This window comes from Macaca nemestrina, chromosome 15 (genome assembly GCF_043159975.1).
Source record: "Macaca nemestrina isolate mMacNem1 chromosome 15, mMacNem.hap1, whole genome shotgun sequence".
Taxonomy (NCBI): Eukaryota; Metazoa; Chordata; class Mammalia; order Primates; family Cercopithecidae; genus Macaca; species Macaca nemestrina.
In genome coordinates, this window is record NC_092139.1 from 55873189 (window position 1) to 55945277 (window position 72089).

The window sequence follows — 72089 nt, forward strand, 5'->3', positions numbered from 1 at the left end:
ACGGGCTGGATCATTTTGACCTTGGACAAGGTGGAGAGAATGTCACTTCCAAGAGTTCACTCACTTGTCTCCCATCTCCATAAATGTTACCACATCTAAATCATGCTTATACTTTTGTTTATTAGTTTTTACTTTAACTATATTTATTAGGTTCCTAAGGGGTAAGACCAGGACAAAGACAGGTTCATTATGCTAGTTAGATATTTTCCTAAAGTATGATAAAATAAATGAAAAGGAAAACAATACCTGTTTATCTGAGATAGAAGAAGTGTTTAAAAGTTGTTATGCCGCATTCTAGTTGTGCTAGGGGTTACAGGGATCTATACGTGCGTTTATGCTCATGGAACTGTACACCAAAAAGAAGTCAATTTTACTGTATGTTAATTACAAAAAGAAAGCTATTAAATCTTCCTCAAATCCTAGAAAAATATAAGTAAACATTGTTTCCGCCACAAACTCTTGTGAAGAGTTCATCTGGCTTTATTTCATGCAAGACTTAGAAAGGCTAATAGTACGAAACTGCAGATCAAACCATAGCAAGTCGTGGAATGAAGGGCAACATCTTCAAGTCGGCCAGGGAAGTACAGGGGATGAGTGCAGCTGCTGGGGGGTGGTGGGGGGTGGGGGGGTAATATGAGTCTGCAGGGTCCCGGGAGGCCACCGCCCAGGCCCCACTGGAGCAGTCCATGGGGAAGCTGCATTTCCTGTCCCTCATGGCCACTGAGGTCTCCCTCCTGTTCTCTCCCTGTGATCTGCTGGCATTTCTTTTTGAAGGCTTTGGTTATGAAGTCTTGGTTTCAAAAACAGAAACAAAACAAAGCAAAAACAACTTGATAGCATTCAGCACAAAGTAAGGCTACTCCCCACTATGATGTTAAATTGGGAGTTGTTTTGTTTTGTTTTAGCTATAAAACCAGAGTTATATATCTGATGGACTCAGGAATAAAAAGGAGTCTGGATTAAGAAGAATAAAGAAAGATTACTGATGCGGAAAGACCCAGGCAGTCTCATTCTGTGCACATTATCTGACTGTCCCATTGGCAGGGCCAGATGTCTTCTCCTGGTTACTATTTTTGCATGTGTCTAGGAAACATTTGGGTGGCACTCAACTCACAAGACATCTACTTGAACCTTGTAGAAGATGCTGCTTCCCCTGGGTACTCACTTCTACATGCTGAAGAGGGATGGCTGCTATGGCCTGGGTCTCTGCCTGGAGGCTTATTTCTAGGCCATAAGGCAAGGACAAACAGAAAGTTTATAGAGAAATATCACTTTTTTGTTTGTTTGTTTGTTTGTTTGTTTGAAATGGAGTTTCCCTCTTGTCGCCCAGGCTAGAGTGCAATGGAGTGATTGCGGCTCACTGCAACCTCCACCTCCCAGGTTCAAACGATTCTCCTGTCTCAGCCTCCCAAGTAGCTGTGATTACAGGCACCCACCATCATGCCCAGCTAATTTTTATATTTTTAAAAAAGACGGGGTTTTACCATTTGGTCAGGTTGGTCTCCAACTCCTGACCTTAGGTGATCTACCTGCCTCGGCCTCCCGAAGTGTTGGGATTACAGGTGTGAGCCACCGCGCCCAGCCCTAGAAATACCACTCTTTAGTGTAGTCTACATTGTCTCCCAAAGCTCCCCAGAGGAACTCAGCTTCCACTACCCACAGTGCTTGTTGCCAGAACTTTGGTAGCTTTCTGCCCTATCTCACAGGATTCTCTCTCTCTGATCAGAAATGTCTGGCGTTATCTTTCAACTAAACTTCTTGCTCTTGAATCTGGGCCTCAGGTTGTGTGTCTGGAGCAACCCAGGCCTAACATAGCCATGCATATTATGCACTTACCCACAGAAATGCACACACATGCATATGCATGCACACATTCACTCATACATGCATCCTTGCACACATGCAGACACAGACACACAAGCACATATATGCTCTCCTGAACACAATATTCATGCTCTCTAATTCCCACGGGTCATGCTCCTGGCATTTGCTACAGAAAGGGTGGCACAAGCGCTGTGATCCCTCCCTCAAAATACTTGCATCTGGAATTTGGCCCCTTTTCTCCCTGCTTAAATGGTATAGTGCAGGTGATAACTACATAGAGAAACCTTTGTAGTTAGAAAGAGTTTAAATGTTGGTGTCTGTAAGCACAATATGTAAATGAGTTTGGTTTTTCCTTCCAAAATAACTGACTTTTCACTTTAAATATAACGTTAGCCTGCTTTGAATCCAGAATATTTACATCTTGCAGACTGCATCTTGCAGCCTCTGAATCAACTGACAGGGAGCATCCTTCCCCTGCGTGCAGGGCTGCTGAAAGGTGGGAGCAGAGATAAAACAGGAGATGGGAAGAAACAAAGAGAGTCAAGAGATTTCATAGAATGCTGCAAGAGACATTGCTTTTGATCTATTTGGACCTCTCCAAGGCAGGATGCAGAGAAAGAAGACTGGCAGGTTGGAGACCACACCCCCAGATTCGCTCTCCTTTGAACTGCGATAGCAGAACTGCCATTCCTAATCAGAAACATGACCAGGAACATTGGCTCGTACCTCCCAGCTGTACTTGCCTGCTGCCATGATCAACCACATCAGAATTTTTAAAAGCTGTTGTGCTTTGCTTTGGCTTTTCCCTGTTTTAAACTGCTAAACATTTATTGAAGATTTACTACGTGCCAGGCAGTGGGATAAAGTCCTCTTAAGGGGGCCGATTCAAAGAATTCTCCCAAGGAGCTCTCCAGGAGAGCTGCTAAAATTGTTCAATTTATGGATGAGAAAGAAAGCAGATGCTTAAAAGGGTTAAGTAATTTGCTCAAAGCCAATAGGAAGTGTCTGGTGGAGACAAGATTTGAACCCAGGTCTTTCTGAGTGTAGCGCTTCAAATTTGAATTACAATTCCAGCTGCCCCTTGAAAAGCAGCTCGCTCCTTTTCCTTGCGCACCTTAGCAGCCCTGTGGAATGTACAGTCTTTAAAGAGCATGCCTGTTGAAAATGGCTGCAGTGCGGATAGATGTGCTATATATGGGGTAGAGACAAGACATATTTTCTGGAGCAGCCGCTGTTACTCAATATTGAAATGTCATTTTCATATTAAAGCAAGTGCACTGTGGCTGCTGCTCCTTGGACTCATATCTTATGGTTCTAAGTTTACCCTCTTTCCAGTGCATTATCTCACTAGCAGGTGGTTTAGCCTCCTCTTCCCCCTTGCCCAGACCTTCTTCCCTTCATAGTTCTTTCCTTGTCCTCAACTCCAGTTTCACAAATAACCTGTTCATGGTCACATAGCCCACAAGTGTCTTTCTGTTACTTAGAAACATGCCCCAGGACAAGGCCACAAAGCGAGTCTTCAGCCTCTGCTACCCGGGATAGGCTGCATCCTCCTGCGCAATGCCCACCATGTGCTGGGTGGTCCGCGGGCCATAGAAAACTCCAGCACTTAACATGGTGGGTGTGATCCCCGACACAAAAATCACTATTAAACAACAAATGGCATTTGTGAATATTCAATTGCAACGTTGTAAGAAGGAACATGAAAGGCAGGATTTGGAAACAGGTTTGGTCTGGGCGAGCTAGAAGACTCCTGGAGGAGGTAACTAAACAAGACTCTCACAGTTTGGTTGGTGGAGGAGGCACCAACTGAAAACAGGGATGTGGGTTCTAGTTCCATGGTTCCTAACCCTGGCTGTGCATTTCAATCACTGGGTGGATTTTTAAAAACTGCCCAGGTCACACCTGAGACCGATTATATTGAATCACTGGGGTGGACTTAGATGTTCCTACTTTAAAGCTCCCCGTGGACAGACAATGGACAGACACACCAGCGGGAGGCCATTCCAGTCCTCAGGGAGGACAGGTGCAGAAGCCACAGGAAAGCTGGAGGGAGGCCAAAAACATGGGGCAAATAGGAAGTGATAACAAATCAGATCCCAGGATAGCTTGGATAAGGAGTTGAGGGAGGACGGGTCAGGCACAACTCCTCAGCCTGAGTAACAGGCACGATTTGGATTCTGTTTGCTAATTGATTTAGTTACATCCATTATGAAAATGAAGAGCTCTCAGCAAGAAGTTCACCTGGAACTGCAGTAAACAGCGCTGCTTGCACTGGGCCCTCCTGGCTGCTGTAAGCAGGACTTGCCTATAATTACCTCCAATGTGGAAAGAAAAAGAACTTTCACATCCTGACTCTAAAATTCTCTCTTCACCCCGTGTGTCAGTACATAAACTTTAATTCAGACATTGGCAATACTGTCAGCAGCTCATATGTCATCAGCGGAGGGCTCGGAGGCTCCGCGTGCCAGGGAGCAGGCAGTTTCTGTTGCCTTCCTGGAGGTTGGGATCCCCCTGGTTTGCTGAAACCTCAAAGACAAGTCTTTCTCAAAGGTGAGAGCAGAACCTGAAAGACAGGACTTTGCCTCTGGTCTCTGTTCAGTGGCTGAGCAGTCTAGCCCAGGTGTCCCACTCCTAGTGGGATACAGACGTCTCTCTGCACACCTGGGAAAGTGTGTAACCACGACCACGTGAGGCCCAGGGCTGGATCTCTCAGGGACCCTGCTGACGGCCCACGAGCCCAGGGGGTCGACCTGAGAGAAACCACAGAATATTACCCTTGCACCACGTGGATACAGGAGCTAACAACAAATAGAAGTGCAGATAGGAAAACTCCCTTCCCCTCCTCCTCGGGCACTAGTCTCTCCTAGCCTGCCTCTCCCCATAAGCTATCTGCTGGTGTCTCCTGATTTGCTTGGGGTAGCATTTACAGGGATTGGCAAATGTCGCCATGAAGAGCACAAGCCCGTTCTCCATAGGAAGAGCCGGCCTCTTGGGCCTGTTTTCTCCTATCTCTCTCTTTCACTTTTTGAAATGTGATTCTCCCTGGTGGGGAAAGGCAAACAAAACATCCAATGCTAGTAAAAATTAAAGTTCGGCACAAGTTGTTAATGAATTGAACTTGCTTCACACATTTATTTATAAACTCAAAACAGACCTGGTGTGTCCTCACTTAACTTATCAATGGGCGATGGGATGGGAAGCCTGAACTCCAGATGGACATGCATAGGCCATACAGGAGCTGAAGAAAGCATCCAACAAAACCATCTGAAAAGGTTTTTCAACATAAGATGGTATAGCTAGTGGAAAATGATGCTGAATAAAAAACCAGGATTATTTTTAAGGTTTTGAAAAGTCTCATATATGAAACAGCCTTGGTTTGGTGTTATATAGTTTATGAGCCTGAAAATGAAATTACAGGACATAAAATATAAAAAACCTAATCAATATCATATAACCAGGAAGCTTGGAAATTTAAAGGACTTCTCTTGTGCTAACATTTGAGGCCACAAATACCAGAATATGGCATATGGAGAGGAAGTCGGTGTTCATATTACGCCCGTTACCTTGGCCAATGGGAGCACTTCTTCCATCAACTCAATTGTGAGGTCTGGCATCCACGACAAGTATTGATTTCTGCTCCTTTCCCTGCTCCTCCTCCTTCTCCTTCCTGTTTTTAATAGCAGGTAAGCTTACTGTTAAATGATCAATTCTTTCATCATTTGAAACTTGTGAATGCTTCCTGATCTTAAACATGAGCAGTAAATTATTAAGAGACATATGTTCTCTGAAGACACCGAGAGGAGAAAATTCTCCCTTTCCTTCATTACAAGAGATAACTTGAACCTCTACCTATCTGTCCCTCTCCACCCTCCTAGGTCTCAGGATAGCTTTTGTAGGTTGAGACTTTGGTGAAACGGCTTGGCAGCCAATTTCAACTATCACAGTATGACCTTAGACACGTCGCTCCCTAAACCTCAGTTTTCTCAACTAAAGGTGGAGATAGTTCTCTACTCAAATATTAAACCCTTAGAGACACCTAGCCTAGCCACTCCATCAATAATAGCCTATCTTCCCCCTTTAAAAAAAAAAATTCTTAATCTCTTTTATGCTATCATTGACATCTTTTCTTTCTTTCTTTCTTTCTTTCTTTCTTTCTTTCTTTCTTTCTTTCTTTCTTTCTTTCTTTCTCTCTCTCTCTTTCTCTCGTTCTCTTCCTTCCTTTCCTCCCTCCTTTTTTCTTTCTTTCTCTCTCTCTCTCTCTCTTTCTCTCTTTCCCTCTTTTTGAGATGGAGTTTCACTCTTGTTGCCCAGGCTGGAGTGCAATGGCATGATCTCTTGGCTCACCACAACCTCTGCCACCCAGGTTCAATCAATTCTCCTGCCTCAGCGTCTCAAGTAGCTGGGATTACAGCCATGCGCCACCATGCCCGGCTAATTTTTTACTTTTAGTAGAGATGGGGTTTCACCATATTGGTCAGGCTGGTCTCGAACTTCTGACCTCAGGGGATCCGCCCACCTCAGCCTCCCAAAGTGCTGGAATTACAGGCATGAGCCAACACGCCCAGCCATTATACTGTTTCTGTTTGTTGATTTGTTAACAATAGAAGTTAAACCCTGTGAGTGTTGTGTTCTCACTCTTGGAACAAGGCCTGGCCCCAAGTAGGCCTCAGTAAGAGCCAGCTTAATGGATGAATAGTAATTCAATCAATAACCATGTTTTGATGAAAGGTGGCCAGGATCACTGCAAGGGATGGTGACATATATGGGCAGAGAAGAGGAATCAAAACTTACAATGGAGAAGTGAAAAGGTTGGTCAAAGAGTTAGGAGCTAAGTCAGCTGAAAGCAGTGACATGGAGCCGAGTGTCCATGGAGCCATGGACACTACTAAGGAAGAAGAAGTTGAGAGACCCCTGGCTTAAAAGGCATTATTCTGGCCCCCAGGTGTGCATCCAACATCGGTTAGTGGTTTTGATTTTTTGTTTTGTTTTTTTTGTGTGTGTGCCTGTTAGGTAAAAAACCAAGTGCTGTGGGGGAATGTAGCAAGAATGAATTTGAGGATTGTAGTCTCTGGGAAAAGTGGGGCAGGCACGGCTGACACCTGTACCCTGCCAGCCCCCTCCCAGTCCACCTGCTCTGCCATCCACATTCCCAGTACATCAACAGCTGACTACTGCAAATGCCTTCCTGTGTTCTCTGCCTGAGGGTTTTCTCTGACTTGCTCCTTCATAGACACAAGTGACTTGGCAGGTCAATGGCGCTAACACCCCTGAGAACAACAGGCGGTGGATGAGAGTCACCAGGTCAAGGCCCAGGCTCCCTGTCCTCTGCTGGGCAACCCTGAGATGAGTCTATGAGGCTCCTCAGAGTTTCCTGGGTGGAACGCAGCCAGCCCTGGTGCCCACGCTGTAATTTGCTCAGTCACACATGCATCATGGGCCTTTCTCCCTGTTCTCCTTACTCTCCTTCAACCCTCCTTCCCTCCTCTGCACTTCAATCTACTGCATCCCCCATCTCACCTCCCAGAAGAGGTCACCTGCCCATGTTCTTGTCTCAGGCCTGCTTTCAGGAAGACCCATACTAAGAATATACCCCGAAACTGATAGCCTAGGATCCATGGCATTAAGTCGGGAACACAGAATTAATGTTGCCCAAGATAAGGATTTCATGTTTCTGGGGAGGATGAGATTACTCTGGCCCATAATGATTCAATGGAGGAAAGATTTTATGGCAGGACCCTGAAAGATGAGTAGGATTTTCATAGTAGTATATGGTGAAGGAGGATGAGATGAAAAAGGAAAATGTCAAAAAGCAGAGAAGATGAGGAAAAGAGGGCTTAGAGAACAGAAACTTGGTATTGTGAAGAAGTCAGTTGATACATAAAATTGAAGAAAATCCTAGAAATATTTGTTGGGGGTCTGATTGTAAAGGGTCTCCCAGCTTAGCTAAAGTTTAGGAACTTGAACCCTGGGAAATTGGGGGCCATAGAGTTTTTGAACTGTGGTTTCACATGTTAACAGGAGAGATTTAGCATTTGTTGGGGAGGGTGGGAGCCCAGGAGACAAGAGAGTGGAAAACAGATGTTAAGGTTCTGCATAGGGTGGTCTCTCTGCAAATTCACGGAGGGATAAACCTGAGGGTCTGTGGTGGGGACCACAATACACCACCCATATCCCCCATTAAGGAAAGTCTTGTGGTCCTACCTGCTGAGAGGGCTGGAGGCAGACACCCTTCAGATCTCAGGAGTTTCAGGGTAGGGGAAGGGCTCAGAGAAACACCTCACCCCAAACCATATCCTTTTCCAGCAGCCCATGTGTAATGACTGGTCACTCTGGGAGTATCAAGGACTGGCCATCTCGGCCCAACTTGAGTCAACTAAGAAGGACCATGGTAGCCCATCACTGATGGCTTTATTGGCCAAGACTGATCCTGTGCAAGCCTCCCAGATCCCATTCTCCCTCTGCCCACTGCTGCTTCCTTTCCCTCCTTCCATAGGCAGTTGATGTGTTTTGTTTCATCATGTTGAGTTTAGCTCTAAAAGTTCTAAAGAATCTGGGTGATTCGGTGTTCCCAAGTGTAAAGACAATTGGTTTTACCCTATTTCTTCTTACAACAGTTCTGCCCTCATGGCCACAGATCAGGGGACTGCAGCTGTATCTGAGCCAATCAGAATCCTTCACTGAGATTTCCTAATTTGAGAGGAAGAGTCATTTTCTTCTCTCATCCTGAAGTCGCTGATATAAGCTCCAGACTTCTTGGGGGCCATGTAGGTAGAATTCCAAGGTGTACCCTGTATGACCCTCTCTGCTCCCCAGTGTGAGTGAGACCTGTAAATGTGATGGGATGTTACTCCTGTGTTCAGGTTACATTACACAACACTCCACCTTGGCACACTGCAAAAAGAGAGGGACTCTTCTGTTAGCCTTAAAGAGATGGCCACATCAGAGAGAAAGCCACTGAGGTGGCCTCCAGTGGCCGAGAGTGGCCTCGGGCTGCAGCCAGCAAGAAAATATTGGGTAAGTAACAGCTTCTCCATGTTGCTTGTCTCTGCATGCTTCAACCTTTCTTCTTGATTTTCTCAGCTGTGCACACACTTTAGTAAAGAGTCACATCATTAAATTCTCTTTGTTTAAAACTTTTGGAGTAAAAGTCAATTTCCTACCAAGACCTGAAATGATCCAAAAATGATCACACATCCGTGTGGGGTGAGCATGAATCTTTGTCCAGAAACTTGGGAATGAAAATCAAGTCCTGGAACTTAATTTTCTTTTTTTCAGCTAAATTAAATGTGACTTTGGGATGCCTGAGATTGGTCGGCAAGAAACCCAGTGAAAGCCATTGCTGGGCTCTCTTTGCACTCCTCAGGTCTGTACAAAGATTGCAGAAATATCATCCTCAGCAAAATATTTGTAGGTCCCCTCTGTCTTCAGATTACGGTGGTCACCTTTGTGATTCCTACCACCAGTGCACCTCTTGAAGTCTGGAGGTCCTGCCATGCTGAGAGCTTGGCCAGCTTGAACCCTAGGGCCCAAGTCCAACCTTCTGAGGTGCTCCCAGAATCATGCTCTGGCTTCCAAAGGTCCTGTCATCCTCTGGTCCCAGGGGCCAACAAGAGAGTGAACTATAAGTCCTCACCACTCTTAAAACCCTAGATGTCTTCCTGCTCTCAGTCTCAATTTAGACGTCCAATTTTGACGCTGCCTCTATGACTTTCTCTTGAGTTAGAAAGATTAAGGGTTTGGAATGGTTCCTTGGCGAAGAGAAGAGGAGAAAATCCAGAAAGATCAAAGGCTTGCAATACCTGAGGAAGCTTAGACAACCTACAGTGTATTCTGTTACTTTTGGTAACTTCTGTGGAACCAGACAGTGTTCTCGCTTTTTTAGAAACAGGTATTGAAAGAGAACAATAGCTGCTGACAAACAGCCCAGCAAACCCTCCATATGCTAGGGCACTGTGGGAATCCCCCAGCCTGCTTGGCAGAAAGAAGCCTGGGAGAGTTCACAGGCAAGCCACAAATATGTTTTTCCCTGTCTTCAAGAAAGGGTCAATTCAAGATTTGATTTAAGGATCATTTAGTGGCACCAATTGAAGATATGCTTATTTAACTTAATTCCATTTTTTGGAATACAGTTTATTTAATGCTCTTTCCAGTGGAAAAACTAAGAAACAAATAATATTTGAAAAGTAGACTTCTATTTTGAAAAGTTACATGATGGTTAAACGTTACTCCTCTTCATTCTAAGGACAGTAAAGAACAACCCAATTATAATATTTTTACTTAAATACCATTATGAAAAGATTTGACAGGAAATCAGTATTAGCCTGCCATTACTGATAATTTTAATAATACATAAAGAAAGCTGTGTTTATAGTAATCATTACACACAAATGCATTCAAAGGCTCTGCTATTCCATGTGGTCTGTGCTGACTAGGTCAGCATCATTATGTGACTTGGTCTCCAAAGCTAAAGAAAACGTGCTGTTTAAAAACAGTGCAGTTTCTCAAGAGAATGGTTAACAAATTCATAAAATAAATGAAAAGGCAGAGAAGTTCCACACTAAATTTCCCACTCTGGTTCTTAGCCTTTTGCAGGGGACAAGTCCTAGTTTCTGCCTTCATAGAAAGCAATGTGGGACCGCAGCTGGGTGACGACTGCACCTCCTTCTGGCCTCTGGCAGTGGGGTGGGGATGGGGGCTGCAGAGCCAGGGGCATTTTCAATGTAATTTAGTCCACCTTGCCAGGGTATGGAAGAAAACTAACTTTAGCAGATCTCACCATGTGACTTTGGACGACAAGTCACTAAACTCTCTGAGACTTCATTTTCCCCATCTTCAGCTCTAGTTGTGATTTGTATGATTCCACCTTTCAAAGAACATAGAGCAAAGTTCAAAAACTTTGAAGTTAGATAAGCTGGTTCAAATCCTAAAGCCAGTCCTTGAGTGCTGTGTGACCCTGGGTGAGTTATAGAACCTTTCTGGGCCTCGGTCTCTTTACCTTTTAAATGAGGCCAAGTGTGTACATGATGCTAAATAAGTGAGACAGTCCATGTGAAGGCTTAGCACAGTCTCTGGCATTCAGTAAGAACACAGTGAGTTGGTTTTCTTCCTGTCATTTTAGGGGTTGTAGCAGTAGTGTTTTTGATTGCAGTGGGTTGTTGACTGCCAAGTGAATGATTATACATGGACATGGAAGACGAGATATGAAAAAAGCCACGTGGGTCAGAGTCTCATGGTCAGCTACCATGGCAATCCTGAAAAGCTCCTCTACCTGAATGGCCTGGTCCTGCAGTAATTCCCCTGGAGATACTGTTTCCTTTCTCAACCTTGGAACTCTGCATATTTAGCCAGTTGAGTCAACCCCCAACGGAGTGAGATCAGGCATCTTCAGTGACCTTAAAAAGCCAGCTTGACTGTCTGGCCAAGACTCAGGGCTGGAACCAAATCAGAATTACTAAGATACAGAAAAGAATGCGTGGACGGAAAGCTGCAGTTGCAGCCTCAGAAGACACTGGTAGAAATGCTGTTCAGGAGAACGGGTGTGGATCTGGCAGGCTAGGCACCCCAGGCAGCCCCCTGGCCTGGGTGAAACACCCCTACTTGCTCTCCCCTTTACAAAGGAAGCTTTGGGAAAGAGCATACTTTACCTATCCACTAAAAAGGCAGATGGAGGGAGGGTCTGGTGGTCTGACATGCATCTACTGAGGTAGAAATGGGCAATGTCTCCCACATTCAAGCATCTTAGGGCCTTAGTAAGAGGGGGGATCTCTGAGGGCCTGGCCATGGGCTGCCCTTAAGACAGGTGGCTGGCCAGGTGGCCAAGTGACTTTCCACTGGTGTCATGACACCCTGGAAGTGTTCCCTCTGCCTTTGTTCCCTTTCAGTCAAGTAGTGGCATCCTTAATAGAGCGAACAACACCTTGGTATGAATTAATTTGTCATATTTTTGACCAGGCCCTAAGGAAGGGCTCAGAGACACACTTAGGAGGAAAGGGTGGGAATATTCGCTCCTGGTGACAGTGAGGTTTGGGATCTGATGACAGATAGTTTCCCCCAACTTTTCTGCTCATCTAAAACAATAAAACCCCTGCCTAGATCTTAATCACTGAAGGAAAGCTGATCTCTGACTTGTTGCCCTGTTTTTTTTGTTTGTTTGTTTGTTTTTTGTTTTTGTTTTTTAGATTGCTGTGTATTTACTGCGTGTTTCTTACTGGCTTTGGAGGGATTACCTGGTGCAGGTAAGCTCTGACTCCTTAGAAAAACTGAGCATCGAAAAGAATAAGAGCAAACAGTAGGGTATTGAGTAACATGACAGAGGGAAGACTGCAGTGGTCTTTTCTATTAAAGTAAAGCAGGACTAATATTCTACATTAACATCCAAATTATGCAGAAACAATAATCAGTGCTCCATGAATGATCAGCCTAAGGATTAGTTATGGTGCACGGGGGTTTTGATAGGGCATTAGGTTTGGTTTCCGGACCAATGGATGGACATTTTAAGAGAGCACTCTTTACTCTGTGTCAACTGCAAATAATAACAACACTCCACTTTCATAAGATGGATTTTAACTCTTGTGGTAATACTGGTGCTCTCGAAATCAAATTGTCAAGGCCAAAGAGCTTCTCCAGTGCCCATTCGTTCCGGCACTGCCATGGTCTTCACGAGCTCCTTATGACATCCTGAGCCAAGGTCAAATCCCCTCCTGGGCGTGCACAGACCTGCCCCACCTCCTGCCCATGCCCTGTGCCATCTCTTAAGCCTCCCACCCATGCCCCTTCCTGAAGTCACCCTGGCTGCTCTGAGGTTCCCGTGGCTCCTTCTTTGTCAACTTTGCAGACGAGGTCACATCAATGCCTTAAGATCCTTCAAGCACGTGCTGTGACTTCCTGCCTCTCTTGTCTTCTCTGGTAACCAAACGTACTTTGCTATGAAGAGAAAACACCTTGGTAACCAACATGGCTCTTAATCACATCCTGCACTTTCTCTTTGTCTTTTCTTTCGTGTGTGTGTGTGTGTGCGTGTGTGTGTGTGTGTGTGTGTGTGTGTGTGTATTTCTCAGCAGCTGGCATTTAATCCACCGAAGGGGCACCTGTGCTTCTGTATCCACACGGGGTGCTGGAGACACCCTTAGGGTCAATCGACATGTCCCCTGTGTCCAGCACTGCCCCAGACTGCAAGGTGCATTTCCCTGGGAAAATCAGAAATGATGTGTTTTCCCCCAGTTCTTCCCTATATCAAGCATTTAGGGGCCCCAAGAGAGACCAACATAGAAGTACTTCCTTTTCTCTCCCTGTTCAATAAATAACATTCTGAGGCTGAGGACAGGGAGGTGTGGACAGCAGAGTCCAATAGCGGAAGCCACCCAGACTAGATAAACAGGAGGGGGCAAATGAAAATAAGCAGGTGAGGAGGAGGTTGGGAATGGCCGGGAGGACTGGGGGTGTGTGGCAGGGAGTTTGGACTGTGGACAGCTGCTGAGCAGAGCACCAAGGCCAGGCACGTGTGTCGCTGAGGCGAACTTCAGCACAGCAGAGGTTCTGTCCTTGCAGGGGACAGGGCCCAACCTCCAGGACAAGGAGTGGACCTAGTAGTTACCGTGTTCGCACTCAGTATCAGAGATGCTGCTGAGAGCTTGGCACCAGCACTTTTCATTCTGACGAGCGCCCGGCCCTTTGGACTATCCATAATTACACTTGTGTATATGGAGGTAAAACAGACTCAGAAAGGTTAAGTGCACCTGTGTTCCCATGTCACTCAGACAAAATTGAGGTTGGAATTCATGTTTGATTTTGGTTTTTGCTCTTTCTGTTGTACTGGTGCTTCTCGAATGGCTCCAATGTGAGAGAATCTGGATGGTCTGTGCATTCTTTGTGGTGTGTGAATCATGTGGAAATACTGGATGGGTCAAGCTTACGATAGCTGAATATACAATTCCATGTTAAATCAGATACCATCTTATGTAGATTCCATTTAGGAAGTGTTCAATGATTTTTAAAATTACAGGACAGAAACAGAAAAACATTGAGAAAAATCTACTGATTTGATTTTTCTGTGGCCCAGGAAAAAGGTCACTTCTAAAAGTGAATAATAGCAGAAGCCCCATGTCCAGCTTGGGGACCACTATGTTTTCAGGAAGTAGAGTCAGAGACCATCCCTCGCCCAGACTCCAGCTCTCCACTGGAGAGCAGTGAGGAGGTGAGGGTCCCCTGCCCTGCCTCCACCTCCCTCAGGTCTATCTGGCTTGCTACAAATGCCCACCAGACAAGTAAGACAGTGATTTTTGTTTTAGATTTCATCGTTTCATTTTTACATAAGTCATCCTAGCTTCTTGTTAAAAATTACAAAACACAGATAAGCCAAAAAGTATATATAAATGAATTAGTCGTAAAGATTCTCCACTAATACTCAACCAGCAATAAAAATTTGGACCTGTAATCGTTCAGATACTTGCTTTCTGTGCATTTGCAGACTGTAGATTTTTTTTTTTTCTGGCATGCCTACTGTTCTACATCAGTTAATTCACAGCTGCACTAGTGTTTCCCAAAGATGGGTTCCCATGACATATACAGTAAAACTGCCCAAGACACATTTTTAAAATGAAGGTTCCTAGACTCTTCATTCTATACAATCAGCATCTTGCACCCCAGATACGCTGAGAGTCTGCTTTGAACAAACTTCCTGGTGATTCTCACACGATTCTCACAGTCCTCATTTTTATCTTGCCCGGGAATACTTCAATGTATTCCGGAGCCTGATTTAGTTATTCAGAGCCCTATTGATAGACATTTAGGCAATTCCTGATGTTTTTCTCAATTGTGTCACTTGTATCAATGTATAGATTGGTTTCTTTGCACAAACCCCTATTAGTGGAGTTGTAGGATTATGGACTCACTGGTATACTGCCATTCTTGTGTCTGTTGGTTGTTGCCCTCTGAAGCAGGAGTAGTGATGGGCAGACCCCAACTGCACCCCCAGCAGGTAACACAGTGTTTTAAGCTCACATAAAGATCTGAGGTATCAGGAGGACGTGCTGAAAGCTGAGGACTGCTGAGATAAGGGAGCCAGCCTTTGTAAGTGTGAAGCCCAGAGATGAAAGCCAACTCGAGCCATGTCCCACATGCACTGGACCTGGGCCTGCCCACTACAGCAGTCACCCCCATGACCTCTGCACCTCCCATGCACAGAGAGGCTCCCAGAGTAATCACTCCCACACTGTCGTCTCTGTGAATGAATCTTCCACGGGGAGACTTCAGAGAGGGTTTGTAGGGGAAAGAAGAGCTGCCCCCATTGGCACCTCCATGGTTGGCTCACACACCAAACCTGGAAGGGGTGGATTAACTTTCACACATCCCATGTGGCATTCCTTCATTCAGCAGATAAAGGTTAGAACATTTACCTGTCGGCAAGTATGATGGGTGCTGGAGCCACAGTAGCGGGTGGGACTCAGACCATGACCTTGAGTTCCTTGGACTTCATTTGGGAGACCAAATTATGGAACAATTAGAATGCCACATGAGTGGAGGTGTAGCAGAGGTAAGGCTTATTATCCAGGGACACAGGGAAGGAGCCCAGACCTCCGGGAGGTCCCAGGAAAGTCATCAGAAAGGTGACACTTTCTCCATCATCTAAAAAGGAAATGTTTTTAATTATGAAAGAAATACACAATTGCAAAAAGTCTAACGCATACAGAGGCATTGAGCAACTTTAGAAACCCAACACATCCTCATTTCCCTAACATAATTACTGTTAGATTCTGGACTCTAAAAATCTATAGTAAAAAGATATATGTGTAGGTACATACATAATGAGATCATAGTTTACAGGATTTTCTTTCAACCAGTTTTCTCACTTAACAGTATAGCATGGGTATCTTCTCATGTCAATACATTTGTGGCCTCCTTTCACAATTATTTCAGTGGCTGTAGAGTCGTGTACATCACAGGTGTTCCATGAGGCGTTTAAAACGATAGTACTCATCCTTGTTATTGATCAGTGTTGTATTATGGATTTTATGGCCGGGATCCCCTCAGGCCCTATCAGAGATTCCACTTGGAGCTGCTTTTTTGGACACAGGTTCCCTTATCAGCACCAATGGGTCTCTTAATGAAAATCTAGCATCTTAGTAGATCGTTGAGTCCTGAATATAATGTCTTAGAAGTAAGCCTTAAATGTAAAAATCAAGGAAGCTCAAGTTACTGATAGACCTACTAATATTATAGGTGAGAACACTAAAACGAGAGACACATTTTCCTAAGGAATGTTCTAGACTTTCAAATGTTGGCACTGTGGGGGCCGCCTCTCAGCGAGTTGACTACTGATGACCTCTAATGGCAATTCAAGGTACTGCACAATAACCCTGTGGAAAACTGGGAACTGCTTGTATTATGTGTGGTTAATCCAACCGCAGTTGTGAATTCCCAAGGTCTTTGAAAAGGTGCTAAGTTGTCTCATGATTAGAAGGGGGCTTAACAGAGTATCATGGTGTAGGTCCAGTGAGTCATGCCTCAAATTGGACCACTTGGTTTTTGGCTGGAGCAAACGATCGTTTTCGTAGATGCGTAATATTGTGCATAATGTAAAGATACACACACATTTAAATGTCCACATTAACTCACCCACTAGTTAAGTATCAGAGGGCATATTAATCCTATGGTTTGAAGTCTCCTGGTTTTTTTAGCACAATACTACCAGGGCAGTCCAGAAATACCTGCAACCATTCATTGCCTGTCTAATATTTGGTTTTGAAGGGGTGGATCAGGCAGAGGGTCTTAGGCCACTGCCGGTAAATGCCAAACTAACTCTGAGGTCAGAAGTCCCTGATGCTACATCCCCAGGTTCAAAAGCCTAAGAAGCCTTCATTTGGACTGGGCAGTGTCCCTTCACCTGAGAGAAATCAATGACAGTAAGTTTCTGAATAACTACTGAAGTCCACACCTGAACCCGGATGGACCAGAGCAGCCATAAAGTCCTTAAAGCACCTGACCAGCCTCCTCGGTGGGCTATTTTTGTAGAAAAAGAATGAGTCCTAGAAAACAACCAAATACCCATTGTTTGGCTGTGTTTATTTTCCGTCAAGAGTGATGCAGATGGCTTGCCCAGCGAGGACCCACTCAGCGTCTAAAGACTTTAGGCAAATGGAGATGGGTGGACTTTGGCAGTGGATGGAAGGAAAGAGCAGAGGAACTAAGGAAAGAGTGAGAAAAAATGATCCTGACCATCAGGAAAAGTACAGCCAAGAGAAACTGCTCAGATGGGGAAAAGGAGGAGCACTGGGGGTACATTTTCACATAATGCAATGACACAGTAGTGATGTGAGAACTCATTTAAATTTTCTCTCCAAAACTTCAGGGTGAGACTACCTGAATTAATTTCTATTTTATGAATACCAGAAGAAAAAAAAAGATGGATTTTGTTATTTCAGCAGTACAGTATGTGTCACGTCCAGACACCAGAAAGACCAAGTCTTGTTTTTAACTACTACTTTATGGGGCTGAGTAAGCTGCTGAGACGGACAAAGAGAGCTTCTCCTCCAACTTTACAGTGTTCACTTACCCCCAATCACCTTTCCCACTCCTGAAAGATGAAGGTGTGGCCATAATGCAACGAAATAATTAATGGTGATGTTTGAAAATTAAGAAGACAAATCCTTATGGGCTATTGGTGTTCACTTTTTCTATGTATTTTAAATGACATAATGACATGTGCTGGAATATATATATATATGTGCTGTTATATATATGTATATTCACTGTAGAAAATTTATGAAATACATAAAATAGTAAGGAATAATTAAACCACTCAATTCTACTACATGACAATGATAATATCTAATATTTTTATGTGTATTCTTGTAATTCTTCATTATTTATTGCCACACCTCTATTTCTTTATCCACATCTATATCTACAGAGTTGGAAATAAAATTACCTATTGTATTTTGTGGATCTGTTTTATTTTGCTTTAAAGTGATAAAGATGTTTATTACACATTCTTATAAAATATGATTTAAGAGATGTACAATATTCTGTCATAAATCTACCACAATCTATCATTTAAATCGTTTTCCTTGTTTTATTACTGAAAATAATGCTGTAATGAACATTCGATAACATTTCTTTTGTATGCTTATGCGTTTTATAATTTACTAATAATTCAAATCACTGAATAAAGATGAAAGGGGCTTCCCAATTTCTTCAATTAATGGGTGAAGATGTTTAGGTTCAAAGGTCATAAATGGCTTACTTAAGGCTACACAGAACAAGTGATGATATAAGATAATCAGTAGGGAAATGAGAACCCTCCCCTGGGCCCACTGCCTGGGCCAGGACAAGTGTCCTGTGTCCCTGCTGGTTCCAAGGCTCAGTGGGTCGGCTTCCATGTGTGGTTGCTATGGAGGCCTGGGTGTAAGGGAAGTGCCCACATTATGACTTGAGACCTTTCACTCTTCCCCTCATTTCACCCTCACAGCACACCAGGAAGTTGGTGTGAAGTTTCCATCTGGCAGATAAGGAATCTGAGGACCAGGGGCCCAGAAAAGGCTCCAAGGAACAGATCAGAGATGGGACCTAGTTTCTAGAGAGCTAACTGAAACCTTTTGGGGTCAAGGCCTTTGGGAGGAGTGGGTGAGGAGGACAAGAGAAGTAGGGGGAGTGGAGGAGGGAGGAAAGAAGCATGGGGGAGGGGTGGAGCAGGAGGAGGGAGAGGGAGGAGTGGAGGGGTCAGGGAAGAGTGGAGGAAGAGAGGGGGAGATGGCTCTGCATTTGTAGGCTTCAAGGCATGCTGGACTTTGTTTATGAGTAAAGAGGCCTGGCTCTCAAGGTTAACTTTTATCCTGACAGCAGCTACGAAGGTCAAGACTTCTGTATGATTAGGCAGATCCATATGAAACTGCCATTCTTCCAGGCCAAAAGGGATGAATGCTGGCAATTTCATGTAGTTTAAATCAATCTTTTCTCCTCTGTCTCACTATTAGGAAGGGGTTACTTGTTTCTACAAATGCAGAAACCATAGAACAGAGAAGTCAAACAACTTCCCAGGGTTTTTACTTGTGAGTGAACTGGTTTTTATACCTGAGCTGTGTGACTCTGGAATCTGCCTGTTCAGTGCACATTTAAACAAGTGCCCTTTCTGCAAGTGTCTCTCTGAGCTCTCTTTCTGTGATTTAAAATGTCAAGTGTATAAGAAAATGCTTCCACTACTTGACCCTACCCATATTCACACCAATCACTTCTGCCCCTCAGTGGCCACAGAACATTAGCAAAAGCAATTGCATAGCATGCTATGAAGTAAAGAAAAAGGTTGTCACAGCCGCTAAAACGGAGAAAATGCGCAGACCACGCCAACCACAGCACAAAAATAAGCCTAAATGTACAAAACAAGAGAAATTTAAAAAGAAAATTGAACATATCTGGGATTTTAAAAACAAACGTGGAGCTCTGCTCTAGAGAAGTCCTGTGTCCTACAGGAGCCAGAGGAGCTACAAACAGCCCACCTGACGAAAGCAGATGGAGCACAGGAGCTGCAGAGTTCTCTCTGCACGTTCACAGAAGCGCCGTACCTTTCATCGGGAAAAGAAAATGCACAAAAAGTTGTCTTTTTTTTTTTTTTTTTTTGTAAGTGGTTGACAAAGAAGAAACCGAAAGCAAACAAAAGCTTGTATAAAAATTCCAAAAATGATAAAGCTCACATTTCAAACCAGGGCAGGAAAGGACTGAGAGCGAACTTTGTGTTTTTCATTGCTATTGATATTGAACCTTTGAGCTATATTTTTCAGACAAGATAAATTAAAAATGTAAAAGTAAATAAACATGAATATTAAAAAATAAAAGAATTAAAGGTTATGTTTTCTTAATTGATGTGCATTAACTAGCAAGTAACTTATCAGAGGAAATTTGTTATTGTAATTCTCATGTTCTTTCAGTTATTGGAGGAGGAAAATGAAAGGCAGGAAGCTGCACAAGTATTATGGATTTTCTACAAATTTACAGTGTGGTAACATTGTATTTCCTGATTCTGTAGCAGAACCAGAAAACAAAGACTACCTTCCAGGAAAGGATGAACTGTGATAAGCATTGAGATGTAGGGATGGAACCTACAGAGTCCACGGAGGTGCTGGGAGAAGCCTGTGGAGCTGATAGTTTAAATGAGTCACTATAACATGTACCTGGAGATGCTCATCTTTGGGTGCCACCCCCCGTCCTGGTTTTCCTTTTATTTCTGGCCACTCCCTCTCCATCTCCTTAGTGAACAACTCTTTCCCTCCCTGTTGAGTGGCATTTTTACTCAAGGATCTGTCCTTGGCACCCTGCCCCCACCTGTTCTTTCCATAAACCCCCAGTCATCACCTCCAGCTGAGCCCTCTCTTCTGTACTTCAGACCAACTGCCCAGATGACACCTTCACTTCCATGTCCCCTGGAATCTCAGCCTCCGTGCTTACAGAACTGGTTTTTTGATACTTGATTCCACTTCTTTTAACTTCACCCACCATCACTACCACCATCAACACACACAGGTCACTCCCTGGGCATTCCCTAACTTTATGACTGGTCTTCTATCCATGTTTACAACGCGGATACCTTAGATTGGGTTCCCTAAAAGAAGATGCTTAGAAAAGGATGTGCAAGAAAGTAGTTTATTTGGGAGGCAACTCTAGAATACACCAATAATGGAGTAAAGAAGTGAGATAGGGAAGAAAAAGCAGCCAATAAAAAGTGCACATCAAGCCAGTCCCTTTTGTGGGCAACTGGGGTTCACCCTATGGAGAAGTCTGGGAGACCACACAGAACATGCCTTAGCATTGACCCACCCAGAAAGTGAGGGAAGTGGGGTATTTATCTGTCAACTCTCTTCTTGAGAGTTCCTCCTTGGGGGTGTTAATTCTGTTAAACTTAAGCCTGGCAGCCCCTCAAGGAAAGACATGCAAATGCTGGCAGTTCAAAGTTGGGCTGGCAAGCACCAAATGACAAGGGCTGAGGGAATATGGGAGGGGTCCAGAAATCTGGGGGCCTCCTCCGACTCCTCCTTCTCCCTCCTTCATGCCTTCCAGTTCCTTTACCAACCACCAAGTCTTGCAGATCCTACATCCTATGTAGCAGATATCTGTCAAATTCTTTCCCTATCCATAGCCAACTCCCTGGTTCAGGACACAATCCCTCATCTGTAGCTTAATGCAACAGGCTCTGAACTTGTCCCTCTGCTTCCAGTCTCCAATTATTATCCATATTAAAGCCCGCAGCAAATCTGATCATCTCACTTACTTACATATAGTTTTATATGGCTCCCTGATTCCTTTAGAATAAATTCCAGTACCCATAGCAAAGCTTAAGGCATTTGAATGATCTGCTCCAGGTACCATTTTCTGTCCCATTTCTCATCCTCAGGGTCTTGTGAACTTTGGTCTCAATAAACTGTCTTCAGTTCAACAAAAGTGCAGTCCTGCATAGATGTGGTTTTTTTCTTCCTGAAACACTGTTCATGAGTTCCTATAAATTCTTTGCTAAACTAACTCATTCTTCAGGTCTAGCTTGGGCATCACTCCTCCAGGAACGTCTTCTTGCTTCTCCTAATCAAGGTAAGAGATTTCTCCTTTGGGGTTTACTAACATCCTGTATTTCCCTACCAAAGCCTCAATCACACTCCATTACAATCCCCTGTTTGCTTGACTGCATCCGTTTCCAGGCTGAAAGCTCTGAGAGAACAGGAACTCCAGGCTCCTCCCTTTCTACGTTACCTCTCCAGCACCTAGCACAGTGCCAGGGTGAGCACGTATACTGAATAGATGAATGAATGAATTGTTGAACTAAGTGACTGCCAAACAAGTAATAAATTATGAATCATTAAACTCCTAATAAAATTTAATTTGTCTATTCATTGCTTTGGATGAAGATACTTTTTTTCATGGCTAAAGGCCTGTGAGGTTAATGACACAGTCTGATTCAGATCTCTTTGAAAAGATAGTGTCAAAATTGTACCACAATCTGGAAGCTCCCAAATCATTGTTGATAAGCCAATTTCAGACTTGTCTACACGTCAAGTTATTTTTTTCTCAGGGAAAAGAAGAGCGTGCATGTGCACACACCTGCCACTCACAGCCATAAGACTATGAGGGGGTGGGACTCATTGGAAGGCAGGGGGCCTTTTTATTTCTCTTTCTCTGACCTATGATGCTTAGCCACATGCTTGTTATTAGTGGACAATCAATAAATATTTTCTGAATTAAAACCCACATTTGAATTTCTGAAACATAAGATTTATTTTATTAAAATAAGAAAATATACCTATGCATATACCTCCCCAAATTGAAAAAAGGTATTCAAACAAAGACTTATACACAATATTCATAGCATTATTCATAATAGAAAAAAGTTCATCAGCTGATGAGTGGATAAAAAAAAATGTGTTGTAACCATCACCACACGAGGGAACATTATTCAGTCATAAAACAGATAAAGTACTAACACATGCTGCGACTTGGATGAACTTTGAAAACATGCTAAGTGAGAGAAGCCAGATATCATATGATTACATGTATATGAAATACCCAGAATAGGCAAATCTATAGAGGCAGAAAGTGGATGAGTGGTTTCCAGGGGTTATGGGGAGGGGGAGTGGAGAGTGCCTGGTAGTGGGTATTGAGTTTCTTTCAGAGGATTATGAAATGTTCTGGAATTAGAGAGTGGTGATGGTGTGCAAATTTGCAGTATACCGAAAACCATGAAATTGTACACTTTAAAAGGGTAATTTATGGTATATAAATAATATTTTAATTTTCAAGAGATTGTGGCTTAGAAAACTAGAAAATATATCACAGTGAGAAAAATACAAACTTTACATTTAGGTGGATTTACGTTAAATTCTGACTCTACTATTTACTAGTTAGAGCCTTGGAAAATTATTTAACTTCCATGAGATTCAGATTCATATTGTGCAATATAAAAACAATAACATCCGCTTTTAGAGCTGTTGTAGAAGTAATTGGTAAGTGTGCGGACAGAATTTTGCCACACATATGTGTAATTAACATCATTATTAATACTGTATTGATAATTTGATGGTTAAGATATTATAACTGAAAGGTGACAGCTGCATTTTCCCTCATGTGAAGCCCAATCTCCTCTGGGACTTGTTGGCAGGGTTGAGAACATCCACGTGGATAATCCAAGTAGAAGTGGTCGATGCACATCACTGGTCCACCCCGGTAGCGATGGAGCAACAATGGTCATCTGCAGGGTTTCTACATAAGACTCTAACTCCTGATGAATAGGGGAAAAAATGGTATCATTTCTGCTTAGCCCAGGTCTCTGTACCTTCTGTAAATTTCCATGGTGTTTGAGTTCTCATTCTGTGGACTGTATGGAATTAATCAAGCTTTGGCCACTGGTTTAACCACAGACTGTACTCTTCTACAGTTTCCCACAGCAAGGGCGGTGTGCACTGTCCCTGATCCAAGGGCTCCTTTCAGGTTGCCTGAAGTCCTTCAAGATCAAGAAACCGTTTGGAATTAAGGACACCAAACCTTGTGAGATATTTTGTTTTGTGTGTGTGTGTTTATTTTTATTTTTTTTAATGGAGAATGAAGGTGAGCATACAAATGCATAACATTCCATCAGAAAATGAAATTAAACCCTTGGTCGAAGAAAAGTGATTCAGCAACAGTTAAATGAGTGGAGGTGTCTTAAAGGTAATCTCATTATTCTCAAAGTATCTCTAAGATTGAGACACCAGATTTATGAACTGCCATCTCCTATATGAAAAGATAAAGAGAGAATAAATCCATGTTCATACTCACAACTGGGCCAGAGGATCCAGTTTTCATTTGATTTGAACAAGGAGAAAACGTTCATCAGGCTTTAACCAAAATACTACATATTGATTTAAGTTAGTCAACTAAAAATGGGCAAAATGACAAAACTGCTCCATAAGTAGCCATGCTACACACCTGAATACACACATCATGTTCAACAAGCAATCATTTAATTTTACTCTGCGCTGTCGCTTGTTTGCTTTCAGAACACTGCACATATGATAAGAAACTTAATGTTCTGCTTTCCATGTAGCATTTTCACGATGCCCATGAAATTCTGAACCATATGATTTTATATTGTATGCTTTCTATTTTTCATTATCCAAAAGTATAATTTTCTACTGTGCTCTGGTACACAGTATGTATGAATGAAATAATGTGTTTTTCCACAGTGATGCAAAGAACTTTCACTCTTTTTTACAAAAATAACATGTCTATGTTACAAAATCAAGCTTTTTGTACGTATTAAACTGTTTATAGTTTGTACATAGCAAACTGTAAGTAGGTACAATCCTTTTAAACTTGTGAGTTACTTAACAAAAATTTCTTCTTAATTAGAAAAGTCAAACTATTTTCTCTTGTCATTTGACCTAATGACCCCATTGCATGGTTTTGGGACAGCAAATATACTTTAGTATGAGAAAGTTAACTCCAATATTTATGGAAAACTACAACGTCAAAACTCTCCCTATCTGTGTGCTGAGTGTGGGGCTCTGCTTTGTAAAAAGCAAATGGACAGAATCACAGAAAGTTGTGTTTGTCCTTCCACAGCCATAGCATGCTTAGACCATCTCGACTACAGGTAGGTAAAGTTTGAGAGTCAAATTCCAAATTCCAGATCTTCAACCACGTGGTTACAGTGGAGGCAGCCACATTTATAAAGTGAGACCCTCTGTCCCTCTCTGGCCACACTGATTGGACAGACAAAAGCACCTGACCCAAGCTGGGCCAATGAGCGTCTTCCATTTGAAACTACCAGAAATGGCAACTAAAAGAGCTTAGTTTTAACTTGGCTGTATTTGACTGCAGTATATAATTTTGGAAAAAGAATGCAGGGTCTTTTTCTCTTCACCAGGTGGGAAATTGAAGGCTCATCTGCAATGATGAAGAATAAAAAGCCCTCCTGGAGTGAAGCAAGGCTGAGAGACAGAAGAGAGAATGTCCTGGGCTCCAATCAGAGAGGAGGACTGTGTTTCATTACAGTGGGGAGGATCAAGGGGCTCCCTGGTCCCCTGCTTCCAAGAGCCCCCATATCCTGATAACCAAATCTCTCCTTCCTTTTATTTCCAAAATTCCTCCAGTGGATTTTCTGTTATTTGTAATCAAGAGAATCCTGACCATAAATCACAATACTAAATATTTTTGAAATCCAAAAAGATATAAGGAGAGTGTGAGTTTAATAATCATTAACAGCTGGTCTGAGGCTTGAGGGGGTAGAGACTGTGAAAGTAATAAAGTCATGAGAGGATTTCCCTTGAAGTACGTCAGCGCGAGTGGCTCACATTGTCATTCATGCTTTGTCATCACCCTGTGAGGGTGTATATCACTAGAAAGATGAGGCTACCACAAAAATATTTTTTGAATAAACCACCTGAAATCGCCTTCAGCTTCAACAATGCCTTTTCTCCATAGTGTAAGAAAGGTGATTGTGCAACGCGTATCTCAGCCCTCACAGCATTCCTAGGATATGGGGATGTTTTCTCCTATTTTGCAGATTTAAAAAAAAAAAAAAAAAAAAAAAAAAAAGCTTGACTTGGAGAACTAATTTGCTTCAAATCACACAGCTAGTCAAAGACCAAGAAAAGGCTTGGACTCAATTCTTCTGGTTTTTAAGCAAAACATTTTTCTCTATGATACCTTGCCCTTGTTCCTGTCTGTTTGCTAGACAAGAATATTGGTTTCACTGCATTTAGTTATGAAAGTGCTTCAGGAGTTACTTTATCATTTCGGAAAGGGTGTGTTAAGAAACACATTATTTAACTTACTTTTATTCATATTTTTATATTGTGTAAAAATTGCCAGAAGACATAGAAGCAGAACATTTTGCCTTAATAGCATCTTAAAGATCCCTAGCTGGAAGCCTCCAAAAGAAGTTTGCATTGAGACATGGTTTTACTAAACATCTGGAAATGTGCACATTCATATACAGGAATAAGAACTTCGTTTCATAACAAAAACAATAATTATATAACACTTCTTAATATTAGGTATCACTTCCTAATATTTTCACTTTCACACTCAGCTAAATTTTAATACGGATTATCTTGCTCAATCCTTAAACCAATCTGTATAAGGCAGGCAACATAACTTTTCCAAAGTCGTACAGGGAACAAAAACCAAAACTAGGACCCAAATCAAGGATTCTCTGATGATCTCCATGCTTGTAATGTTCTCTTTCTTTTTCCCCCACTGGTATGTGGACCATGGTCTTCTTAACAAAAGAGCTGCAATATGTGGCATTAATTATTATATACACACACAGACACATACACAAATACAAAGGAGATTTGCTATTAACTTAGATTGTACAATTAAAAACCAAAAGCCAGTCATTACCATATGGCTTAAACCGGAACCTGTGTTCTAGTTCCAATATCAGGTAAATATGTTATTACTGAACTAACAATGTAAGAAAAAAATATAGCTTCAATGGTGAAGCAATACCACATGTTAGAAACATATCAACTTACCATAGTGAATGCTTGAAATTGATGCAAAAGCAGCGGTCAAATGCCAACAGTTATACTTGACCCGTGCAGCTTTTTCCTTTCAAGATGTGTAGCATCCAAAGCAATGGAATGACTCAAAAATATTGTAAGTTTCTAGAAGCCACATCTGTGCAAAAATGGGACCAATTCAGTCATACAACTAGATAATATGTTGAGCAAATCCAGTGAAACCCAGTTATGTCACCAGGTATAGCATGCCGAAATAGAGGCCATTCCTGAGTCTCAAGTTTGAACATTGTGAGTTTGCAGACAAAGACAAAGATACGTCTCTGGGAACATGTTCTGCACCCTGCCCAGGGCCTATAGAGCAGACAATCTTATGAAGTGAGACTGCTCATGGTTTGAAGATGAGCAATGGTCTTGCTGCCCTCTAAATGAAGACAGGACACTCAGTTGCATCCTTATAAGTGGGCCAGGTACAGTGAGAGGGAGGCATGGCTCACAGAATCACAGACATATTACAGAAGACATAGGAAACTTTATAAGCATGAGGTTGTCATAGAACCTTGGATTTTGGTAACAGAGGCAAAGCAGAGAGCTTCATTAAAAAAAAAAAAAGTCTCTGAGGCAGTCATCATGAAAAAGCAGCTCTTTGAGTACAAAGATAAATGTTCACTTGGGAGATTCACCTTTAAGCTTTATTTCTGGTGCCAGTGCAGGGAATGATCCTGTCACAAAATAGAGCTTCCCCTTGTAGTGCCTGAGATCTTAATGGCCTTGAACTGGCCTGCCTTGCAAGAGCAATTGGCCAGCTCTCAAGGGAGGCAAACATCTGCACATATTTTTTGATGACCATGCATCTCACTAATAAAAAATTCCTAATCAAAGAGGAAGGTGTTTGCAGACTACCTGTATGAAAAAAGACCTAGAGTATATCAATGCTATTATCATGATTAACTTAATAGAGAACTCATCTCTTACTTTAAAACATGTACTCTATTTCTCACAAAATTCTTAAACTGGTGATGTATGTGAGTGCTTCTACAGGGTATTAGGTTTAGCTGTTTCAGCTGTTGAGTTGGTTGACATTTGTATTGCTTACTGTTATCTTGGTCTCTGTGTTTATGCACAGTCTAACAGTAAAATAAACAAACAAACAAACAAAACAAAAACCAAAATTTCAATAGTGGAAAGTAGTTTTCCCCCAGATTGATATTAAAATTTATCTGACCACAAGGTTTGGGAGGCATGATATAGGATACAGTGTGAGCATTCTATTCTTGAAACTAGGAAGTGAGGTGCACACCAGCCCAGCCAAGCCTGCATAGATGATAATGTGTTGTCTCTGTTTTAGGCAGTTATTAATATGAAATGCTTCCTCATTGCATCACCTTGATTTGAGCTTTCAGCAGGATGGTGACAGTTACACTGCTTCAGGAAAGCAGATAGCTAGAACATCATGGGAAAGCACTTATATAAAGACTCTCTCTTTTTTTTCCTTCTTTCTTTCTGGCTTGCTTTCCCTCCTTTGCTGCTGGTGACCACCCATGCTTGAGCAGTGTTTTGGCTGCTTTCCCACTGATGAGTTTTCCAAACCTTGTCAGGAGCTGGCAGTTAAATGTTCTGCCGCCAGCTTACAGAAAATACAAGTTGGATTGCCTTGTTCCTGCTTTCTTTCAAACTTGCATGTTTATCCATCTTCACCTTGATTCCTAGAAGAGTCAAACATCTGATCCTCAGGTCAAGCCTGAAGGAAATGGTTGTCCCAGCTGAAAATAAGATCGATCCCAATTTGCTTTTCAGTGCTCTTGTTAAAGATCAGTGTTTAATATTTTCTCTGTGTGATGCAATGCTTCTTAATAAAAACAAAAAGGGATGTTTGACCTTAACTTTAAGAGGTCCAAGCAACAGTGACGTTCAGCAGAGAGAATATTATTCCATTTGCATGGGTCTGATGAAAGAAATAATTCTGACATTGGATAACCAAGCATAGCTGAGAAGGGAGGAAAAGAGGAGAAATAAAGACAGAATTAGGCGACGGGCCCCAGCAAAACAACACACCACAAGGCATTCAATTCCAGATTAGATCTTGCTTTTATTCCCTTCTCTCAAAAAAAGATGCTTTAAATTATTTAATGGAGAAAGGTAGTACTTTGAACTGCAGGAAAATCAAAATGTTACAGCTCTGAGGGGTTTTTTGGTCTCATGGTATCTCGTGACTAAAACCAGCTTTTAAAAAAAAAGAAACTAAAAAGCAAAGTTGTCTCATCTTTTATAAAAGCAAGTTCAAACATTTGGTACAGATGAAGGCTGGTCAAGCATTTAAACACATAATTTCAATGTCTGATGGCTCTAGAATAAAAGGCACTTGATTCAAAACGGAATGTCATGTTGGTCAGTAATATATGCTTCCACTAAATAACCAAAATACACAAATTGAAATAAAGTGAAATTCCTTTTCCAGAGTTAATGAAAGGTTCCTGTTTGTGAATTTGGGGCTTTGAAGTCCAAGCCTTCCAAACAGCACCAGGAATTTACTGGTGATTTATTACTATTTGGACAAGTGGCGAACAGAGCATTACTCTACGGAAAGTCCACATTCCCTACCTGTCAAGGGAGCCTTCCTGAAATGGGGACACCAACTCCCCTTGCTGCAAGTCCTCCTAGGGCTGTACCTCAGGTGGGGTCCACATAGTCTGGTGTGGTCATCTCTCCTGGGCCAGCGCCCTCCCACTCTCTCTCCTCCAGCCCCCGCCCCATCCTGTGTTGCTCATCTCCCAGTTGCTCTTCCCACTCACCCCAGGCTCCAACAAAACTCACTTTCTCTGCCCTGATCCTTCCTTTGTGACACTTGGGTTATACCATGAACTGATTCCAGGAACAGTTTTGCCTGCATTACTGCTCCATAATAACTGGATGTGGAGAGACTTTTTCAGACCCTTCTCAGATTCTCTCAGGTGGCCAATTCCACACATACAAATAGTGACCACTCTCCCTCCCCATACTTATATGCCCACAGTGCCCATCCTGGGAAAGAACCGTGCCCTAGAACTGTCTAGACTGAAAGAACCTCTGGGAGACAGGGGACTTCCCTGACATGGGTGGGTTCTGAAATAGGAGCATCTGTGGGCTCAGGTGTTGGAGCACTCACGGTCATTGCTGGATGGGACCCAAGGCAGCGACTCAGGGTGGGGGTGAGTATGTGTTTTGACACTACTCATATGGGAGTGTCTGGACAACCCCTCCATAACTTACTACAGTGTGGTCTTACATAAAACTGATCATAACACCTTCACAAAGCTGAGGGGTATTACTGGATTGTTTTCTTATTGTGTTATTTGCTTGGAAACAACATGATTCTAACAACCATTAATATAAACTACCACCAATAAGCCATAGAATGATTACCTTATCTAAAAGTTCAGCTTGCTATTTTTCGAGTCTCTGGTTTTACATATCCTCACATGATCTATCTCAATCAGTGCGTGTATGATAGACTCCTGCAGGTATTCTTTTGTGAAGTGGCTATCCAGATGCAAAAAAAAGTACAAGACAAAAGCTGTCATCAAGGGCTTCATGGTTTAGTTGAAGATAAAGGAATAGGTCTTAAAGGAATCCGTGAGTGAGGTTACGATGGAGGACAGAGCACTGCAGAGAGTTTCAGAGTGGACCCCCCTGAAGCTGGACAGTGGGGCCGCAGACCCTTGCTGTTCACTTACTGATGCGTACAGCCTTGACACATAGACTGGTGACAGGACCTCTGAGCTTCAGCTTTCACATCCAAAAAGTGAAGACGATGTGGCACCCACCTCACAGGTTCCAGGGAGCGTGAAATGCCGCCGCTGTGCTGTACTTGGAGCTCTGAAATGTGTGGGGAAGGATATCCACAACAACGGCTGATAGAACGTCCTGGAGTCACAAATAACAAGCACTCTTAGGAAAGGTGCCATTTTAGTTAGATATGACACAATGAATAGGATTTGGATCAGAAGGGAAGGACTGTCTATTTCAGGGAGTGGAGAAAAAAAGAATGAGCAATGAGTCTTCATCTGCCTTTGTGTCCCCAAATTATGTCTTGTTTCTCAGGTCTTATGGAAATACTTCCCTCATGTAAGAGAGAAAAAAATAAACATAGTCGTATTACATTTTGGGTGAAACATTTAAAATCAGAGACATCATGCACAGCTTTGCTGCATACAAAAAGCCTAAAGGAGAAAGAGGAACAGAAAATGTTGTTTAATTAGGATGGAGGTTGGAGGAAAGAATGATCTTCAAATAGTTCAGAGTCCTGTCATTTGGTTGAAACCCATGTCTAAGTAAAACTCTCCATAGTGCCCTCCCTGCCCTTCTTCCCCACCCTTCCTGTCCTAACCAGCTCTTCCCCAGAACAGCTCTCACCTTCCCAAAGCAGAATAAAGCCCAGCACGGTGTTGAAGGAAAGTTGCACTTTTACATTTCTAGATGATTTCCTAACAGAAAACATATGAAACCTCAGAACTAAAACTTGGGTGAGAATTCCAATCTCCAACCTATGACCTGAAGAAACCAAGTTCATCGGGTGACTTACAAATGTGTTAATTATAACTCTCTTCATAGAATGACATCAAGACATTTGAATATGAAATTTAAGAATTTACTCACCTGCCTTTATGCTTCCATCAGGCCAAGTGGCTGGAAAGATAGGGTTTTTGCTTTTTCCAGAACATAGGGATATTCGCTTTCATTCACATTAAACAAGCTGAAAAGCTGTTGAAGTTTCCTTGAGATGTTTGTAAAGAATACTGGAGCAAACATTTGGAAATTTGGGAGAGGCAGAATGCATCTCCAACACTGTACTAGACTCTTGCTTTTTAGTAAATGTTATGTCTGGCTTCACTTTGAGTGTGAAGGATGAATGTTTTTCAAAACTCTCATTGCTGTACAAATATGATGTGTTAATGCCTCAAAATCACTGTTTACCCAGCTGCTTCCATGTAAGGTACCTGGAACTCTCGCCAGAACTTTTTCTGTTTATGCATCTACTCTCATTTTCATTGCCATTTCTGTAGATTATTCTAAGAGGCAAGAGAAGCATAGTGATTTTGAGGAGGTGGCTCCAGATACTCTTAATATTTCCACAGGCACCAAATCCCAGCTTGATGGCAAGATGGAAGTTAACTTGGGTGACATATGCATGATTAGAGAATCCATCATCAGGGCATTCCCACCCACAATTTTCCTCCCAAGATTCTGTTATTCTTTGTTAGGACAAAGACTACCCAGAGGACGTCATTGGAAAGTCTGATGTAGCTATGAACCACAACTTTCCTGTAGAAAACCCTACAGCTGTTCTTGTAATGAGATATGTTCAATTTCAGGAGCTTGGAAAAGTGGAAATATTAGGTTGGCAGTTAGAATAAAATTCAGGAAAGATTCACATAGTTGGTAATTGAAGCTCTAAGAATGCGTGAGGTCATGAAGCAAGAGAATAGAAAGAGAGAAGGCCCAGAGCCAAGCTGCAGCATTCTCCAACATTTAAAGATCAAGAAGGTTGTTTATTCAGGTATGAATAACAATTCAAAAATCTTTAAAATGTAAAGTATTATGTCTGAAGTGGATCAGTGAAATGAGAGCTTCAGAAAGACTCCAGCGAGTCTGGCATCAGAATCAGTTACTGAGGGGGTGTGGTGAGGGGTGGAGGCAGAATGGAGAGGAACATGGGAACTAGGCATGCCCAGCACCCCTGCACAGGTGCTGAGGTTGGTAATGTTCTGCAGCCCAAGGCAAACTCTATGCAGTGCATACCTGGTCGCCTACAAAAGGCACGTGGAGAGCTTCAAGCGATGCTTCACTTCCAGGAACAGCAGACATTTCTAATCATCTTTACAACCTCCCAAGTAAAGATGCTCGGAGGCTTTCCATGTCAACAGCAGGAGGCTTATCTTCCAGAAAGTTAAGTCTATGCCATTCTCAGCCTGAGCCAGTATGTTGTGAAGAGCATTACCATGGCGATTTCACATTCTAAAACTGTGTTTGTCTCTTAAATGCCAGGTGCCAATGAGTCATAGAGGTGTTTTATTCTAGAACCATGTACCCTCCAAAAAAGGAGTTTGTACAGTTTTACCAAGAAACTATTATTATTGTCTACAGTTCATGCAGTTCCAAAACTATCTTTGCCTCCTTTTACTCATAATTTGAACCCAGTCTTTTCTAAGGCGCTGGCCTCCCAATGTTGCTGTAGATAATTCAGCCTTGGTTTCTTATGGTTAAAGATTATGACTCATACCAGCTTACAAGCCTGGAGAATTACACGGAAGTTGATGCCCACAGTGATCCGATCTGGAGATTCCATAGCATATTCTGCTACTACCTTGAGAGACTTTTATATTGATACAAATAATGTAATTACCTCTTTATGACAATTAAATTACAAAATAGTCCATGCAGTGATCCATGGTGTCATCTCATCTTGATAAGGAAGGGGTAGCTAGAGGAGCAATTGCTGGATGCCTTTAAGTCATCCTCCAACATGAACCACCTTCTTATAAAAGATTAGACAATAGCATTTATATATCCAAAGCTGGATGCTATATTTTCTAAGTCATGTCTTAAGTACAGCATCTAGAAAAAACCTACATCAGTAGTGCCTAAGTCTGGCACTGCAGGGAAGCTGGTTTAAAATTACAGAGCCTTTGGAATTTTCACATGTTCAAAACATCCAACCTAGAGCCTGAGAATCTGTATTTTTAATGAGCATCACTCATGCATTGCTATGGAACACGCATTGCATATATAGCATTTTCTAATATACAGGATCAGGTCAGAGGAAGAATGTCTGTGTATGAGAACTGCCTAAATGATGCACAGTTCCACTGTCTGGTTAGAGTTGAAACTGTTTTTGTACTTACGACCATCCCATGCAAAGTCACTGGTTACATATGGTTTACCAGATGTGATCATTACTGCACTCATCTTGGTTGATATGTGGATAATAAAAGGGCCTTATTAGAGGTTTTTCTTATGCTCCACAACCTTCAAGTACCTGCTGATTAGAAAAAGTTAGAACAGTTATCTAAGAGACCCTGGAGGACGTCTTCAGTATATGTCATCAACAAACTCCATGATTACTCCTCTCTTGGCTTGGCACTTTGGTGGGTTAACAATGGGGACGTGCTGCAAGGCTTGTTCCCACCAGCTCCACATACTTGCACGAGGCTTGGAAGGATATGTTCCAGGCATTGACCCAGACTGCATCTATGTATTCCTTTCTTACACAGGATCTCATTGCCTGTGGGATTTTTGTCTGTCAGAGGTGATCCAGGAGAGACTGGCTGATGGCTGATGCGATCACCTTAGCAGCCCAGGAGACGTGTGTCCTTCAGGTTGTTTTTGACAACAGCAAAACCATCAGGAGCATCCCCTCCTTGATGGGACTTCTCAGAGTGTGGTCCATGGATTTCTGCATCAGCTTCCCCTGGGTGGTTGCTAAAAAACACTCAAAGGCCAAGCATGGTGGCTCATGAGTAATCCCAGCAGTTTGGGAGGACGAAGCAGGAGGATCACTTGAGGCCAGGAGTTCCAGACCAGCCTGGACAACACAGTGAGACCTTGTCTCTAAGAAACTTAGAAAAGAAAATTAGCCAGGCATGGTGGCTACTCGGGAGGTTGAGACAAGAGGAAAGGTTGAGCCTGCGAGTTCAAGGCTGCAGCGAACTATGATTGTGTCACTGCACTTCAGCCTGGGCAACACAGCAACACCCTGTTTTACATCATCATAATAATAAAATAAAAACCACTCAACTTCTGGATACCTCCCCAGGTCTACTGAATGGGAATTTCTGCTGGCCCCTGGAATCTGTTTTTAACCATTTCTCCTGGCAAGTCAAATATACAGTAATGTTTTGGAATGAAGGTGCTAATTACAGAGGCTGAGAGGGAAGGAAGCAGTAACTTGCCACCTTTCACCATGCCCAGCTCTGGAATAACACAAAGAAGCCTTGGAAGGGCGAGTTCCACTCTAGTACCTGGCTGTTAACATAGGAGTATTACTGCCAGATCCTAAACCAGCCACACCTTCGGGATTACTCATCTCAATAAACGACATTTCCACTTTATTTATGTAAGTATTTATTTTGAGACGGAGTCTGGCTCTGTTGCTCAGGCTGAAGTGCAGTGGCGTGATCTCTCCCGGGTTTAAGCGATTCTCCTGCCTCAGCCTCCCAAGTAGCTGGGATTATAGGCACCTGCCACCACACCCGGATAATTGTTGTATTTTTAGTAGAGACGGGGTTTTGCAGTGTTGGCCAGGCTGGTCTCAAACTCCTGACCTCAGGTGATCTGCCCGCTTCCGCTTTCCAAAGTGCTGGGATTACAGGCGTAAGCCACCATGCCCAGCATTTTCCACTTCTGAGGGTCTCTTTAACGTTTTCCCTCGCCCTCCTCATCCAAAATACAGCAGGAAATGCTGCCTGCTTTCACCAGGTGCCATCACTTTTACCACCTTTGCCTGGACAATGGCAGGTGCCTCTGCTTCTCCCTCCAGGTCCCCTCACCCACTGTTGATGTCCATGCAGCAGCCAAACTGTTCCTCTGAAAACAGCAGTCAGGATATGTGATATCACAGCCCAAACTTTTCAATGACTTCCAGCTTCGCTATAGAATAAAACCGAATGTCCTTACAGTGGCCACCAGGTCCCTAAATATCACATCAACCTCTGAGAAGCCACACTGACTTCTCAGACCTTGTTTCGCTCCACTTCCCCAGGACCTGCCCCCCTGCCACTCCTGAAGGACATCAGACTTGCCTCTCCCGGGACTTTGCAGGGCTGCTCCCTCTGCCTGGAATCCTCCATCTCTAGGAGCCCCTCCATTCATGCTGGTCTCTGCACAAATGGCACTGCCCTGTGGCATGTCAGATGACCTGTCCTGTAGAGCTTCCCACCACTTCTTCTCCCTTCTACTTCACTTTCATTCATAGCACATTTTATTTCCTGATGTGTATGTTTTATTTGGTCCAGTTCTGTTGAGGGCCCTCTCCCAGGAAGCAAACTGCCAATTTCTCACTGTATCTTCCATGGCACAAAGAAAGCTAGCTAGCTAGCTCTCTGGCCACTGCTGCTGCTTCTTCTTCTAAATAAATTTTGTTGTACATATTTGGGGCTTAGAACATGATGTTATGGGATAGGGGCAGTAAAATGGTTACAATAGTGAAGTAGTTTAACATGTCATCTCAGTTACTTTTTTGTGGCAAGAGTAGCAAAAATCTACTTACTTAACAAAAATCTCTAATGCAATGCAGTGTTATTAACTTTAGTCCCCAGGATGTGCATTAGGTCCTGAGACATGCCATGTTACATATCTGCTATTTTATATCCTTTCACTTATATCTTCCCATTTCCTCTACCCCCACCCGGCTCCTACCACCACCTGTGGTAACTACTGTTTCATTCTCTGTGTATTTGAGCCTTTAAAAAATATTCCATCTATAAGTGAGATCATGCCATATTTTTCTTTCTGTGTCTGGCTTATTTTACTTGGCACAATGTCCTCCAGGTCCATCTATGTTGTGGGAAATGGCAGGATCTCCTTTTTAAAGGCTGAATAATATCCCTATGTGTGTATATATATCACATTTTCCTTATCCATTCCTCTATTGATGGGCATTTAGGTTGTGTACATAATGCTGCAATAAACATGGGAATGTTGATACCTTTAGAAGATGGTGATGTCGTCTCCTTTGGATATATACTCAGAAGAGGGCTTGCTGGGTATTATGGCAGCTCTGTTTTTAATTTCTTTAGGAACCTCTATGCTGTTTTCCATAATGGCTGTACCAATCCACACTTCCACCAGCCATGTACTGGGGCTTTATCCATACCCTGGCCAACATTTATTACCTCTTGTCTTTCTGATAATAGCCATCCTTATAGCTTGGCTATTTCAAAGATAGTCAGAGATATGACATAATATCTCATAGTGATTTTAATTTGCATTTCCCTTATGATTAGTAATCTTGAACACCTTTTCATATACTTGTTGGCTGTTTTTGTATCTTTTTTGGAGAAATGTCTGTTTGGGTCCTTGGTCCATTTTTGCTTTTTGTTGCTGGTGGTGTTGTTTTCGAAATGGAGTCTTACTCTGTCGCCCAGGCTGGAGTGCAGTAGTGCAATCTCAGCTCACTGCAAGCTCCGCCTCCCAGGTTCATGCCATTCTCCTGTCTCAGCCTCCCGAGTAGCTGGGACTACAGGAGTCCACCACCACTCTTGGCTAATGTTTTTGTATTTTTAGTAGAGATGGGGTTTCACCATGTTAGCCAAGATGGTCTTGACTTTGGTCCATTTTTAATCAAGCTATTTTATTTTCTGCAGTTGAGTTATAAGAGTTTCTTATAAATTTTGGGTATTAGCCCTTTATCACATACATGGATAAGATAAGGATCCAATTTCATTCTGGTCTCATAAAAGCACTAACCCCACTCATGGGGGCTCTATTCTCATGACCTGTATTAGTCAGGGTTCTTCAGAAGGACAGAACTAATGATATATGCATATACGAAGGAGAGTTTATTAGGGAGAATTGACTCACATGATCACAAGGTGGAGTCTCATGATAGGCCGTCTGCAAGCTGAGGAGCGAGGAAGCCAGTAGTGGCTGAGTCCAAGCCCCAAAGCCTCAAAAGTAGGGAAGCCAACAATGCAAAGCCATCTGTGGCCAAAGCCCCAAGAGCCCCTCGCAAACCACTGGTGTAAGTCCAAGAGTCCAAAGGCCAAAGAACCTGGAGTCTGATGTTCAAGGACATGAAGTATCCAACATGGGAGAAAGACCAAAACCAGAAGACTCAGCAAGCCAGTGTATTCCACCTTCTTCCACCTGCTTTTTTCTAGCTGCACTGCCAGTTGATTGGATGGCATCCAACCAGATTGAGGGTAGGCCTGTGTCTCCCAGTCTACTGACTCAAATGTTAATCTCCTCTAGCAACACCTTTACAGACACACCCAGAAACAACACTTTGCATCCTTCAATCCAATCAAGTTGACACTTAGTATTAGCCACCACATGACATCATCACCTCCCAAAGGCCTCACCTTTGAATACTAGCACATTGAGAGTTAGGATTTCAACATATGAAATTTGAAAGGACACAAACATTCAGTCCAATACACTGCCCTGCTAATTCAAATGGTGCCTGGCACACAATGGGCCATGAGTAACTGCTTGTTGAGTGAATAAATGAATGAGTGCTCGGACACTGACACTGTGCTTGGAAATTGCTGGAGGAGTTTGTGAGTTAGGTGTTGACTTTAGTGTTTTGCCTGGATCATCTTGGTGAATTATCACCCAGTCCTGTGTTGTGGTTGTTCTTGTCTCAATAGAGACAAATAATCGTGGCCAATCATGGCACGTGGTGCTTTTCCCTCTTCTTTCACTTCATTGGTGCCACTGTAGTAATGTGGACCTATGATTGACAGCTGTAGCCCAGGATACATTTCAGTTGGAGGCTCTGCTGCTCCTAGGCCCGCCTCATTTCACCAACACCACAGCTGACATTTTTCAGAAGCCTACTCCACTTCTAGGCTCATGTCTACATCTCCCTTTCCCATGTGATTCACATCTTCTGATTCCTTCTCTGCTTCTTACATTCTCAACATGCTTTGTGAGCTCCAAGGTCAAGGCATCTCATATTCCCTCTTCCCATTTGCTGGAGTCCTCTGTTACTGCTGTTGCTTCCCTTCCCTTACAGCCATCCATGGAAGTGGTGCCCAGAAACCTTCAGAACATGTTATTTGCCAGGTGGAAGATGGTCAGTGTCAGAGCTGTGTATAGGAGACCTGTTTGCAGAGCATGGATTTTTCCAAAGGTGTGCTTCTGGGAATGCATTTGAAATCCACTCATCTCAAGTAGGCTTAGGGTGGGGGCCTGGGACACATTTTCCCATTTCTAATTCAACTCAAGGCCCTTTCCCGCACAAATTTCCCTTTTTCAACCTGCTTTGGAAGCTTTAAATGGAATGAATTTAAAGAAATTTAACATAAATTTGATTAAGTAATTTGAAAAACAAAGAAAAGGTAGCAGATGCCTAGATCCCCCTCTGGTCTGATTTGTCTGCAAGAAGATAAGATGTTTCTTTCTCTCCTCTGTTCCTAGTATTCAGCTCATATCTGACATCCACAACAGAAAATGCACTCCATTCTGCCTGCAGTAGTAGCCCAGAACCATGCCAAATGAGAAACACAAACAGAGGCGTTGTGTATGAGGTCCTCGTCTCTTCCCTGTGATCTTCTCTGGAGTGCCATTCTCTCCAAGGTCCTGAGGTAACATATGTCCCCACTAACTCAGCCAGGAGGGGCTGAAAGGCACATCACACTAAAGAGAGAGAGAGAGAGAGAGAGAGAGAGAGAGAGAGAGAGAGAGAGAGAGGTAAAAGGTCCTAGCTCCTCAAACTGAATGCCAGTGGATAGTGTTGCACAGAGTGGGAAGAGGGCTCATGGCAGGAGCCAACCCCAAGTGTCCCATGGGATGTGCGTCTTAAGACAACATGGCCAGCCCCACCCCTCCCCTCATCCCTCAGTGAAAATGACTTCCAGGTGGGACTGCCCAGTACTGTGGCAGCAAGACAGCTGGAGCTGGAAGCACGGAGGAGTGGAGAGATCTAGCCGGGGCTGGTGGTGGGGCTGCTGGTCTATGCGGCCACCCCCAGGCACCTGTCATGCCATGGGATGCATGGATGAATCTACAGTAGCATGGCCGTGAATGTGTCTGTGATGGTTAGTGGTGGTGGGGATGGAAATGCTGCCATGGTGATTTCAGTCTTGATCTTGACTCAGACTAGCAGTGCAACATTTAACTTCCGTTTGAGGGGTGACTGTAAAGGCACCCAGCATCAAGACTCTGCCCTTTGTGGGTGAGGACTGTGTGATTCTCCTTCTGTGTTTCTATCTAGACATTACCATTCATCCATCACTTAGGCAGCCATTGATTCAGCATGTGTACACGCATGTGCAAGTGTGTATGTGTGTACATGTGTGTGTCTGTGTGTGTGTGTGTGTACATTATCTACTGTGGACCAGGCCATATTCTGGGATCAATCTCAGTTCCTCTTCTCTAGTACACAGATTCCTCTTGTCTATAAATTTCTGCAATAGAAATTATTTTCTGTCACCAGATAGAAATTCTGTCTGGTGCTCAAATTGTTGTTGTTGTTTAATTTATAGTACATTTTTAGCTCTTTATTTCTAATTTTAAATGTACACCATGTGTCCCTGCAGGCACGACTCCAGGTGCTCTGCATTCCCATGCAGGCTCAGCCACCACACACTGGAGCAAGTGTCCTGTGGCCTCCTCTGTGATGATGCCCACTCATGGCCTGAGCTGGCCACAGGGAAGAGCAGTCAGCCACACTTCAGGTTTATAAGCAGCTTTGAAAGCACAAAACATGATGTCTGACTCTCTCTGTCTGTGATTCCCAGGGCCCAGACTGGGATCTAGAGAGAGGAAGAAGGGACACAGGCCTCCTTATTACTCTCCTTCATTAATTCATTCACTAAACAAGTACTTACTGAGTGCCTACCAGTTGTCAAGTATGATGTCAGTGTTGTGAATTCAGAAGAGAGCAAAGCAGGAAAGTTCTGCTCTCCAGGAGCCACGTGCTCCAGTTCCCAGGAGCGCCAAGGAAACCCCTGCAGGGTTGCTGTCATCACCACCAGCAGCAGTTGAACCAAATGGGAAAAGCAATCAGGGAATACTGTTTCCCAATACCAACTATTTACATATTTGGTAACAGTTTAGTTGTTTTTCAGTCTTACTTTGATGATTTTTCTTTTCATTTCTTATCCAGTCTTTTATTCAACAATTTCTACTGATTGAAATAATAAAATTGCTTATTTAAAATCAACGAATTATTATACTAGTGATTAAAAATAAATTAAAGTAAAGGTACATTCTAATGCACATTCTCATTCTCTGTTGATGAGAATGTAAATTGGTACAATGTTTCTATCCTTAAAACTTTAGTGCTCATTAATGAAATAAGTCACCCTTAAGCAGTGTATTCTAAAGAAACAATCAGAGTTTGTCAAGGATTTATGTAAAGGATGTTCATGACTGTGATTTTAAAACCAAGGGAAACTTAAAGCAACCTCAATGCTCAACAATAGGCATTAAATTAGTGATGGTGTATTTTTTTCATTATACTTTACATTCTGGAATACATGTTCAGAATGTGCAGGTTTGTTACGTAGGTATACACGTGCCATAGTGGTTTGCTGCACCCGTGATGGTGTATTTTTGTGAGAGAATATTATGGAGTCATTTAAAAGGATGCCTTTATAATGTGATTTTTTTTTAAAACAAATAGTGTATCAGTAAAGAAAGTACTTTTGTATAAGACTCAATATGTGTTCATTAACAACAGGTTTTGCCAAGCAAATTTCTTTTTTGAAGCAGTAACTAGACTAATGTATAGGTGGAAATCAACACATCTAAAAGGGCATATAGAGCTCTTAATATACATATATAGAGCTCCTGGGGCACCTGGTGGGTTGTGGTTGCCAAGTGCTGGAAATATACAGGTAAATAAAATATTGCCCCTGTATTCAAGAAACTCATAATGCAAAGATAGGGGAAACACACAAATAGAAAATTACAAGAATAGAACGTTATTCAACAAAAGTTGACCACACATTTACTATATGCTGACTCTACAGCAGTGAACAAGCCATACATATGCCCTCCCTTTTGGAGCTGTCCAAACCCACTTTTAAAAGTTGATATAACACAAAAGCTAAATTCAAGGAAGCACAAAAGCAAAGTTGCCTATCGAGTATCTTCAGTCTAAATTTGATTACCTGAGCAGGGATGGGAGGGTGGGGGATCAAGAGTGAGTGAGATGCAGCACCAGCCCTCAGGAAGGGTGACAGCAAAATGTGTAGGGACAGAAAGACTAGAGAGGGGCAAACGGGGGAAGGAAGTCACAGGGTAGAAGGAATCCTGCTTTATATCAGGGGCCATCATCTTTTGAGGGTCAAGGAGAAGGATCCAAAAGAAAAATGAAGATTGAAGAATAAATGCTAATACAAGTAGACCATGGTTCTTAAAAGGAAAGAAAGCTGAGTTCAAGGGCAAAGAGTTCACTATGACAAAGAAAGAGGTACTTAATCCCCAAATATGGCAGGCAAAGAAGGGGTCAGTAATAATAGAATCTGAACTGGAAATAAAGGAAGTTGAGAAAGTTCATAATAAAAAATAGTAAATTTCAATCTTCCCAGAAATAATGAGCTCATTCCCTGTGAGAAAGGGCTTAGAAACGAGAATTTAAGGAGAGAGAACAAAAAGATCTATGGCAAACTTGCTAATTGACTGATCTCTTACGAAACGTTGAGTGTTTATCATATTCTAAGTTCAAAGACCCATGACTCTGGGAGGACATGGAGCTGGCCTTGGGACCAGTTCACATGGTAAGGGGACCTGCAAACACACCTGGAACATCTACAGGAACAATACGCATCACAGAAACATGCATGTCATGGTCAACACCCACACATGGCCTCAGAAAAGCTGGGTGAGCTTGACAGTCCTCTTACTTGCCAAGAATCATCAGAAACTCAGTGTTGTACAGTAGAAAGACTGTGGGCTTAGGGTCGCATGGACCAGGTTGTAATCCAGCTCAGCCGTTCACCAACTGGATGGCCTGGCAGATAGCTCAGTACCTGCCCAACTCCTCCGTGGGCACCGAGGTGCCTGCCAGCCATGCGAAGCTGTGGAACAGACTGATGAGGTGGTGGAGGCAAAGCATTGAACACACAACAAGAACTCATCACACTATTTATTTGTCTGGTTATGCTTTTTCAGATTTTGCTATAGGACAAAGATTGACTAACAGGAGGTGGCTTTAGGTTCAGATTTTCCAGTTCCCAGTAGACCTATGAAGATGATACCTCTATTAATATTTAATGCTGTCATATTTTAGATACAGCCACTGCAAACCACCCTGTCTCGGACCCATATTTACTTAGTGGGATCTATCTGTCTATCATCTATCAGTAAATCAATCTATCTACCAATCTATCTATCTATCTCTGTGTGAAGGGTTTCTTAATGGTTATTTCCTTTCATTTGGTTACTATTATGCCCTATCTTCTCACTTTCTCTTAAAATAAAATACAATTTTCCCCAAGTTATCAGTACTTATGTAAATAAGTAGCTAAAACATAAATAGTAATCCATAATAGTAACTAATACTAATTTTATTATTAATAAGTAATAGTAGTGTTTCCTTGACTATTTTATCATCTGCAATTTACTTTAAATGCTGCAGCAGCACAGACACTGTGGGATTACATGCCTGTTACTTGGGTTGAGCTAAAACTCAGGCCCTCACAGAATTCAACCAGGCAGGCACACTTGCCTCAGGTGAGAGAGGAAACCCCTTTGCTGGAACAAGTATTGCCAAGCTTCTGTTATCTATATCTAACTGTGGCTTGTCTGATTAGCATGCAGATTTGGGTGAAACTTGTGGCTTATTAATAAGCTGATACATGCTCAAAAAGTGTCCTCTTTTGGTGAAACTGAAGGTAATCAAAGTATGTGGGTTGGCTAAAATATTATGGAAATACTCCCCTGTATTATAACAGGGTAAAAACAACCAAAGGATCAATGATACTTGGTGATTTTGCCTGAAGCTTGATCTTTTTATGGTTCTATGTCCAGCCAGGAATCCCCAGGGCTCTGCCTGCATGAAGCTGCCCACACGGTTAGCAGAAGCCCCTCTGTGGAATTGTGGGTGGCTACCTCAAGTGACCTTCCAAGCAAGGTCTGAGCACCTAACAGGACGGAAGGCTGAGACTTCAGTGAGCTCACAGAACAAGTTGTATGAGCTGCTTCTGTGCTTGCTTGATAATAACTCCTTAATTGAAAAGAGCTGGATGTGTGTCAGCGTTTTCTTTGAAATTAGCTCTCCTTAGAGCCTACTAGCCAAGTTGTAGGGAGAGAAGTCAATACTCATCCACCTCTCACCTCTTTAAAAGCTGCCATTTTCTATCACAAAAACAAAACAAAACAAAACAAAGTCCGAAGAGTTTTGCGTGACCCAATTGCCTGAGGTCAGCTGGTATGCTAATACATTAAGCAATAATCATAAAAGTACTGCTACTAACATTTAAGTAAAAGTTCTCCTTGAATTCCAGATAGAAGGAGTTTCTACAGTAAGATTAACAATTTAGTTAGCATGCTCGAATCCTCACATTTTGGTGTTCATGTCCACCAGATGACTTTGAATTGTTACGTTTCTGGCTTATGTGTATGCTAGCCGAATTGTACTTTGGCCTTTCTTTTCTGATCAGCCATTAATCTGGGTAAAAACTGCTAGCTAAATGAGCCCCCTGGCATGTTTTCATATTTGACGCTCTCTATCCAAATCTCTAGAGCAGAGATACTGGTGTAAATCCTATAAGGGAAAGACAATTACTGTCTTTTTTGCTTCATGTCCTCAATGCCCAACATGGTTTGGACCACAGTAAATGCTCAGTAAATATTGGCCAGATGAATGAAAGAAACAAGGAATGACCGAGCATTTCTCCCCTTCTATTCACGTTCATGAGTGGCTTGCTGTCTTCCTATCTGTCTGCCCCATAGGAGTCTGTATGGGAAGGACTGGCAGTTGGTATTACTAAACAAATCCCATCTTGGGTAAATCACTGTTGATGTGTCTTCTCATCTCCAGCTTGGTCTCCATTGGTTCTTGGGCAGAATTTCTCCAAGATGTATCCAAGTCACAGATTTAAAAACTGAAAAGAAAGTTTGAATTATCTGGAAATTATGATGTACTTTTCTCAATGGGTAAAATGAAAATTATACATATGAAGAGTTGCTTAACATAGAAATAAATACAAGCAAATGTCTCATTTCACCCAGTTTTAGAGGTCAAAGCTCTTGCCCATGTAAAGCAAAGAACTGAGGCTATAATTTATCTTGTGCAGTCCTTGAAGAAGCCATTTCCTTGAGCACAAGACCCAAAATATTCCTCAGAATGGCTTGTAAAATCCCTTGGAGGGTCCTGTGTGCTAAGTCAGAGGTGGCAAATTCTGGCTCTTGGTCAAACTCAGCCTGATGCCTGGTTTTGTAAATAAAGCTATATTAGTAAACAGCCACAGCCATCCTTTTACATATTATCTATGGCCACTTTCCTACTACAACAGCAGCATCAAGTTGCACAGAGACCTTCCTGCTGGTAAAGCCTAAACATTTACCATTTTTAGATAAAAGATTTGCTGACTGTATCCTAAGTGTCTGGAAAGATTTATCCATTAGCCAGGATGGACAATGATCCTTTCTATATCATTCAAACAACCAAAATGATAGTAGAAGTTACATAACACACTTCAAAAGCATTAGGACTAACATCAGACTTGCTTCAATTATTCCGATATGAAAAGGGTTGGATGTCTTGTTTGTTCATTTAAACTTTGCCTCATTCTACAAAGGATTTGAGCTGGTATATAAAAACACATACAATATAATAAAAGGTTAATGAACTAATAAAATTCTAGCCAGAGAAGATACAAATTAAAATAGGAGGTGGAAACAAAATGAAAGTGTTTTTCCATTTAGCATTTAAACTTTTAATTCTATATTTTTATATTAATATTGCAACCACTGCCTTTTTCTATTTGATGTTATATTAAATCTATTTAGTTCTTTTACAGTTTTTTTAGAATTATCAAATGTTTCAAAAATTTTAAATAGTTTTTTGATTATTACAAACACTCATAACACCACTTACATTTTTCAAACTAATATTCAAAATAATGGTGCCATATTTGTTTAGAACATTAAAAAAGTACAATGTTAGCTGATACAGTAACTTTCCCTCATCTCACTGGCTTCTCTCACCCAAAAAGACCTCTGACCTCTGTCTTGAAGGTGGTTCACATCTTTTCAAATCATATTTTAAAATTTATAACATGTGTATGTAACCATTGTATATGGTGTTGCTTTCTATTTTTTAAAGTTTACATGAATAAGGAATTATTTTATTCATAATATTTTCAACTTGCTTTTATTTCCCAACATTAGATGTTAGAAATTCATCTATGCTAAAATAAGTATATTTAGTGTATTTATTTTAACAACAGTGTAGTAGTTAAAATATGCCCCCAGGCATCAGGCTGAGTTTGACCAAGAGCCAGAATTGGTTGTATTTCAGAGTATTTTTTAAAAGCTTCAGTGGTCATTCTCATACTTTCCTCCTTGTTCAAGGTGGAGGTTTCTCTCAGGCTTATTTTTGGAAGAGAAATGGGTAGGTCTTAGAGTATCTCATAAAGTTGAACTTTACTAGATGATAGCCAAATTGCCCTCTGAAGTGCTTATACTACTTCATATTTGAACTATCAGCAGAGAATTTTCCTATTTTGCTGTATTCTAAAGTGTAAACCCTCAAAAGGAGGTAGGGGCAGAACAGGAAACAGATAAAATTTAACAAGAAGATACAGCTGGGGATTGTAAGAAGCAGCACCATGGAAGACCTCTCAGGTCCTCCTGAAATGTCCTGAGTTTACTCTGTAAGCAGTGGAAAGCCTTCAAAATCTTTAATATGAATTCTAATTAACAGGGAAATATTCTCTTTGCTTCTTTCTTGAACTTTAAACAAGTTGCTTAAACAAAAGTTCTAAAAAATGACCATAGCCTCAAATATTTATTGATTCAGATCTCAGGAATCTAGGAGATTAAGGGCTAAGAATCAGGTGTGGGTGGATCACTTCTGTCCTTAGTTTCTTGGAGATAATTTGCTGAATGTCCTCTTCCCTTCCATATCTGCCAGTTGGAAATCTTACGAGAAATGCTCCCTGTTCAAGGACATGAATGATAAGATCCACATCCAGCACCCTCTGGGCCTATGGGGAAGCCACCAAAGTAGACTCACGTTTTGCTTAAAATGATGGGTGATTGTTCCATCAAGTTCTGACATTAATGGTTTTGGTTAATCTGACACAATCGAGACAATATTTTCTCTTATCATTATTTCTTCATTTTTATCAAAGCTCACTCACTGTTCTGGGTAAAGGCAGATCTAGCCTTCTTCTGAAGCTGCACCTCCAATATGTGCAGACCTGGAAGGATGGCTATTTACAGGACTCCTGGGTTGGTTCACCTTCCTTGGATACTCGAGTATTGGAGTGCTCAAATGCATATGTTCTAGAGACCGTTTGTTTCATTAGAAGATGTGACTAAATGTGAACCTGAAAGAGCTAATCCATAAAGATGGATTCCAAAGGGCTAACTGGTCCCAAATTTAAAATAAAGCCAAGTAGCTATTTGCTGACTAGATGTCACACACACACATTTTGAGTTCCCTGAAAACCGACACTTATATTCAGCTTTGGGACTTGATTGAGGCTGAGCCCTTCCTCAACCAATCATGATTCAGCTGCCTCAACCGATCAGGACTCGGTTGCATTGACCAATCAAGGTTTATTTGCATAGGTGAACCTGATTGGGAACTTGGGCAGAAACTTTCACTAGAAAACCAGAGCTCTCCCTTTGCTCTCTGATACACATCTTAGTTTTTACACTGAAGGCTGCATGTCCCCAGTTTGCAAACTGTACTCTGGAATAAAATCTCTTTTCTCCAAACTCCTTTCCAAAAAAATTTTCGTTCACAAAAAAAGTGTTCAACATTCTTTTCTCCCTAAGTAAACCCACTTAACTTTTCTACTCTAGCCTTCCTAGGTCAGAGTCACAAGTTGTGCCAGAGGCAGAACAAACTAGACACTTAGGAACACAATAAATCGCAAGCACCTGCTCCAGCACCTCTGAGGAAGGTGTGTACATACTGCTTTGTCTTATAAATGCACTACATCTGCAGCCTTTCATTTGCAATTAAAAGAAAGAGACTTTAAAAATAGGAGAGATGAAAACAGAAACCAAAGCCCTAAGCAGTGTGGGTGGGGATGTGGAACTGGCCCTAAGAATGACCGGGGACTGGTCCTCTGCTTCCTGCATCCACTTCTCTCTGGTGCTTGCCTCGTTTTCCCTGGCCGACTGTCAGAGTGAAGCCGGGGTAATGGCTTCTTCTGGAACCGTGGGGCTTGTCTCTTCACAATACTGGGACCAGTGAGGAAACAGGACCCTCCACATTGATTCCAGCTACAATCCTCATAGAGAACTCTGACTGGGTCAGCCTGGGTCAGGTGCCCACCAGGGTGCAGGGTATCAGAGAATGATGGTTGATAGTTCCAACCTCAGCAAACAAGTAAACAGGAGGAGTAAACATTTTACCTGAAAGACAAGAAGTGCTGTTCTGGACAGACAAAACCATAGATGTCATACACTCTGATTTTGCCACAAGGGCTTTATGCCACAACATACCAGAACTTTCCAGCCTCAGATAGCTTTGCTTTGATAAATGTTACATGGTAAAGGATTTTCTTTGGTTACAGAATCCTTTTTTGGTTTTCCAATTCTAATGATTATTTTACTTGTTATTTCAAATACCTGAGCATCCTCTGAACTTTATTCTGGCCTATGTATCTCTTGAAGGCAAATACTTGTTCCAAACATTACCCAAAATATTAAGGTTTGGGGGCTTTGCTGAGGTCATAGTGCCATGTCCTCTCCTGTGGTCAGTGATGCCAGTTTTCAAGTGGATCCCTGCCTTGTAGTAATTTTGGCTGGACAGGGACCATGCTGAATGACTCACATCCAAATAAAATGAGGACAGCACAGAAGGAGCACTCTAGGCCAGCTGTGCCAAAGTGGACGAGCTGCTCACGGCCAGTCCAGCTGTGCTCCCTCCCAGTCTGCCTTCAGTGGTGGCTGCCTTCATAGGACAGATTTGGATTTAATGTGTGTTTCATAGAGAGGAAAGGGAAGACTTCATCTCTGGAAAGTCATTTTACAGATAAGAACCCGAGCCCCAGAGTTGTCACATGACATGAAAAAAGCCATGCAGTCCATGAGACCCCCTAAGGAACTTCACAACAGAAAACATCCATTAGATGCCTGCTGTGTGCATCCATCGCTGGGCCCTTTGAGTAGGATAGAGTAGAGGAGGCTTAAAGCATGGTTCCTGCCCCCTGTGAGCCTCCAGTCCCAGCTCCCCAGCCACACACGTCAAACCTTAAAAACACAGGGGTACATTTGACATTTTTCCAAATAGAAGACCTTACAAATAGTCAAATGAATTTCAATATTCAGGTTGTCACCAACCATATATCCCATATATAGGGCTTACTTCAAAAGTGAACAAATTGATTACAACACGGAGATACTCATGCTAATTCTAACACGTTGCCTGTTGTACCTTGGCCACAGCTCTGCATGTAGCAACACTGAATAAATACTATGACGACCAGCGCCTCTTGACTAAGGATGATCTCAGGATTGGCCCCTGAGGTTTTCTAAGGGTTAACTGGGGAAAAGAGTGTGGGATTCCAGGGTCTGCAGTTGATTTCCAAGAGTCACTCCTTGAGGGGCCACTGCCAGTGCAACATCTGGCATGCACCTGAATAAATCCCAGAAGTTTCCTTTTCAATATTGTATAAATTCTGCACCTTGGCTCATGGCTATTAAACCCACTGTGGCAAGATCTCCACAAGCACGGCAGTATTTCCTTCATGAGGGAGGACCACTCCAAGGACAGCAGCATGGAGCCATCTTCACCCACCCCACACCCCAGAACCTCCAGATACAGCTGTCATCTATGCTCCTTCTGCTACTAATTCCATTTAGCTCACTCATTTTTTGGAAGCAAGCTTTTCATTTGGAAATGGGCATTCTCATACACTTTCCTACCACCAGATTCCTTCTCCTCCTCTTCCAGGATCAATTTCACCCTGGAAAGTACAGCCACGGGTGCCTTGCCAACTCCTCCCTGTGCATTATGGTCAGCCAAGCCCTGTCACACTCAATGTGGCTTCAATTAAAAGCAGACCCCTTGGAGAGGGCCACCACCTGCCTGCCCTCCTTCTTTCTCCTTTGCTCCCAGTTCATGTTGCTGAACAGAATTCTTTGAGGGACTGTTTGTAAGATTGACCATCCACAGTCTTGGCCTCCAGTTGCTTCCCCTGAATGAGAGTTAGAGCTGGAATTACAGTATAATGGAGACAAACAGTTTTTATAAGGTTATTTGGCCCCATAGCCCTATTGTGAAGATTAAAGAAATGAGTCTCCAACGGGATCCTACTGCTCTCAGGCCAAGCAAGGGTCCTCAGGCCTCATAGCCTCACATGTGCTCTACCCTCTGCTTTGTGTACGCTTCTCATCACTGTAGCCTTCTGGCCAACTCCAGCTCACCAATCTTTGCTAAGGCACTTCTGGGAAATGGTCTTTACTCCCTCCCCCCATCTCTTCTCCCTCCCATGGAATTTGTTATTTTCTCTTTGGACTTCTAGTTTTTCACAGCACTTCCATTACAGCTTCTCACAGTGTATCAGACATACAGATTCTGTCCTAGTTTGTCCCCGCTTCCCAAAAGCAAATCCTAAGACAAGGATTCCTAATGACAGCAGTTGATGTGGGAGTCAACCCTTGGAACCACCACTGGGATATGGGGAGGGATGAAAATCTATAAAGGATGAGGGATTGAGCAGGTTCTGCCTGTGCACAATGGCAGCTCAATCCCACTGGGAACCCGTGCATAGCCTGAGAAGGACACACCTCAGGGCAGTAAAGAGCAGGAAAGCTGGTGCATTTATTTACCAACTGTGGTGCCTCATATTGGGAGGCCTGCTTCTGGAACATAAACTGTCTGACACTTCCAGCCCCTTCAAAGTCTGAGCAAAGCACTGTCCTCAGCCAGAGGATGCTTCCAGGCAGAGATATCCTGAAATGGTCTTCAGGGACCTCCAGTGTGGTCCAAGGGCTGACAGTGCCTTCTACAGATGCTAACTTGCCTGTGTCCCCCAGAGAAGCACAGCCTGGATTGCACTCATCTCAGCAGACCCAAGATATGGTGTCCAACTGGCACACTCATTATTTTCATTTAACTTAAAAAGGAATTAAGCCGGTTAATAACCTCGCATAACTAAGGAAAAAGCTCAGAACTTGCAGCTGGGCTTCTGATTGAATGTTTCTCCAAGGTACTGCATTTCTCAGAATTTTCAACCAGATCATCCCTCTTCTAATATCAGAAGTATATTCCTTCAAGTCCTGGGGACTTAGTCCAAAGTAGCCTGCCAGTAGCAAGATTTTAAAGTGTATTTCTGAAATCTTGATGAATTACATACTTTTCTACAATTCATGCACATTTCTTTCAGGATTTTTAAACAATAAAATTACCAGTTAAAATTATCAACTATTTTTTGTACATTTTTTTTTGTGAGAAATTGATGTTCCAGCATAAATTTTCTGTGGCTATCTCAGGGCTTCATGTGTCTCCTAGCTCAGGCTATTCCCCAGGTTGAGAGCCACAGTCCTCCTTTCCATGTGGAAACTACATGCGATGGAGATTTAGTTCTGGAAACTCTGCCATCCAGCATGTTAGGGGTCTCCTGCTTTAGCCTTGGGATCCATGTCGATAAGGGGAGTTGCTGAGCCATTGGGCTAGGGCCCCATGAATGTAGAATTTCTGCTGAAGCAAGTGAGAGTCCGGGGAGCAGCCCAGTGGGAAGAGGGAGGAACAGGTGCATGAAGAGTTATGCATGAAGTTATGCATGAAGACACTTGAAACATGTCTCCTCAAGGGGCTGGTTCATACTTGGTGTTTTTCCCATTCCTCCATATGCGTGGATTCCTCCTGACTGTCTGCCCTGTCCCATATCGCCATATACGCTACCGGACAGAATGCTCTTACACCACAAACGTGGCTAGTGATAGAGATTCTCCTGAAGATTTTGTTAGGGGCAAAGGCACTATAGTTAGTGGACGTCTCCATAAAGCAGCTTTTCCCAGGTCTTCCTTCTTGGCCATGCAGAAGATAAATCACTTTTTAAATCTTTCTCTTCCCTTAATGCATTGCCAAGCCTTTCGGCTTTTGGCTTCTCTGCTCCTGGACTCCCCTCTGACTCTTCTGGCTTTACAGGGGTGGTTTTCTCCACAGCCTTGGCCACACGTCAGTACCCACTGCCATGCATTCCCCATCCCTTCTCTCCATTAAACCATAAAGGACCCTCTAATTACAAGCATTCTACATCTTTAGCAAGAATCTCCAGAATTATAAATTTTTGTGATTCTTTTTCCTCTTGTGTTCCTTATAACCATGAGCAGAAATAGGAGTAGTAAACTCCAAATCCATTTCACTTGGATGAAATAGATCAAATATCCAATATTTAATCTTTACTTTGAATGTTTAATAGAAGACATTAATAGATGGAGTTAGTTTGAATATCATCAGATACACACACACATACACACCAATATGTATGTACGTGTATGTATATAGAAAAATAATATTTGAAAAGAGGAAGCTTGAGAGTATTGCCTCTCTGCTTCACATGCCTGCCTTTCTCACCTCCACAGCCTCCCAATAAACATTCTTCCCTCAGCTCTGATGCCCCCATCACTGTGAAGTTCACCTTGGAATCCCAACTTAAGGCAGGATTGATTGTCACCTGTTTGTTCTTCCAGGCTTTGCTTGTGCCTGCATTATGGTGAATTAGATAGAGATGCTGTCTCAGATTATGCACCCCCAAGACAGATCATGAGACAAGGATTCTATTGAGAGCTGATCTCAGGCAAGTTTACTCAACACTTTATAAATGCTACCCCACCGTAAGTATAACCCCTTCATCTCAGTCCCTCTGAGAAGGAGAGCCTAGCACAGAAGTTCTACCCTTCAGTGATTTACTGCCCACAGCCCTCTTGGCCCGATCCCACTGCCTCTGACCTTGTTGTTACCCTGGGGTGCTCGAGGGAAACTCACTTTGTTTGGAAGCACACTGTGTTCTTTTGGTGGGGCTTCAGGTCCCTTGGTTCTGAAGCATTTTTCTCAATACATTCCCATCATCTTTCAGAAATTTCCCCTGGTTCTGGCCTACCTAAAGCCCCCCTCCCTGCTTTCCAGAACAACAATGGGTTTTGCTGAGTGACACTTACTAATGGGCCAGGTGGGGAATCCATTGCACTGCAGGGAAAAGGTGTCAAGGTTTGCTGGCAGAAAAAATGTGGTGAGTTAGTTACTGAGGCAAGAGTGTTCGAGTCAAGCAGACAGTGGGAGGGGCCTCCCGACTAGGGGAGAAGACAGTGGGAGGGGCCTCTCGACTAGGGGAGAAGCAGACAGTGGGAGGGGCCTCCCAACTAGGGGAGAAGCCAGTGGACTTATGGGCTGTTTTGTCTTCCTATAACGGTTAGCATCAAGAGACCTGAGAACCAAGTATTTTACTGTGTATAATCAAGGCCTTGCCAAAGATAAAACGTGACTGGCTACACTCCTGGTTACTGGGATATGCTGTCCCTCCATTATAATTAGAAAAAACACACGTGCATGGAGTGAAGGATCAACGTAGGGATAGGCTGTTCCTACGTTATAATTCGAAAACACACATGTGGATGGAGTGAAGGATCAATGGGGCAGATCAAACTTTCTTCCTGCCTTGGAGGAAAGTCTATAGGTTTGCTCAGGAAAGAGCATCAGAAGGAAGGGGAGATAATGAAGCACGACCATTTGGATTTTGTATGGAAGGAACGCGGCTTGCAGGCTGCCGAGCTTCAGGGTACAGTTTTCATCTCTGATTTGTCCCCATGGGAGGTGGCTGCCAAATGCGATGAATCAGGCAGTAGAATGTCCACACCCTCTCATCTGTTCTAATCTATCTTTACTCAGAACTTGCCTACGGATAAGTCAGCACGCAGCTGGGCAATGGAGGGGCGTGCCGTGACGGACTCACCAAGAGACTGGTCCTGCTGCTGCCCCCTCATGATCAGCTATTTCCACACGTCAGCACATTTATCTCTTCGCTTAAGGCCATTTAGGTTGGGATTCCTATACAGTGCTGTTGAAAGGCCCTATATAATATATTCTCAGTTTGGATGAAAGTTTTTGAGGGAGAATGATGGTTCTCAGTAAGTCAAGAGATTTCAGAAGAATGGTGTGAGAAAAGTGTGGAATTTGAAGAAAAGTGCACAGCTATTTAATATCATGAAGTCCTGGTTTTTTACAAAGTGAAAAGTTTAGATCGTAGGGTTAGTTGAAGATTAAATAAGATGTTACACATACATATATATTTGTATATATATACACATATGTATCCTGTATATGTGTGCACGTGTATATGTATGTATATGTGTGTACCTAAATCCACATGACAATAATCCATGTTCCACGTGATCCACTCGCCACATGAAGTGAACACAAAGACCCTCAGCCTAGTCACTGAAGAATAACTAAAAAGGCATTCCATTTGTAGTTTCTGTCTACCATTTTACTATTTAAAGAACTAAATTTATTACCCACATCCACACTTGTAAAATCTTTTGAAATTTCCTTAAAGCACTCTGGAGCCTCTCCTGCCACACTTCAGCCCCAACCTTTGCCTGTGCTTCCTCCCTCCTTTCCCTTCTAGCCTTTCTGCTTTTTTGTCCAGAGATACACCAAAGACATAGTTCATGTGTACTTGTTAAATGAATGGCGCCTCAAAATATCAGCCTTCCTGGGCCATTTTAACAAGAACAAAAACTCATGATGTCCTCTTTCTACACAGATGTCAGAACTTATCATTATTATGCCAATACAGTAAGAGGCAAGCTGCATAATTGGTAAGAATTTCATCAAGAACAGCATTTTCCCAGAGGGAAACAGAGAGGAACCAGCTATGGCACTCAGTGGTATGACTGCAAGACAGCTGCCGACACCCTGCTAATTTCAAACCTAGTTGTTATTTAATATGGATTTGGGCTTTATCATCTCTAGATAATTAGTAATGTTTGTCTTTAGGAGCTGTGCTTTCTTTAATGGGGGTCAAAAACATCTGAAGTTCTCTTTAGTGGTAATAGAGTGCTGAACAGTGCTGAAATTCTCCTCAGTGGTAATAGAGAGAGAGTTAGCAAGCAAGTCACTACCATGGGTAATCAGAGCTGAATGCTGTGAAGAAAGTCAGAAAATGGCAGAAATCATGTGCTCTGAAGTTATCCAGCCTGATGGCCTGGGGCCACCAAACCCCCTCAGTCACGGGCTAAGAGCTGTCCCAGGGCACTTCCAGCCTGCTCTGTTTTCAGACAAAGTCATCTTCCAAGGCTCCAGAGAAAGACCCAAGTAAAAAGATGCAGTCATGGGATGCTTGAAATTCAGCCCTAAAGTGGGTATAATCAGGCCAAAGGAAAGAAAATGGATGGACACTGAGAGCACTTGCTACAGGAGCCTTTAACTGAGAAAAAAAAAAGTCTATGATGATGACTGGCTTGAAAACACAAAGTCTGAGTATAAATACTAACCTTTACGCAATGCACGGGGTTAGTTGTGGACTGTTTTGCTGGCAAGAGGCAGAAAAGTGTCAGTCCTGCATCAAGGATCTTATTTACATCTAGCTGGAACACTTCTTTAAAAGCCCAGTCAACTTGACTACATAAAGTATGGAAGGATGAAAGGGCATACATATATGTGTTTATATGTGTATGTATGTATTCACATAACAAACTGATTGCAAAAACTCCCTCCCATAGGTTAGCCAAGAAACCATTTGAATTGCTCAGAGTTATCACAAGGCAAAGGAGGAGTACATACTGAGAAGACCCCAAAGGGTGAGATAGTGAAGGGAAGGAGTTCCCAGAGTTCCTTCAATGAAAGGAAAGCTTTCATTGAAAGCTTTTCATTGAAAGTTCCTTCAATGAAAGCTCCTTCTTTCAATAAAAATGAAATTTTTATTGAATTCCAATTAACCTAAATTTAAATGGCCACAGGTGACTAGTCGCTATCCTATTGGAGAGTGCTTCTTGAAAGTGTGATTTTAGGGATTAAAGGAAATTCTTTATATCTAAAGTGTCTGGCACAGAACAGTCCTCCACCCATCTTGGTTCCCCAGCCCTGAAGTGAGATCCTGGTGACATAAGCCAGGTCTCTATATCGAATCCTCATTTAAGATTGCCTCTTCAACAGGAGCGTATTTGCCGGGCGCAGTGGCTCAAGCCTGTAATCCCAGCACTTTGGGAGGCCGAGACGGGTGGATCACGAGGTCAGGAGATCGAGACCATCCTGGCTAACACGGTGAAACCCTGTCTCTACTAAAAAATACAAAAAATAAAAAACTAGCCAGGCGAGGTGGTGGGAGCCTGTAGTCCCAGCTACTCGGGAGGCTGAGGCAGGAGAATGGTGTAAACCCGGGAGGCGGAGCTTGCAGTGAGCGGAGATCCGGCCACTGCACTCCAGCCTGGGCGTCAAAGCGAGACTCCCTCTCAAAAAAAAAAAAAAAAAAAAAAAAAAAACAGGAGCGTATTTGGCTCCAGTGTAGCTTGCTGCCAGCAATCCCCATTGGTAGTGATGGCATTCTTGGCATCCTTCCAGCGCCATGACTGACTTGGCCAGTAAAAGACAATATTCAGGTAGCCACTAAACAGTATGAAATATCTCAGTTTTAACCTAAAGTGGAAGCAATAACAGTCTCCAAGGCTGCAGAAGCAGGGCTTAGCAGATGAACTAAAAGACAAGAAGAAAAGCCCCATTTAAAGAATAACAATCAATAGCTGAAAGCTATTAAGTTCACTCTTCTAGTTCAAAGGGATTTGAAATGGCAATTTGTCAGGCAACTGTTGTCACTTTAGATGCCCCCAGTGCTTTCTTTGAAGCCCTTGATTGACTACAGGAGGTTACGCCAGATTGTTCTAAGGACAGGATTTCCACAGTTGAACACATTTATATCCAAGTAATTATGACTCTTCTGAAATTTAATCAACACAAGGCAAAAGAGAGCTAGTTTGAGAAAATATGAATGTGCTCTGCAAGGTCAAGGTGATGGCTTCGGTGGCTATGCCCAAAGACAGACAACGAGCTGAATGGTTTCAGTCACTTAATAGTGCTGATCAGATTCTCCAGCAAGTTTCCCTGCTGGCCAGTGAAAGAGGGAGAATCATAGAGGACTTTCTCCATTCTGCTTGTTCTGTTCAACAATGAAACAGACTTCCACTTGAGATGGGTTGTTTCTAGGGAAGAACAGCCAATGAGAAATAAGCAACCTAACACATTTACACAGTTTTATCTCGTCAGCTAGCAGAGGCAGAGCAAAGGACATTTTTGCGAATTGTTTTGGAAAATAGATGAGTGCCCCTGTGAAGCAGTGGCTGAACGGCTCTAGGGGAGATGGGCACAAAGGGGAATTAGCAAGTGAGAAAGAGGACTGAGAACTGTGGTAGCTACTGGGCCTTAAGTCAAACTTTCTTCTAGAAATGTGCAGAATGGACACGGAATGTGAGAAGCCCTCTGAAGCACTTTTTGCCTTAGGAACAACGAATTGCAAGTTAATTTGCTACTTTTTTGTGGAGTTTTCAGGAACGTGTTCATCAAGAATGGAGTGTGCTCCTGGGTGTTTGCAGAGCAGGGCGTGCATGGTGACATCAGCCAGAGCTGTGGCCCCGTCCTAAGCATCCAAGAGGAAGGTCAAAGCAGAAGGTTGAAAGGGATAGAAGCTGTTGTCAGAGTCCAACCTCTTCCTAAACTTCTAAGCCCTCTATGACTCAGGCAAGAGTGTGTCCTAGATAGAAGGGGGCAGAGTGACACAGATGGTAAAGATGGGAGCTGACAGGCCCTCAGGAGAGAACAGGCAAGGTGGACTCCTGCCCAGCAGCTGTGTGCCAGATGTCCCTGCTATGCAGCCTTGGGGACACATCCATGCCAAATAACTAAAGAGAAGCTATGACAGGAAAAAAACACACACACAACATGATATCTACATATGACATGTGGGGCTGGGGCCAGGAGTGAGGTCAGGAAGAGCACCCCACCAAGGCAGGATGAACAGATGGAAGGAAGGTCAAGCCAGGAAAGATCTGGAAAGAAAGGATGGGAGGAATCCACTTTTATTTTATTTTTTTATTTTTATTTTTTTCTTTTGAGAAGGAATCTTGCTCTGTTGCCCAGGCTCGAGTGCAGTGGACGATCTCGGCTCACTGCAAGCTCCGCCTCCCGGGTTCATGCCATTCTCCTGCCTCAGCCTCCCGAATAGCTGGGACTACAGGCACCTGCCACCATGCTCAGCTAATTTTTTTGTGTTTTTAATAGAGACAGGGTTTTACCATGTTAGCCAGGATGGTCTTGATCTCCTGACCTCGTGATCCGCCCACCTTGGCCTCCCAAAGTGCTGGGATTACAGACGTGAGCCACCGCGCCTGGAGGAATCCATTTCTAGCTGTTTTGCAGGGAGTGTCCCAGATACAGGACACCAGGAGACAACATGTGTGGGCAAAAGTACATACACTCACAGTAGGGGTCCAAGGCCAAAACCTACCAGGGCATTTGCTGTTCAGTCTGTGATGTGTGCATGCTGACCACACAGCAGGGAGCAGGTTCTGACAGCGCCACCCCACCCAGGCCATGTGAGCAATGTTAGCCCTGCGTATATGCTGATGGATCTATCTTATGGGACTCAAACAGCATTCGCTCTCCCTGAACAAATTAAGAAGAAACTAATCGCAACATGAGATTCTTTATAAATTACTCAGACAAAAGAGAACGAATCACTATATGCACAAGCAGCAGATGTTATGTGACCTCAAAATTAATGCCTATTAGCAGGCCAAAAAGGTATGCAGAAGAAGAAAGGTAAGATTTCCATGCTGACAAGTTTGTAGATCTAAATTCATTCTGGAAAAATTGTGTCTTTCAAGTAAGAAAGCATGGTAGGCAACATCTTTCCTGGAGTCTTCATCATCACTCTTGTGGCAAGAAAGTTGACAAGGAAAGAAAGTTGCCAAGAACTGGAGTTGGTAAGGCCAAAGTTCTGCAGAATTTTGAAGGAGGCAAATGTGAGACACTAATTGCATAACGGATGGGTCTATCTCCCAAGACATTTACTCATGGTGCCCGGTCAAAGAAAAAAGTAGTGATTTCACCCAAATTAAAAACGTAAAGCCTTCACTGGCTGATGAGGAAGATATCCTTTTAAGTTATTACAGCTTGAGTATCCCTTATTTGAAGTGCTTGGGACCTGCAGTATTTTAGATTTCAATTTTTTTCAGATTTTGGAATATTTGCATTAATACCTATCTACAGAGCATCCCAAATCTAAAAATATGAAATTTGAAATGCTCCAGTGAACATTTCCTTCGAGAGTCACGTAGGTGCTCAAAAAGTTTTGGATTGTGGACCAGTTTGGATTTCAGATTTGGGATACTTAACTCGTATTATTACTTTTTAATTGTGGTACAATATACATTGTTTTAAGGTGGCAAAACTTACCATCTTAGCCATTTTTAGGTTTACTGTTCAGTGGCATTACGTAAATTCACATTCTTGTGCAAACATTACCACTATTCATCTCCAGAACTCTTTATCTTGCAAAATTGAAAGTTTGTACCCATTAAACAACTCCCCATTCTTCCCTTCCCTCAGGCCTTAAAAACGACCATTCTACTTTCTGTCTCAATGAATCTACTTTAAGTACCTCATAGGAGTGTAATCATACGGAATTTGTCCTTTTGTGTCTAACTTATTTAGCTCAGCATAAAGTGTGCAAGATTCATCCATATTGTAACATATGTCAGAATTTCCTTCCTTTTCAAGGCTGAAAAGATTCCACTGTATATAAATACCACATATTGTGTGTTCGCTCATCTGTCCACGGACACTTGGGTTGCTTCCACTCCTTGGCCATTATGAATTACGCTACTTTAAACATAGTGTACAAATATCTCAAGAGTCACTGCTTTCATTTCTTTTGGGTATAAGCCCAGAAGTTGAATTGCTGAATTATATAGTAATTCTATTTATAAAATTTTGAGGAACCATTGTACTGCTTTCCATTATAACTGCACCACTTTACTTTCTTACCAACAGCACACAGGAGTTCTAGTTTCTCCACATCCTTGCCAACACTTATTTTCTGTTTTCTTTCTACCCCCTTTTTTTTTTGGACAGTAGTGAAGGAGATATCTTTAATTATATGGAACTTTCAGAGCTCACTCATTCGTTGATTCATTGATTTATTCATATACTCAACTAAATATGTTTATGTTTACATAAACATCGGTTAAATATGTAGTAACTGGTTGAAAGAATATAAACAAAGGGTACTGAGTAACAGTGTAGTCACATCTGATAGTCAGTACCCTTTGGTTACAGTCTTTCAATCAGTTACTAATTGAAATAATGTCTAGATTTCATACATTCAGATATAGTCTAAATGGAGAGGTAGAAAATAAAAAGTAAATAAATAAGATGATACAAGATAATGATAAGAAGCATTAAATAATAGATCAGGATAACATCACTGAGGAACAGATGACCAGGAAAGTCCTCCCTAGTGAGGAGCCTGTCTCCGGAGCAGGACAAGCAAAAGTGCTCCAGGAGGGGGAAAAGCAAAGGCAAAACCCTTGAGGAGACAAAAGTAGCAGGTGCCTGCCCTCTGTTTAGCATGCATTTCCAGACTTAATAATGACTTCTACCAAGACTTTCTTGTTTAGGGCAAGGGTTGTGCATCATGCTTAAGAAGTGTCTCATGCTTACATATACTTACATGTTTATATATCTGTATATGTATAGCGCATATCTTACCCATGACAGGACTTCGACCTGTGTACATTTGAGGACCAGCCAGAGCTCATCCCTGTGATGGAGAGCAGGATAGCGTGGTGTGGTCTCAGGGCCAGATTGCCTGGGTTGAATTCCAGTTCAACCATGTGCTAGCTGTATAGTGTTAGGTAAAATATTCATAATCTTTGTGCTTTGCTTTCCTCATCTGTAGAGACAATAATAGTACATCCCTCATAGGATCATCGTGATAATTAATGAGTGATTATATAAAGTCCTAGAACAGTGCCTGGCACAGTAAGCATTTGGCAAGGTTTAGATATTTTTCTGATGTCTTCTCCATCATGCTACCAGGACACTTGCTGATATGTAGACATTTGTGGGGGATTAAATAGACATTAAGGACAACTTATTTTTACTCTGCTTGAATTTCCACAATCTCATCCCTCAAATACTCTTCCAAATCTTCAACACTTGAACAACAGAGTTCCCTACAACCTGAGGAAACCTTTATGTTTCTAGGAAAAATCTTGTATATGTTGAATGGAAGCCTGTGTCTTCACAGTTTTTCTTGTTCAGGTTCTACCTGTTGTGGATGCACCAAACAAATCTGGTCCTACAGTGGTGAATTCAATAACTTCAAGATGATTGGCAGGTCCCCTGAATCTTTTCTTCTCCAGGCCAACTACTTCCAAAGACATGGCTTTGAGCATCTTCCATTCCTTGGCTCGGTGCCTCTGAATGAGATCCCATTGATTTCTATACCACTTAAAATACAGCGCCCAGCACTGAGTGTAATTCTTCAAGTGTGATTTGTCAGGACAGAGTGGAGCAGACCAACAAACTTCTTCGTTCAAGATCCAATTATTCTCTTATGGTAATCAAATATTGAAGTCAAAATTGTGGTTGCCACATATTATGATTCCTCCTAAAGATCTTATGTAAATCAGCACCATCAGGAGTTCTGTAGAAATTTAGCTTCTGGGACACTTCTTGGTTTACCACTTTTATGCAGTGTTATTGGTGTTTGAGTCCCAAATGTTAAAAAAAATATATAATTTATTCCTGCCATTTGTTTGAAGCAGTTTATCATTGTTTGATCACTAAATTTGTTAGACAATGTCATCAATAACCTATTGCCTCATTAGATAATCTGAGAGATGCACCATTGGACTTTTTATTTAAGTTACTACTAATACATGTAAATCAAAAGGAGAGAGTTCAGAACCATGAACCACTGTTGGAGTCCTTTTTTAGACTGACACTACTCCATCAATAGAATATTAGAGGTTCCATCTTTCAACTAGTTGCTGACTCAAACAATTGTAATTGAATTTTTTCCTAATTTCCTTTCATTTTGTAACAGACATTGTGACACACCCTGTCAAATAACTAACACTAGTCTAGCAAGCCACTGTAGTCCAGAGCCTCCTGGCCATTGGGTAGGGGAAATGCCTTCTGCACCAGCGGATGAAGGAGAATTATTGAACTATTGTTCAAGAGCAGAGTATGGCAGAACCGGGCATGCCACTGCCCATGGTAAGTTATACAGGCATCACACGTTGTCCCTGGAGCTTTACTATAGTAGAGTTCTCTTGCTGGACGAGCTGAACTCAGAATCCCTGGGAGAGTTTATGAGCACAGAGTCTTTGAGGCTCCAGTTCCAGAGTTTCTGATTCAGGACACCTGGGTGGTGCCTGAGAATTTGCATTTTTAACAAGCTCCCAAGTGAGGCTGCTACTCCTTATCTGGGGGCCACACTTTGAGAACCATTGTTTTACATAAACTTTTTCTGTGTGCTACTATTAATATAGAAAGAGGTAACAGTAGACGGTGAGGTGGATCCCTAGTTCTGTTTACACCTTTGAAACTCTTCAAACAGAAAATCTCTCTACCAGAGGGCTGAGTAATTCTTAACGCTGTCTTTAGGTTTTATTAAAAAGGTCTTTGTTATCTTTTCTTATTAGAATTGTGATTTTTTTTCACTCACTGCCTCATAAATGAGCCTATTGACTTATTTATGGCAAGAAGAGCAAGATCTTTTCTGATCTTTAGCCAAAAATTTCCCTATAAACACAATACCTACTACATGGTTTAATCCAGTATTTCTTGATAAAAAGAAATAGGATTTAGTGTGAAATTGCTATTTCTCAGTGAACTCATGCTAGCATCTTGTGATCCTTTAAACGTGATTCCTTTTAAACGTGATTCCTTTTAAACGTGAAGCAGAATGAGTAATGTATTCCAGAGTCTTGCCTGTAACAGGCCTGTGAGGTGTCTGCTCCCCTGGTCAGTGTTTGCTTGGAAGCATATGGAATTTGAGGGATTCCCTTTTCTGCAAGTTGTTCATCAACTTTCCACTGTGGTTTCCCAGCGGTGGGCTACTGCCTATGGCCATCCTCTGCCTTCCTCATGTGCTCAAGGACCCCTGTTTGTCTAGCATGCATTGCAGTCCCCTGTCCACTCAGAACTTGCAGGCCACCTCACCTCCACAAGGACCTTCTCTTCCTAGTCCATGTCCCCGGGCAGGAAGTATCCCATTGTCAAATGAATCTTGTGGGCCCGGTTCTTTTCTCCACATCCTCAGGAATTGGACACTCTTGAGAGTGAGCAGCTACAAGGGCACCAGTGACCTCCAAGTGATGTCCGTGGCCACTTGTGTCCTGGGTTTGTGTTGGGAGAAGGTGACAAAAGAGGCCGATGAGCACAGACCCAAAGAAGTGTTGATGTTGCCAGACACTCTCCTGATTCCAGTCCTTCTGGAAAGGGCAATCAAGGGTAGAGTACAGAATTTGTGCCATTGGACAAGATCTTACCATAAAAAAAAAAAGAAGAAGAAGCTCTATGAGAGTGGATGCTGCTTCCCTACAAGTCCTTCACCTCCTCTAGGTGGCTCTCGCTCTTCCCAGAACACGCAGTCTTTTCCCTCTTCCTGGGATGTTCTTACTCCTGAAACCTGCATCATTTGAGCCTTTACCAAGACCCCTTCCCTGTGAGATTTTTCCTGAATGTTTTATCTAAATTTGTAACTGCTCCCACCCTCACTCTTCCAATCTCTTTTTCTTATTTTTCTCATTAGCATGTGCTGATACTGAAAATCCAGTTGATTCCATTGTTTATTGTCTGTCCACTCATGTACATAGAAATTTTTATCTACTTGTTCCACTGTTGTATCCTGAGCATTGGGAATGGTGTTTAGTGCGTAGAAGATGCCCCTCAGTAAATACTGAATGAGTGAATGACTGAATGAATGAAGTGGAAGAGGGAAACTGCAAAAGGGAAGGTAGGCACAGAAACCCAGCATGCTATCTTACCAGCAGATATGGTCTCAATTGCATCAACTTTTTGCTAGAAGGTCACGTGTAAGTCAGGTATTTGGCTATCTTAAAACTCTCCAGGCCCATGTACACCATCAAAAAACTGGGCTCCCCATGGCAGTGACTACTACTCCAGTTTAGGGTATCTAGTCTAGGTAGCCTCACAAGGTCTCCCCACTATTACATTTTGTGACTCTATGAGCACTTGGATAGGGGCACTATAAAAAGGACTTGCCTTCAGACAGGCAGGAGTCATTATTTTCCCCCTCTGTTACCAAATTGTGTAAGGTAGAATCAGACCTTTTCAATGTCATGCAAAGAGATGCCCTCAAATTCTGGATGAGGTTGGAAAACCTCCACACAGAACACTTGGTCAGTTCCTACAATGTCAGACTGTCATTCAGTAAGAATGTAATCTACTAGCACTGCTTTTTGTCAGATAATTACTAATTATGATGTGATAGGGTCTTGCTAAGTGTTTGCAGATATCATCTCATTTAATTAGCACATTCAATTGGTTGGCTGGGGTAACATTCATTTCAAAGATTCAGAAACTAAGGTTCAGATATGTTACATAGTCTTCCCAAGGATGTGCTGTTAGCAGACTGGGGAGCAGGATGGAAGCCGGGTAATCTCAAAGTCCATACTGTCTGTAACTTCTGGGTCTAAATTTCAGCTCATCAGTCCTAGCAGGCAAGTAAATTTAAAGGGAGGACACTATGCAAATTGTGCACCATAGTTCTGCTGTAATTCTGAGCTTTTCCACGGGGGCTAGTTTCAGAAAAATCACTCAGGTCCATGTGATCAAGGCCTAGGCATCTGGACCTCTCAGGAGCTCATCAATGGCCTGTGGCTACAATCCACTGGGATCTCAAGAGACCACCTTCCCCTTTCTTCTTTTCCGTCAAGATTTGGGGCCTGCATTTTTCACAGTCAGCATGGCCAGTGGGCCCAAAGGCACATCTGTGTTTCCACAGAGCACCACTTCATGTGCATACATAAAATAAGAAATAGCCAAGTAGACACCTGTGTATACAGTCACCTGCTTTTGCCAGACAGATATTTATTCGTTGTTGTATAAATGAGGAAACTTTGCACTCAGCCCTGAAAATTTGGCCACACTGGATCATCCTTCCTGCTCCCCAGTGATTTCTTCACTGAGAATGGCCACAGTTGGTTGACACTTCATTGTACTCTGCTTAAAGATCAGCGCTCAGGCCCGGGAAGATCTGTTTTGCACCTGTATGTGGGTCTCATAAGGTGCTCAAGCTGTCAGGACAGTCCTGTGCACCAATGCTAAATCATGTCGTACATGACAGGGAGGAAGTGCTTCTAAAGGCAGGTGTCTGATCCTGTCACACATTATTTTATGAGATGGCCCTTTAAAATAGACCGTGTGTAATGGGGCTTGCTTTAAAGAGGTCGGCCTGTCTCACTGGACTGAGAGCAGAAAAGATATAAAAACAAGGCAAGAACATAAACAAAGAATGTCAGGTTCCACCCATGTCTTTACCCCACACACAGAAAGAAACACCCACAGAGAAATGTAAAGATTCTGCCTCAGCAAACTGCAAATGTTTGATTTGTGGGCTACCATTAAACTGATGGAAGGATACCTTATTCAGGGCATTCTGGTAACAGGTGGATGACAGTAAACAGCATTTCAGAAGAGCTAGGGAATTAATTATATTTCTTAGCTAGTTATCCTTTTCAATTAATTGAAGTAGTTCAGTCAATTCTTATTTAATTGCAGAATCTCTAGAACTGGTATAAGCAATGGAATTTTTAAATGCCTTTTGAAAAAGCTTTCTGTGTTTGGAACCAGCATTCAGATGCCATGTCACTTCCTAGGGAATGGCTGAGGGGCTGGACGGGAAAGGCTGCACAGCAGATGAGCTCTTGAATACTCACAGCAAAATAAGAGAAAACAGTAAAGCGAACACATGGCATCAGAACTGGGCCTAAGTCCCATCACCTCTGGGGACATGGTCCAGCACTGGCTGCCTGCAGAGGCCCTCAACGCATTAGTAAGTGGCCTGACTTCTGGGGACACCTCATGCCATTTCCAGAGCTCTGCTAGGGAATTAAATTCTGATTTCTTGGGCTTATCTGTGGTCCATTCCATGTTCTTAAAAGACTATTTGCTGCTTCTTGGCACAAGAATCCCTATTTGGGAAACACAGCCCTTCCTAACTTTCCAGCTTCCTTCTTGCAAATCTGGCCCCCTTGTCTCCACCTTGGGTTCTAGTCCCTGTGCTCCTGTCCCCTCACTAACTTGCTTTGTCCACTATAGGCTCACACATGCTCAAAGTATTTCTATCAACATCCTCTTCATTGCCCACCAAGCCGTGCCTTGCCCGTTCAGAGCTGGATTTTTTGTGCCTTAAGGAGTCTGCCAGTGCTTGCCCATGGAAGTGCCCTCCAGCAAAGGTGGGGTTAAGGGGAGATAGGTAACCAACGCATGCCGTCTATCAGTATTAAAGCAGTGGCAGCCGCTGCGCACAGACACGAGGGCTAGGCTAAAACAGTAAGGTCAAGTTGTTTGAACAGAAGGATTACAGGACGCGGTCCCGGCTCTTGTGTAAGAACTCTGTCCGCACTAACCATGCCTAGGAAGGAAAGGAGTTGTTGTTTTGTAGAAGGGATTGGGGTTTGAGAGATTAGCCAGACACGATCAGCAGGGAGAGTAAGTGTGTTTTTGTACGAGAATTGAGGAGATAGGTAACAGATGAGGAAGAAATTTGGGCTTGACTGAAGTAATGGGGGCTGTACATGAGGCCTTGCAGCAGTACAGCCTAGGTAATTTGCTGAGCCTGATGGGTGTCAGAGTCAGTCCAAGTGAAAGCAAAGAGAGGCTGGGATGAAGGGTGTAAAGGAATAGTAAAGAAAGTATGTTCGAGATCCAGAACAGAATAATGGGTTGTGGAGGGAGGTATTGAGGATAGGAGAGTATATAGGTTTGGCACCACGGGGTGGATAGGCAAGACAATTTGGTTGATAAGGTGCTGAACTAACCTGTAAGCCTTGTCTGGTTTTAAGACAGGTGAAATGGGGGAATTGTAAGGGGAGTTTACAGGCTTTAAAAGGCGATGCTGTAGCAGGCAAGTGATAACAGGCTTTAACCCTTTTAAAGCGTGCTGCGGGATGGGATATTGGCGTTGAGTGGGGTAAGGGTGATTGGGTTTTAATGAGATGGTAAGGGGTGCATGATCAGTCACCAAGGAGGGAGTAGAGGTATCCTATACTTGTAGGTTAAGGTCGGGGGATACAAGGGGAAGACGCAAAGGGGGCTTTGGGTTGGGGAGGGGGTGGCAATGAGATGTGGCTGTAGTCCAGGAATAGTCAGGGAAGCAGATAATTTGGTTAAAATGTCTTGGCCTAATAAGGGAACTGGACAGGTGGGGATAACTAAAAAGGAGTTCATAAAAGAATGTTGCCCAAGTTGGCACTAGAGTTGGGGAATTTTAAGAGGTTTAGAAGCCTGGCTGTCAATACCCACAACATTTATGGAGGCAAGGGAAACAGGCCCTTGAAAAGAAGGTAATGTGGAGTGGGTAGCCTCTGTATTGATTAAGAAGGGGACGGACTTACCCTCCAGTGTAAGAGTTACCCAAAGCATCTGTGATGGTCCAGGAGGCTTCCAAGGAGATGTGGCAGTGTCGATCTTCAACTGCTAAGCCGAGAAGGTCTGGTAAGGAGTCAGTCAGAGAGCCTTGGGCCAGAGCTCCAGGGGCTCTGGGAGCGGCTGTCAGGAGAGTTGGACAGTCAGATTTCCACTGGGGTCCTGCACAGATGGGATACGGCTTAGGAGGAATCCTGGGCTGCGGGCATTCCTTGGCCCAGTGGCCAGATTTCCGGCGCTTGTAGCAAGCTCCTGGGGAAGGAGGCTCTGGAGGAACCCTTGGCAGCTGCGGTTCAGGCGTTTGGAGTTGTGTGCTGGAGATGTGGCTGGGGTTTGTCTTACAGTGGAGGCAAGGAATTGCAACTCAGAAATAAGTTGCTACTTGGCTGCCTCTACTCTATTATTGTTCACCTTGAAGGCAAGGTTCATTAAGTCCTGTTGTGAGGTTTGAGGGCCGGAATTTAATTTTGGGGGTTTATTTAATGTCGGGAGCAGATTGGGTAATAAAACAAAATGCGTATTAAGAATAAGATGGCCTTCTGACCTTCAGGGTCTAGGGCTGAAAAGCGTCTCAGGGTTGCTGCTAAACAGGCCATGAACTGGGCTAAGGTTTTCATATTTGATAAAAAAGAGCCTAAATGCTAACTGATTTGGGAGAGGTTGAATAAAAAGGAACATTAACCCTGACTATGCCTTTAGCTCTAGCCACTTTTTTTAAGAGGAAATTGCTGGGCAGGCTGGGGAGCACTAGTCGCGGAACAAAACTATAAGCCAGACCGGGTGTGAGGAGGGGAGGTGATAAAAGGATTATAGGGTGGGGGAGCAGAGGCTGGGGAAAAATTGGGACCTAGCTCGACCTGGCGAGGAGGGAAGAGGTCAGATGGGTCTGTAGAAAGGAAGATTAGAAAGACTCAGCGACGCTTGGGGTTGGGACTGAGGGGACAGGTAGAAGGGAAAGAAGGAAGATTTGGGACGAATTGCATTGGGAACAGAGACTAGGGAGGGACCGATGTGTAAAAGAATGCCTGGACGTCAGGCACCTCAGACCGTTTGCCCATTTTACGACAAGAATTATTTAGATCTTGTAGGATGGAAAAATTGAAAGTGCCATTTTCTGGCTATTTGAAACTACTGATCAGTTTGTATTGGGGTCAAGCCGCATTGTAGAAGAAAATAAGGCATTTAGGTTTTAGATCGGGTGTGAGTTGAAGAGGTTTTAAGTTCTTGAGAACACAGGCTATGGAGAAGAAGGAAGAATGGAGGGTGGAAAGTTGCCCATAGTGAAGGAGGCAAGTCCAGAGAAAAGAAAGAGTAGAGATACGGAGAGAAGGAGTTCGGGGGTTCTTGCCCTCCAGAAAAGCAGGAAAGGGGTTAGGGCACAGAACTAAGGTATTGGAGCACAAAAATAAGAGATCGGGGCACAAAATAAGAGGGGGCACAAAAATAAGAGGTCGGGGCACAAAAATAAGAGGGGGCACAGAAATAAGAGATCAGGGCTCAAAAATAAGAGAGGACACAAAAATAAGAGGTCGGGGTACTTGCCCCTCCCCCAGAAAAGCAGAGAAGGGGTAGAGAAAGGGAGGGTAAGGGTTGGGGTGCTTGCCCCTCCCCCAGAAAAGTAGGACTTGCTGCTTAGGGTAAAGGACCAAGGCCAGTGTCCCTGCAGCGTGGTCAAACACCTCTGAAATGTGGGTGAGTAATCAGAGAGGCATCCCTGCAATGATTAAACACCAAGGGAAGGCTGCCGTCCCCAGTCCCTGACCAGCGCCAGCGTTTAGGGTCCGCGGATAAAACATGTTCCTTTGTCTCTATCAGAAAATGAAAGGAATTGAAATTCAGAGAAGGGAGAGATTGAAGGGTGGTGCCAAGATTGAAAGGAGAAAGAGGTTGAGAGATCGTGAGAGAGATTGGAAAAGAGAGTAAACAGGGGGCCACTTACCCGATTTAAAATTGGTGAAATGTTCCTTGGGCTGGTTGGTCTGAGGACTAGAGGTCATAGGTGGATCTTTCTCACGGAGCAAAGAGCAAGAGGACAGGGAATTGATCTCCCAAGGGAGGTCCCCTGATTCAAGTCACGGCACCAAAATGTCATGCGTGTCCATGTGAAGAGACCACCAAACAGGCTTTGTGTGAGCAACATGGCTGTTTATTTCACCTGGGTGCAGGTGGGCTGAGTCTGAAAAGAGAGTAAGTGAAGGGAGATAAGGGTGGGACCGTTTTATAGGATTTGGGTAGGTAAAGGAAAACTACAGTCAAAGGGGGGTTGTTCTCTGGCAGGCAGGAGTGGGGGTTACAAGGTGCTCAGTGGGTGAGATTTTGAGCCAGGATGAGCCAGGAAAAGGAATTTCACAAGATAACATCATTGCTTAAGGCAAGGACCGGCCATTTTCACTTCTTTTGTGGTGGAATGTCATCGGTTAAGGCGAGGCAGGGCATTTGCAATTCTTTTGTGATTCTTCAGTTACTTCAGGCCATCTGGGCATATAAATGCAAGTCACAGGGGATGCAATGGCTTGGCTTGGGCTCAGAGGCCTGACACTTTCTATCATTGGTTGAAGTGCTTTCTCTCCACTAATATGCAGTACAAGCTCTGCCTCAAGTCAGGGTTGCTTATATACGCATGGGGTTTCTAGAACCGCTATTCAGTTCTGGGATTTTTTTAGGGGGAGTCTATCCTTACATTAATACAACATTATCTTAGTTACTTTAGCTTTAGATAATTTGTCTTATTTTCTGATTTGGTCATTTTTCCTGTATGTGTGTATCGATATTTTTAAAGTAGATCTTCATGCTTTTTAAGTTCTGTGATAATTTTGAATGGAATTACATTGACTCTTTAGGTTCCTAGAGAGCATTAGCATTTATTCCTGATCTGTCAAGTGAAAATTCTGGTGGAGGGTTTTTGTTTGTTTGTTTGTTTGTTTGTTTGTTTGTTTGTTTTCAGGCATTGAAGAAAAAGGGAACAGTGGGCCAAATGCCTGTGGGTGAATGGCCAGCAAGCTTAAACCTTGCTTGTACAAACCTGGAGCCTCCATAGTGTCAGTGTCACCTTTGGACAGAAATGGAGAAACATATGAAGACAAAGCCAGCATTCGAAAGGGAGCCAATGTCAAGGAATGTGAGATAACAGTACATTCTAGAAACAATATTATCTTGTTAAATAGAAGCTATTTGTTTAATAAACCATTAATATACAATAAGATTGCCTTAAATCAAATTCAATTCAATATTTATTCTGGATTTTGTTGAAAATATTTTCAGGCCGGGCGCGGTGGCTCAAGCCTGTAATCCCAGCACTTTGGGAGGCCGAGGCGGGTGGATCACGAGGTCAGGAGATCGAGACTATCCTGGCTAACATGGTGAAACCCCGTCTCTATTAAAAATACAAAAAAAAAAACTAGCCGGGCGTGGTGGTGGGCGCCTGTAGTCCCAGCTACTTGGGAGGCTGAGGCGGGAGAATGGCGTGAACCCGGGAGGCGGAGCTTGCAGTGAGCCGAGATCATGCCACTGCACTCCAGCCTGGGAGACACAGCGAGACTCCGTCTCAAAAAAAAAAAAAAAGAAAATATTTTCATAGGATACATCATACAAAATATATTTTTTCAATACATTATATAATACCATAAAGTTTTTAATGTTTAAATGATATTGTGTCTGTGGTGGAGAGAATGTTGGATTTTTATTTTCTGGCAGTAGAATTTATCTAATCTATATAAAATGTAGTCTCTTCATTTGGAAAATGAGATTAATAATACTAAATTTTTGAAAGTTTGATAAAAATTAAATTAGATAATATCTGTCAGTGTCCTCAAATGTGAGCTTTGGTTTAAGTTATTGAGGCTTTTGCCCAAAGGCCACCTCTACGGAAGCTCAGTGTGTACATTTGTGAATGGTGGATTCCCCTATGGTTACCCATAGCCCCATCCCTTCCCTCATCTGCTACGGAGTCTGTATCCTCCCAGGGCCTCTTGGAATTTGTTGTGTAAAAGAATCAAGGTAATGAATGTAGTTAAGAGTACAATAGAGGAGAGGAAATTGCAGAAGCCTATGGGACTAAAGTTTTCTTTTGTTTTGTTTGTTTGTTTTTTGAGACAGGGTCTTGCTGTGTCACCCAGACTGGAGTGCAGCGGCATGATCACAGCTCACTGCTGCCTTGACCTCCAGGGCTCAAGTGATCTTTCCTAAACCTCCCAAGTAGCTGGGACTACTGGTGCATTGAGAGGAGCCGGGCACATTCCTCAGCCCCGGGCTCAAAACAAACAAGCCCAGTACAAACACACCCCATCCTCCCATCTCACCACATATCGCCACATATCTCTCAAACTTCCTGAGCCCAGTACAAACACATCCCATCCTCCCAACTCACCACATATCGCCACATATCTCTCAAACTTCCTGGGCCCAGTACAAACACCACCTAGAAAGTCTCCGATAAGGAGACAGCCGTTCAAAGTTTCACTGAAAGCGTGGGAACCAAAAGAATTCCTTTGTTCCCCTGTAACTTTCGGGCTATAAAAAGCAAACACTAGCATTGTTCGGGGCCCTCTTGTATGCTGTGGAATGGAGGGACCAGGTTCGAACTTGTAGTAAAGATCCTTGCCGCTTGGCTTTGACTCTGGACTCTGGTGGTCTTCTTTGGGGAACAAACGGTCTGGGCATAACATCTGGGGGCTCGTCCGGGATTCCCCAAGCCCACCAGACCCCTGGTCAACGGATCTGCTAGGATCGATCTACTGATAGGTGAGCAGGCTCATCTCCGTTTGTCTGTCTGTGTCTGTTCTGAATCTGAATTTGTCTGTCTGTGTCTGTTCTGAATCTGAATCTGTGACTCGCGAGGTCTGAAACTGGAGCTGGCACAGTCCTGGCAGACGCGCTATAGGACAGCCAGCGGAGATCGGTGGGAGACGTCCCCTGGCTCTCGTCTGATCTGCACTGCCCCGAGCGTGTTTGCAGTTTGGGCAGTAGCTGTCTCTGATCTGCACTGCCCTGAGTGCCGGTTTGGGGTTTGGGCAGTAGCTGTCTCTGATCTGAACTGCCCCGAGCGCATTTGTGGTTTGGGCAGTAGCTGTCTCTGATCTGAACTGCCCCGAGCGCGTTTGCAGTTTGAGCAGTAGCTGTCTCTGATCTGAACTGCCCTGAGCGCCGGTTTGGGGTTTGGGCAGTAGCTGTCTCTGATCTGAACTGCCCCGAGCACGTTTGCGGTTTGGGCAGTAGCTGTCTCTGATCTGAACTGCCCCGAGCGCGTTTGCAGTTTGGGCAGTAGCTGTCTCTGA

At 42.9% G+C, this 72089-nt stretch overlaps 2 long non-coding RNA genes across 5 annotated transcripts; both read right to left on the reverse strand.

Moving 5' to 3' along the window:
* Nucleotides 1-12605: 12605 nt before the first annotated feature.
* Nucleotides 12606-30043, reverse strand: LOC105486780 (uncharacterized). 3 transcript variants are annotated; one of them, XR_011613624.1, is made up of 6 exons: nucleotides 30017-30043; nucleotides 29706-29822; nucleotides 27689-28290; nucleotides 26319-26463; nucleotides 15222-15450; nucleotides 12606-12750 (listed from the first exon to the last, which is right to left on the reverse strand). It is a non-coding gene; the product is annotated as an uncharacterized lncRNA (long non-coding RNA). The 3 variants fall into 3 exon arrangements; XR_011613623.1 differs by adding an exon at nucleotides 23132-23299 and having other exon boundaries at nucleotides 26319-28290; XR_011613622.1 differs by having other exon boundaries at nucleotides 26319-28290.
* A 301-nt stretch (nucleotides 30044-30344) lies between these two features.
* LOC105486778 (uncharacterized) lies at nucleotides 30345-32602 on the reverse strand. Of its 2 annotated transcripts, XR_011613620.1 has the most exons (4): nucleotides 32082-32602; nucleotides 30939-31351; nucleotides 30696-30766; nucleotides 30345-30502 (listed from the first exon to the last, which is right to left on the reverse strand). It is a non-coding gene; the product is annotated as an uncharacterized lncRNA (long non-coding RNA). The 2 variants fall into 2 exon arrangements; XR_011613621.1 differs by lacking the exon at nucleotides 30939-31351 and having other exon boundaries at nucleotides 32082-32300.
* Between the last annotated feature and the right edge of the window lie 39487 nt (nucleotides 32603-72089).